Here is a 72,089-nt window from a genome sequence, read left to right on the forward strand (position 1 = left end):
TCGATAACAGTCAAAAGAATTTCTAGGTGAGGCCTAGATTTTCCATGAAGACCTGGATATCCTCGTGATTCGAGGTATCTTGTTTTGATAGACCATCCATCATTTGGATTTATCTTAATATCTTCCTCATCAACATACATGATTTTCTCAGTTACTGGATTTTCAAAATAATCCAGTTGTTCTTGAGGTGGGTTGTTAACCGCAATTTCCTTGTAGGAAGTATTTTTATTAGATGAGGAAGCAATATCTTCCTTTTTTGATGAAGATGCAGGTAATTGCTGCATTTTTCTTCCTTTGTAAACTGTAGTCCAATCCCCTATTAGAGGAATGTTTGATTCAGGCTGGGGTAACATATTGTTACTCCCTCTTCCACCACGGCCATAGCCGCGGCCTCTTCCCCTATATGGGGTCATCATTTTTTCCCTGCAAAAATTCACGAGTTAGGTAGTCAGCAAGTGAATTATTTTCACCTTTAATGTGTTGAATATCAAACTCAAACATAGATAATTGAGATTGCCAGCTAGCAAAAATTTGCTTAGCAACAAGATTTTTAACATCTTTTTCAATAATTGATTTAGCTGAGCTGCAATCAATTTTTAATAAGAATTTCTTATTAAGAAGATCATCTTGAAATTTTGAAATACATTTTATAATAGAAAGCATTTCTTTCTTAATAGTAGAATACTTAGATTGAGTAGGATTCCATTTTCCAGAAGTAAATCTAACTAATACTTCTTTTGATGTATCAGGTATAACCTGTTTAAGGATTCCTCCATAGCCTAAGTCTGAAGCGTCAGTTTCAACAATTTTGAAATACTTGGGGTTAGCAAGAGACAAACAAGGCAAACATTTGACCTTATTTTTGATTCTTTGGACTGCCTGAGAATGTTCATTAGTCCAAGGGCCAGGATTTTTTCTAAGCCTAGCATGTAATATGGCAGTATCTTTAGCAAGATTTTCATAATAATCTGCTATATAATTAAGACTACCAAGGAATCTTTGTAATTGTTTCTTATCTGTAATAATATTGGGAAATTTTGAAGCAAATTCAATACTTCTTTGTATAGGAACTATTGTTCCTTGGTCAATTTCATGACCCAAAAATCTAACTTTAGTTTGAAAAATTTTCATTTTAGGAGCAGATATAACTAATCCATTATGTTTGATTAATCCTTTAAATATTTTCAAATGTTTAATATGTTGATCTATAGTTTTAGAAAAAACTAAAACATCATCAATATAAACAATTATAAATTCTGTATAAGGATTAAAAATATCATTCATAATATTCTGAAATTCAGAAGGGGCATTTTTAAGGCCAAACGGAAGGACATTCCATTCATAATGTCCAAAGGGTACAGTAAAGGCAGTTTTATACTTATCAGATTCATTAATCTGAATTTGCCAATAACCAGATTTCATATCAAACTTAGAGAAGATTAAAGCATTGTTTAATCTATCTAAAAGGTCTTTTTTATTAGGGATAGGATATCTAATCCATCTTAACACCTTATTAAGGGGCTTGTAATTAATAACAAGTCTAGGGACCCCACGTTCCTTTTCAGCAGCATTGTTTACATAAAAAGCTGTGCAACTCCAAGGAGATTTGGATTTTCTTATTAACTTTTTCTCTAAAAGAGATTTTATCTCCTTTTTGCATAGCTCCAAATACTCATGGTTCATTTGAGCTGGCCTAGCTTTGGTGGGAATCTGACTTTCGTTAAAGTCATCAAGATAAGGTAAAGAAATAACATGTTTCTTTCTATCCCAAAAAGCATTTGGTAAATCATTACACACTTCATTTTTAAACTGTTGCTCAATCAATTTGATTTGTTCTTTAATCTCATTTTTATTAAGTTGTTCATTAATATTTAATAAACTAATTTCTTCTCTAAGAAAACTTAATTGTTTTTCTTTATTTAAAAGAATACTTTTAACTTCATTAAGCATTTTAATATGAGGGTCAGTAATAAATTCAAAAGTGATTGTCTTACCATTAATCATGGTAGTGATGCCTTTAGTGTCCACATTAATTAAAGGCATAATACTATTTAAAAACGGAGTTCCCAGAATAACTCTATGAGTCATATTTTTTACTAGGATAAAATGGGTAGGTAAGCAAATATCTTGATTACAAACATATGTATTAGGTAATTTATAATTAACCGTTAATTTGTCACCACTAGCCTGGGCAAGGGTTTGAGTGGTTTTTGTATAATACTTGGTAGGAACAATTCCTTCCTGAAGACAATTAAGGTCAGCGCCACTATCAATAAGGGCAACTTCATTTTCTAAGATAAATGTTCTATTAACAACTAAAGTTATTTTAACAAACCATTTTTGAGAAATTACTCTATCAATAAGAGTAAGAAACCTATCATTAGTAGTAGGACTGCTAGTAGAAGATATTTCTTCAACTTTAAGGTTACCTGTTTCAAGTAAGGAAACCCTTTGAGATAATCTTTGATTATCATTCTTTATCTGAGTAATTTCAGATTTCAAAAGATTAATTTCTCTATGTAAATCAGAGAGGGAAACAGGAGTTTCACGGACATTGGATTGGTGAAATCTGGATAAAACCTCACTTAATTGGTAAGGGGCTTCAATAATGATAGGAGATTCTTTTTTAGAATTTTCTTGAATCAAAACTTCAAGCATTTTTCTTTTAAGCTTATTGTCAGAGATAGATTCAATAGCTTTTATGGCTTCATCTTGTTCTGTAGTAAGAACGTTAAGACCATTCATGTCAACAATAGACTTCCAGTAATCAATTTGATTACATTGACAGTTATTATTGTCAGAATCATCAGAGGAATAATCTGATGATGATTCATAAATCATGTTAATATCTTCATTAGAAGAATTAGTCTCTGATTCAGACTTAATTAAGCAAACTTTCTCAAGTTGAAAACGTAATTGCTCATCCTCAATTTCATTGAGAGCCCTTTTTGTCCAACATTGGTTTGCATAATGACCAGCTTTACCACATTTGTGGCAAGATACATCAAGCATCTTAGCTTTTCTTTTGCCTTTATGATTAAGAGGCTTATCTTTTGGTCTACTTTTATTAAAGTGACTCCTTCTCTTATTCTTTTTATAAGAATTTTTGTAACTATCCTTATTTTGATGAGATTTATTTCTGAATGTTTTTCCTTTCCTTTTCTTACTTTCTGAAGATTTTCCAAGATCAAAGGCAAATTGATCACAAAATTCACCCATTTGGTGTTTTTCAGAAAGTTTTTGTTTCTTAAGCTGATTTCTAAGCTTAATATCATTACATAAGGTTAATCCTTCATTAACACAAGTGCTAATAATTTGACCATAAGTAAGATCATGGTAATTAATATTTATCCCATCATTTTTTACTTCTTAAAGAATTTCTCACCTTTTCTGAGAAGAAATGGGGTAATCCATCAATAAATTTGGCTTTCCAGTGAATGGAATTAGGAGTTTTTAATTGGTAAACCCTAGACAAAAAGGTATCTTTATACCATCTAAAATGTGTAAGAGAAGGACATCTTAGATTTTGAAGTAAAGTTTGAAGTTTCTCTCCAATAGGGACATTGTTTCCAACAAAATGTTGAAGGATAGAGAGACACAGTGTATAAACCGCATCTTCTTCACCTGTGGTGGCAATACTACTTGCTCCGGTTCCAGGATTTTCAGACTTAACTAATTTCTTATGGTTAAGAATATCTTTTTTCTGACTTTCAGTAATATAATTATCCCACCAGCCTCTTAATTGACCAACAAATCCAGTTGATATGAAAGAGGCAATTTCGCTGTCAGAATTTCCGTGCTGTTTACAAACAGTTGAATACATAATTATTCTATGTATTGTATCAACTATTTGCTTGTCATTTAAACCATCAATATTCCATTCATAAATGGCTTTTCCAGAATATGAATTCTGGTAGGGTTCAGGTTCCTCAAAAAGTACGTCTTGAGGAGAGGGACGTTTATAATAGTATTTTTCTAAGGGTTTAGAGCTATAAACAGGGTTTATCTCATTAGTATATTGATTATTAATGTCTAAATCTGCAAACATATTTGCTAAATCATTGATGTCTTCTTTATTGGAAGAGTCTTGGTTAGTCATAACCGTTAAATGTAAATCTTTAAGCTTTTTCTCAAGAATGCGAACAAACTCATTACCATTTGTTTCCATTTTAAATCCTTCTATTGGAATAGGAGGTTGAATTATAGGGACATCTAATATTGTAGATGTAGAAGCTTGTTCTGGAGTATTAGGTTTATTAATAAGGTCAATAATAATTTTTTGACGTGCTATTTGTTTATTTAAAAGGTCTTTAATGGATAAAAGCTCCTTTTCTAGAGAAATAAATTGTTCTCCAAGACAAACAAGGTAGGCATTAGTATAATTGTTGGATCTAATTATGGAATTTAACTCTTTTAGAGTAATCTGATTTTGTTCAACCCTTTGTAATTGAAGGGTAAGATAAGGTGTAGCTTCAGTATGAGAACCCAAACTTATTGTTTGTTCTGGGGGAAAAGGAGATTCCATTTTTTCTCCTTGGATACTTTCCCAAGGTTTTTGAAGAACTAAAAGTTCGTCTTTTTTCATAAAAACCAATTCTTCTTTTTGTTTGGTTATATAGTAACTAATAAACCATTTGACAAAGGGAATGAAATCTTGGTTTATAGACATTTGAGTATAGTACTCTTCTTTAAAACTTGCTAACATAGGAGCCGAAAAAGTTTTAAAAAACCATTCTCTAAATTGGGTGTATCTAGTATGCTGAAACTCGTCATTGACAACATTTCTTAGATTACTACCTGGAGAATAATCTAACATTATAACGGGAAGTCCATATCTGAGGGAGTAGGTGATTCTACTCTAGGAGGATTTGGTTTTTGATATATACCATGAGGAATTTTGTTTTCACTGAGTCTTATATTTTCAACAACTTCTATTTCTTCTCTTAATTGAGAAGTTGAAGGTCTAGCTAATTGACTAGGAGCAGAATAAAATTCATTTATAGAATTCACAGAATGTCTTCCAGACATGGATCTAGGTATTCTAATCATTCTTTTAGAGTTAAAATTTATCTCTAGATCTCCATCACTTGATTGGATTATTTGATCAACATCCTTATTAAGGATAGGTTCCGGTTCAATGGCCTGAGGGAGGTTCCAGGTTTCTGGAAAATTAATTTCATCCCATTTAAGCAACCTATTAGTTGCAACATTAGAGGTAAGCAAATTTGTTTGAACTAAAGTAGTAGTTCCAGGAAACGATATTTGTTTAGCTTTAGGGTTTAATGTGGTAAGGACTTTGTAATAAACCCTATAACATATAGCCATAATTTCACTACCAGGTTTGAAATTGTAACCATTAGTATGAATAGTTAATTGGAGAGCGTCTAATAAATTTTTATCAGACATGGATAAGCTTATGTTGGGAGAGACATCAAAATAGACTGGTCCATGACACAGACTTGTTTCAATTAAAGCAGCTAAAGATTGTTTAAAATCTTTACATCTACCGTCCCTAATATATCCTAGGATGCTAGTATTTAATCCTAACAAGGTCAAAGGTTTAACAGCAACTTGTATTAAACCAACATGGATATAATTATAATTTATATATATATATATATATATATATATATATATATATATATATATATATAAACAATTATATGACTACAAAATTATATGCCTTAAATGAATAATTATAATCAATAATAAAGTGATTAATCATTTTTAATATAAGACTTTTAATTACATTATTTGTAACTGATCAAATAGTAATTAAAAGAGTTTTAGTTAAGTGATTTATTACCAATTAAAAAAAAATCATCATAGTAATATTTTAATGTACATTAAATAGAGAGTTAGAGATTGGATAAAAAAGAGAGAGATTTAAAATGATATTACAATATTAAGTTTTTAAATATATATTTTAACACGAATTTTAAAAAAAGAGATTCACAATTTTATTAGAACTTTAAATTATTAAATATATATATTTTTACAATATATAGGTTATGATTGTCTTATACATACGATTATATTATTAGCAAATTATATTGTAAGTTAATAAAGTGTCTATTATAATGTAATTTAGAATTGAATATTAAATTATCAAATACATATTTTTAAAAGGAAATTATTATAAAATTATAATTGTCACACTAAATATTAAAATTCATTGATTGTGAAATTTCGATATATTTTTTTTCTCGAAATTAGAATATATTGAAAAAAATATTATTTAATATAATTATAATTCAATAAAAAATATTTTTCAGTTATAGCTATGTAATTCTATTTAATAATAGTTTATATTAAAACTAAAATGTTTTTTTCTTTCTAAAATAACAGTATTTAATGAACTAAAATTGTAAATTATACAAAAAGAATTAATATAGTTTTTTTTTCCAATTCCATAAAGTTCAATACAATTGAATTATATATTATAGTTGTTTATAAAATTATTATAAGTTATTTCACATATTATCAGTATTTGATGAACTAAAATTGTAAATTATACAAAAATAATTAAAATTATTTTTTTTGTCAATTGTTTATATACAATTTTATAAAATATAAAAAATTTAGAAAAGTTTAAGAGTTAATAATATATAATAAGAGTTATAAAAGTTGTAAAATGTTAATCGGGATATTAATTCTAAATAATTAATAATGTATTTGTTTGACAATTTTTAATGTAAAATTTATTTGAGATTTATATTTAAAATAAATATAAAATTTTATAAAATATAAAAAATTTAGAATTTAGTTTAGAAGGTTTGTGAGATTGCCACATAAGCATGTGGCTAGGGTTTTGTCTAGGGTTGTCATCATGACAACCTTAGATTTATATTAAGTAAATGAACGATTTGTCTCTTCTCGGTGTCATGTTTGAAAGGGATAGGGATTATAAGCAGCTGTTGTTGATAGTGGCGGGATGGTGCGGAATCTTCATGTTTCTTTGGAGTTGTAGGTTGAAAAACGTTCTTCATAGCTGGAGGGACTAGAGTGTGTGCGCAATGAGAGAAAATAAAAATAACTCAAGAGTGAAAGTGATATAACTACTTTAACTATTTTCCTTTTGTATAATTTATTCAACGAGTTACAACTGCATGGAACTGTATGCCAACCGGACCCAACTTGTATAACTGAACTATTATTCAGTGGAACCGGATGTAATTTCATTCATGTACATTACACCTATTTCTCGCAAGAAAGGATATAGGAGAATTAAATCAAAAAACTAGGAACAGGTATCTATTTTTTGTATATTTAATAATAATAATAATGTATACAATAATAGTAAAGATGAGATTGATAAAGGTAATGTGGAAGGGGAGGAGCATACCTCTCACTTTTAAAAAAAACTTGTTAAAGAAGGCAAAACTCTGATGTATTCCATGGATTATTATGGTATGGAAAAAGTCCAAATAAATATGCAGAACAACGATAAGAATAATATTAGAAACTTGAAAGGGAACAATAATTCTAAAACGATTGCTAATATGAGGCTTATCAAATGTTTGTCGATAAAAAGCTCGAAACTAGGATTGAGAAGCACTGTAGCAAAGATTCAAAAGGTCAACAGAGAAAAGTGAATGTGTCTCTGTCAAGGACGAACACGAAGCTAAAGGTTCAGTGAAACACAAGAAGGGGGTTGAATTGGGGTTTCAAGATTAAAATCTTTTTCGCACACCCAAACACAAACAACACAGGAGCAACATGGATAAATAACAAACGATTTTATCCTAGCTCATCGTTAACTAGGCTACCTCCAGTCCACCATACCCTAGTGATTTTGTCTAATCAACAAGCACTTAATCTACTAATCAAATAACCTTTTGATTACAACCTCAATGACACACCAGCCAAAGACTTCTCGAGGATCCTGACTAAACCTTTAGTCCCTCAAAGAAATTAACCAACCTGGTTAAATTACAAGATTTTGTGTGTATAAAGTGCTTCTTGAAAACTTGATACACATGGTTACAACACAACAGGATTTACAAAAATGAAAGTTATGAAGCTTTCAACGAAATAACAAATTTCTTCTTTGTGTTGATTTTCGACTTAGTGTTTCTCTCTAAATACGACTTGTTCCTTTTAAATGAGTATGAATATCTTCTTTCAGTTATCTGTCAACATGAAAACTCCATAAAACACATGATTTTCCTTATTCTTTATGCACTACTACAAGAGATTCCAACATATTCAGCACACAAAACACAACCATAAAGATTTTAATGGTTCATTTCCATCAGATTCCACACACAAATAGGATGCGATAAAGCGTGTTACTTAACTAACTCACCTCTTTGTCAAAGACCACCAATTCAAAATGCTCATTGCTGTTTGATAGCACACTCCATTTTGATGGATTTTAACGAAACTTTCCAAAGTTCTTTTCGTCGTTTATGTTGGTAACTCTCTCTAGAGGTCTATCCATGGTGATTCGAATGAAAACTGACGAAATAGAGATATTGAAGATGCAAAAGGAGGTTTTCAAGGCAAAAGGAGGTTTTCTGTGAAATGAAATTTCGGTTTGGAGGGAGAAGGGAAGTAGGGAGTGATATCTGAAAGCAAGTGCTTTAGTTTGGAGCATAAAGTTTGAAGTTTGAAGTGATATGAGCAAAGGAAACACTGTTGTAACAGAGGAGAAAACTGTAACATTGGTACTGATGCAAAAGTTATGGTTCGATTACATTGCAGGCAAATTGGATATTGTACATTTGTAGGCCAATGGTAACACAAAGAGACCAAACTATTAGTTTGAATGTAGCTAAATTCTGAATTTAGTTATAAAAAAAATAATTTTTAGACACATTTTGCCCCAAAATAATTAGGGGTAATTTTTTTTAGCAAAGTGCAAATGAGTATTTTCCAAGTACATTTGCTTTAAAATAGATTATTCCATAAAAATTAATCTCATAATATTAAAATTAAGCGCTGTAAATTTTAATTAGAGGAGTATTATAATATAAAATGCAATAATCCTCTTAATTTCCTTAGTAGTCGGTGCCTTACCCACCCGATCTACGTCTTTGGAATACACCGATGATCTGATTTTCGCGTTAGTTGAATCTTCTGCTTCTTCTTTTTCTTCTATCGGAGCACTGATATATTAACAACATTCACAGATCCCTGAGATTCTGCCACGCCAATGGCTCAGCAACTCGCCAAGAAGGACGATGACCGCGACGATGAAGGTTCACTTCTTATCTCACCATTTCTTAATTCCACCTGTTTTCTATCATCTTCTCGCTTAGCATTTATGTTTTGAATGATTATTTATCCGATTCGGTTCCAGATCCGTTTTCCATTTCAAATTCCCAATGTAGTAGTAGAATTCGCCTAGTAGTTGCATCATCATCATCGGATTGAATTTAGTGTTTTTGAATTTGATTCGATTTGTTTTTGATCTTGCTTCATAATTCGCAATGTAGATCGTTGAATGAATGAGTTTTCAGTGATGAGTTGATAGTTTAGATCTTGCTTCATAATTAGCTCTGTCGCAGATTGTAATTGTTGCTAATATGGAGCACAGACACCACCGGAAACATGACACCGATGCGGACATGTCTAATAATTTGAAAATTAAATAAATTAAACGTAATTACAAGTGTCGGTATCTGTTTTGGACATTGACACTGACACACCTTTTTTTCCGAGGTGTCGGTGCTAGAGAATTTCTAATTGTGTTTTTTATGGATGACTAGCGGAATACTCGCCTTTCATGGGAATTGAAAAGGGTGCGGTTCTTCAGGAGGCAAGGGTTTTTAATGATCCACAACTAGATGCTAGGAGATGTTCACAGGTTTTTATCACGGACTTGAGGATTTCTTTGTTTTCCCTTTTTTAAATGCAAATTATTCCGGCAGTTGAATTGTGATGTTGTGTGTGTTTTGCCATCTCTTTTTTCTAGGTTATTACAAAGCTGTTATACCTGCTGAATCAGGGAGAGACATTTACCAAGGTTTTGAGAGACTTACAAATCTTCATACATTTTTTTTGGTTTGACATTGTGGATTTATGTTAGAGTCACAATTGATCCTTTTTATTATTGTTAGACCGAAGCTACAGAAGTTTTCTTTGCTGTGACTAAGCTTTTCCAGTCTAGAGATATGGGATTAAGGAGAATGGTCTACCTGATGATAAAGGAGATCTCTCCCTCTGCAGATGAGGTTACATTTTACTATGCAAAATTTCTTCGTTTTTAGATTCATATGTGTAGGGTTTAATCTGTATATTATAAACTTAGATTATATGACTGTTCTATTTCTTTGATATTGTAAAGGTTATTATTGTCACTAGCTCTCTTATGAAGGACATGAATAGCAAGATTGATATGTATAAGGCAAATGCCATTCGAGTGCTTTGTCGTATTACAGACGGAACCCTTCTTACCCAAATTGAGCGGTATATAAAACAAGCAATTGTAGATAAGAATCCGGTTGTTGCAAGTGCTGCCTTAGTTAGTGGCATTCATCTACTCCAGGTAATACCTGTTTCTATTTGTCATTCTGTATATTTTGTACATCCCATGTATGGTATATGCTTATTTGTACCCCCTCTTTACAGACAAATCCTGAAATTGTAAAAAGGTGGAGTAATGAGGTCCAGGAAGCTGTTCAATCAAGAGCAGCTCTTGTACAGTTTCATGCACTGGGTTTGCTACATCAGGTATGATGCAAGTTTGGTCTGGTTATTTTGTGATTCTAGATCATTCAGTGAATTATGGTTCGCTTCCTGGCTTAAATCTTTGCATTTCAACTGCACTTTCTTGAATGGTCACTGTACTTGTCTTATCGTAGCTAAATATCATGAATGATGAATGTTCAGCCCAAGCTAGTCATGATTCTTTTTTGTTTTTTTGAACGGAAAATAGGGATAAGGCAGCTAAAGGCCTGTCATAAGCTAGTCATGATTCTATTATTCCAACTTGTCATTTAAGTGCATTTCTTTAAGAGGTGCTTATTTTCTATTTGAGCTTAATTGGATGTCGAATTTGAGTAATACAAGAGAAATCAAAACTTCTTTGCTGAAGTTGTTATTTATTTGTCTGGTACTATGGTATTTGCTCTCTTTTATGGTAGTTACTATCTCTCTATCTACTCAGCCACAAATATGTCACAATCAAGGAACTAGAGGAGGCTGAGTTAGGTCTATAAATAGGAAGAACGTAATTCAAGAGAGACACTCATTTTCTTAGATTTGCAAACATAGAGACTTTTGTGTAATCCTGTACACTCTTTTCTCCTGTATTCAAATGTTATCACTCAAACAATATTCTCACATTCTTAGTGCACTAACAATAGCATTAGAGATAGAGGGATGGAGAGAATTAATGCAGCCCCCATTGTAGAAAATATGCTTGAATCTTGACTTTGGTAATTTGAGCTCGTGTGGAGGAGACCTATAGATTCCATAGAAAGGAGAGTAGATGAAATGGAGGACATCCTAAACGTTAGATGTAGAGGAAGGCTAGAAAAAATATAGAAGAAGCTATTTAAGAATGTTCATATCTCTATCGTTGTTGAAGTTAGTAAAGTTTTTATCTCTTACCTTGTGGAAATCCAGTTTAAGCTGAACCATCTCTTACCTACATTGATTGCCATCTCTGTAGGCTATGGCATCATCAAAGTCTTTACATGTCTTATATATCTTGTAGAATTCCATTTTGAGCTGAACAATGATGGAAAAATAATGTTTAACTAGTTTATATTTTTGGTGTTAACCCTCCGGTTTCTATGGGAAGAGTCCCTGGTAATCTGGAGTTTGGCTGAGAGGTAAGTAAAGTCTGACCAAAAATTTTTCCACCCAGGATTCAAACCTGGGTTCTCCTGAACAATCTGTCTTTTTCTTAAGCAGTGAAGCTAAGTAATCACTTGTGCCCAATCACTTGGTCTTATTAACTAACTTTTATTCCTTAAAGTCCTTCTAAAAATGTTATACTGCACAATTTTTAGATTGTACCTTCTGAAAGACCTACTTTTTTTTTTATCACACAGAACATAAGTATAAATTCTTAAGAGGGTTTGAGATATTTGGTGAATTCAAAATTGCAGATACGACAGAATGACCGACTAGCTGTTAGCAAGCTTGTTACCAGCTTGACAAGGGGAACTGTTCGCTCACCTTTAGCTCAGTGCCTGTTAATTCGCTACACAAGTCAGGTATGTCTTCATACAAATCTTGTTGTTGGGACGATATTTATTTACTTAATGTTTATCTTCTATTGCATTTGTAGGTTATCCGTGAATCAGGAAATAACACACAGTCAGGGGACCGCCCCTTCTATGATTATCTTGAGAGTTGCCTTCGTCACAAATCAGAAATGGTGATTTTTGAAGCTGCCAGGGCTATTACAGAGCTCAATGGTGTAACAAGCCGAGAATTAACTCCAGCTATTACTGTTCTTCAGTTATTCTTAAGTTCTTCTAAGCCAGTTTTAAGATTTGCTGCTGTCCGCACCTTGAACAAGGTAAGCCTTCAGCAGTCACTCAAATTTTAGCAGAAGTGATTTTTAACAGGCCTCTTAAGCATCCTCCCTATGGAATAAGTATTTTGTTTTTCCCTTCTATGATTTGGATGAGTTGATATAAAATCTAGATTTTCCGGGTTCTGAAATTTTCTTATGATATTTGCATTGGCTAAACTTGACCCTTATTATTTTAGTTCTGAGTGCGGCTATGAAACTTTGCAGGTGGCAATGATACACCCAACATCAGTCACTAACTGCAACATTGACATGGAAAGTTTAATCTCCGACCAGAATAGAAGCATTGCCACACTTGCTATTACTACACTTTTGAAGACAGGAAATGAATCAAGTGTTGACCGTCTTATGAAACAGATTACAAATTTCATGTCTGATATTGCCGATGAATTCAAAATTGTTGTTGTTGAAGCAATAAGATCATTGTGCCAGAAGTTCCCGTTAAAATATAGATCTCTGTATGTGAGCTGTACTATAGTCTTCATCTCCCCAAATTTTATACCTTGCATAATCTTTTTTCCTTAATGAATGGTATAAATTATTTGTTTGTGCTCTGCTATTATTTTCAGGATGAACTTCTTGAGTAACATTCTTAGGGAAGAGGGTGGTTTTGAGTACAAGAAGGCAATTGTAGATTCAATTGTGATTCTCATTAGAGAAATCCCTGATGCAAAGGAAACTGGATTGCTTCATCTCTGTGAGTTCATTGAAGATTGCGAGTTCACTTATCTCTCTACACAGGTATTTCTATTGGGGTCCTTCGTGATTCACAGTTTGTTTATTTTTCTTCTGGAAGTGTGAACATTTTGCTGTTAACCATTTTGTTCCCCTTGAACCATAGATACTGCACTTCCTAGGAATTGAAGGGCCAAAAACATCAGACCCCAGCAAATATATTCGTTTCATTTATAATAGAGTACATCTTGAGAATGCAACAGTTAGGGCCGGTGCTGTGAGCACTTTGGCAAAGTTTGGTGCTGCAGTTGATGCATTAAAGGTTCACTTTCTTTTGTTTATTATCACATTAGTGATTTTCTCTTTCTATTTATAATATTTTTGGGGAATATTTGGTGCTAACTTAATTTAAAATCACATCCTTTCTCTTTCAGCCGCGCATATTTGTTCTGCTGAGGCGATGTCTTTTTGACAGTGACGATGAGGTGAATTTCCGTGTCCTTTTTTATGAGGCATTTTATGAGATGCACTAGCTGTGTATTTTTTTGCACGTCATATTCAGGATTTGTTGCTTATATGTAATTAAATTTCCATTTTGAATTGCTTACTTTAAATCTTTCTATAATATAGTATATACATGTTTGTCTAAAAACTAATAAATATTTAAAATTTGAAAATTATGAATGACATCTCTCTTCTCACCCTCCCCCCCGAAAGAAAAAGATTTTCTATTTCTGGATGTGTGTGAAGTTATCAACTGCTTTATTTTATGCCTGGTATTATGATTTATTTGCAGGTCCGTGATAGAGCAACCCTTTATCTAAACACACTTGGAGGTGATGGCTCTGTTGTTGAGACTGATAATGCTGTAAAGGACTTCCTGTTTGGGCCATTTGATATCCCACTTGTCAATCTGGAGACTAGTTTGAAAAATTATGTAAGTTTTGGTGTTTTTCTTGCATTCGATTAGTACAATATCTCATGTGTGTGATATGTTTACAGGAGCCTTCAGAAGAGGCTTTTGACATTAACTCTGTGCCCAAGGAAGTCAAATCTCAGCCACTTGCAGAGAAGAAAGCTGCTGGGAAAAAGCCAACTGGTTTGGGGGCTCCTCCAAGTGCTCCCTCATCAACTGCTGATGCGTACCAGAGAATGCTTTCATCTGTTCCAGAGTTTGCTAACTTTGGCAGCCTGTTTAAGGTTTATACACTTGATTGTTCTTTCACAAATTTATTTTTGTGTTTTGTTCCTTCAATGGGTAATACGATATATATGTGCTAATGTTAAATTTTTTACCAGTCCTCAGCACCTGTGGAGCTCACTGAAGCAGAGACAGAATATGCAGTTAATGTTATTAAACACATTTTTGACAGGCATGTTGTGTTCCAGTACAACTGCACAAACACGATACCAGAGCAATTATTAGAACATGTAATGAGTTTCATAGAGACTTAAAATTTCATAAAACAATCCAAACTCAGGTCTTGTTTGTAATTATATATCCGTGTACACAGGTTATCGTATTTGTGGATTCTTCAGAGGCAGATGAATTTTCAGAGGTGTTCTCTAAGCCTCTCAAGTCTCTTCCTTATGATTCACCTGGACAGATTTTTGTGGCATTTGAGAAGCCCGAGGGTGTGCCAACACTTGGAAAGTTTTCTAATGTTCTGAAATTTATTGTTAAAGAGGTACTTAATCCTCTTTACTTTTATGAAGCTTTTGGGTTTTTTATTATTTGATCCAGCCCCAACATGTATCATTATTAAGTGTACGTTTCTAGTGCGAGGATTGTTTTTATTTCCTACATTTAGGGACTTTGTGGAAAACAATCTATAAAATATTTGGTAGAAAATCTCCATATAAACTGGATCTTCTTCAGGTTGACCCAACAACTGGTGAAGCTGAAGATGATGGTGTTGAAGATGAATATCAGTTGGAGGATCTGGAGATTGTTTCAGCTGATTACACGTTGAAAGTAGGGGTATCTAATTTCAGGAATGCATGGGAAAGCATGGGCCCTGATTTTGAACGTGTGGATGAGTACGGTCTTGGTCCTAGGGAGAGCTTGGCAGAAGCTGTAAATACCGTCACCAACCTTCTTGGCTTGCAACCCTGTGAGGTAAGCCAATGATGTTACCTGCTTCTTTTTTTACTTCGTTGAGAAAAAATTATTTAGCATTATGTCTGTGTTTGTCTAAAAGTGGTTGCATTAAGATATGAATCCATGGCCTCTTGTTAATTACCCAATGCCCTCACCATTAACAACCTTATTTCATTAAACTGAATACAAACAAGTCAAGGCTATCATGCAATTTTTTACTGTAACATAGTTACTGTTTTTGGACAATTATGCTTGTTAGATGCTTCCCAACATACTACATACTGCTTCATAAACAATCCGGCTGGTTCAACTGTGAACTAGGGTTGGTCAGGGTGCTTAAAACTGGTAGTCTGTACAAACCGAAATGAAATCATTCAAACCGCTTTGAACTGGACAGAACTGGAACTAGTTTTGGTAAACCGTCTGGTGCAGATAGAAATCTTAAAAGTATCTTAAAACACAGTAAGTTAAACAAAGTAGAAAGCAAAAGGATTCGCTCATCACGGATGTGACGCACCAATAGACACATAGCATTATATTTTACAAATAATAGGCAAAAATAAAAAAAACGAAAGCAACAATAGCATTTTACTAAGCAATAAATATTAGATTTAATCTTTTCAAAAATTAATATTAAAACATTCCATGAATTATCTATGAAGTTTAGTATTGTAATTATTATTTAGTTTATTTATTTGTGTATGATCTGGTCCAACGGGTTAAATCAATTGAACCATGACCTAGAGGTTTCACTGGTTCATTCTCTGGTTCGGTTTTTAAATCACTGTTTTGTATCATGTTAGTATTTACAGATTTGCTTTCCATGAAGGATTTAGTAGAGTGCATAAACCAAAAGGGGATTTTCTCATACACAATTTTAGGTTTAATATTAAGAAAATATGCCAATGTAGTTGGTGGATATCAAGACTTTAACAGTTTAACTGAGTGTTTAGTTCAAAAGAAGGGAAGGAAGAGGGAATAACCCTCTCTTTGTTTGGGTTGTAAGGGGAGGGGAATAAAACTAATTTAGTTTATACTTTTAAAATGGTATATATTTTTAAGTGCCTGTTCTACCAGTGTAACACCAAGAGCCTCGACAGCAGTGCTTATTTTTCATTCCCATTTATATAAGAAGCAAGAAACAAATTGAAAGGTATAATAACTTGCAAAAAAGAGATTACAGTAAGCTAATTTAAAAGTATACAGATAAGTAAGGAACATTAAAATTATGTAGTAGTCGGCCTGCATACCTGTTATTGTCTCCTTATTCTATTTGTATTGAACAAGTTTAAAAGTTGGTGAGGGTTAACTTGTTGTATCTGTTACATATTAGTTGTTAACATGTCTTAATCATGTTGCTTGCTTGACAAATACATTAGTCAGAAAAGTTTACATGATAGCCAAAAGAATGGATACATGAACTACAATAACATGAACTCAAGAAAGGAATGAGAGGCTAGAAATATTATTAGTGCCTGCATGTTGGGTATAACTATTTTTTCAATAAAAGGTAACATAATATTATTAGTGCCTGCATGTTGTGGCTCACTCAGGTAGTTTCAGCTGGTGGAATAGCACCTGAAATCTACACCTTACATGTATAATCCTCATGCATGCCCTAAATATGAAAACAGAAAAATAGAAAAATGTCTATACAAATTCTATCAAAAATAATTTGTTGACTTGGGACCATCATCATGATTGCACAGTAGTGAAAAAATAGTTCAACACATTGACAATTAGCTTACCTTGCCATTAATTTGAAGCAAGTCCCCTTCAACCTTGAATTAACATCTGATACTGTTCCCAGCCTTTACAATCCGCAGCCTGTTTGTAAAAGAGTGTAGTATTTGGGATTAGTTGCATGTTTTCAGAACAATCCAAGCGACAAAAATGAAATTCTCAGAATAGAAAACTAAGGCAAAGTAAAGATGCCAGCCAACAAAATATATGGGCTTAAAAATATCCAGCAATAAAAAAATATCAGCTACTACAAGAAAAGTGAAGGAAAAGCATGCTTTATTGGAAGTCACTGTTACTAATTTGTTTTCTATTCTGTGAATTGTGATGTCACAATGGGTGGGCTACATATACATACATACATGTGGATCTGATGCAGAATGTAATATTTTAGGGATGGCCCTAGTGATTAATGAATATTTTTAAACGGGCTTACATCTAGCGCCTGGCATTTCCAATCTCTAGCCAGCCACAAGGAAGCCCTTGCATTGCGTGCATACACCTATTTGAAAGGCTTATATGTGCTATACACATGAACACTTGCACAAAGAGCCTATATGAACAGTTTGTTTGTGCTATACACATGGACACTTGCAAAGAGAACCTATATTGACAGATTTGTAGGTGCTGTTGTAATAACAGACTTTTTACTCCAGGACACACAGATAAATTAAGTTCAGGCGAGTTTGATATTTCTAACCAAGATGCAAACATAATTGGTGAATATGCACCAATTATTATGCTTTTATTCAACAACTAAGGTTAACATTATGGCGTTGCATTGCCAAACCCCAGCCACAAGGTTGTCCATGCGTGCATGTAAAATACTGTTGTAGATGCAGAGAACCCATTAGAAGAGGTACCTTGGTGCTTCTCTTATGTTACTTTTTGGTGCTTCTGTTATTCCTTGGTACTACGATCAAGCCTAGTGTAACATGATATAGACACTAAACTTGCAAACTTTCCTTGAGTAAGACATTTCTCTCCATGAGAGCCTAACAAATTCTCAAATGAGAAAAATCTGGTAGGAGTATCTTTCATTGATGTCTGCTTTCAGTTATACTGTTATCTTCTGGAAGGTTGATATCTTAAAATTTTTATTTATGGGCTGTGCAGGGTACCGAGGTTGTTCCACCCAATTCAAGATCCCACACATGTTTGTTGTCGGGTGTATTCATAGGTAATATAAAGGTGCTTGTGCGGTTGTCTTTTGGACTTGATGGTCCAAAGGATGTTGCAATGAAATTGTCCGTCAGATCTGAGGATGAAACTGTCAGTGACGCCATTCATGAGATTGTAGCTAGCGGATAATCCATCAAGTAGATAAATTTTGACTCAAGATGGCCCCTCTTTTTGTAATGAGATTGGAGTTAAGCAGGCACATAGATATAGACGTGTGTAAAGAATTACAAAACTTTATTATATTTGGGACTGCATTTGTTTGTCCCTCACTGCATTCTTGGTAGACTAGCATCGATATTGGAAATATAATATTGGAGTACACTTACTTCCTCATGATTATGCTTCATTTTTCCTGGTAGTTAATGTAATATGAATTTCGAGGATTTTTTTTTTATCAATGTTTGTGTTGTTGAATTGGATATTTGTTGAAACTGCAATTGTTTATTTAGTATAAAAGACAAGTTTCTTATTTGAGCATCTTGAAATTTAGGCTTTTCTGTATGTCACGAGGACACTAATACATACGAGTACCAAAATGAGATTTCTCACTATCAGCTTATGTATATGTATTTTAGAATATTGTAGAAATAGTCATTTGTTGACTTGTTAAGTTTTGTTACAGTTTGCTGCGGACTTGTGAAGTTTATTACATTTATTAAAATCATCTACTGCAATGGCTAAAATTATATATTCTCAGCAAATAATAATTTTGATTAAATCATTTAAGAAGTTCAAGCTCATGCATAATGTTTCAAAATTTCAACATGGTATCGATAAGCCTTAAGTTTCTCACAACTCTCTTCAATGGCAGAATCCTCATTGCCTGACGATCTTGATGTTACTTCTTTTGGCAATCTACATAAATCTACTAACTCTAAAGATTCATCATAATTCAGACTCACTTTGTCTTGGGATCAAATTAAATGAGAATGCATTTTTGTTATGGAGCCGAAAGGTAAAGAAGTGAATTGAATCTTCTCCAACTTTTTCTTTCATGCCCTATCTCAGACAATTCTGAACTGTTGGATTAGTCTAAACCGTTAAAAGATAACAAAGAGAAAAAATAGCATTTAAAGAGGAGAGAAAATTTTCATTCTTTTATTTTCTTCATGTTTTATGTTATTCCTTTGCATTATCAATGTTATGTTTTATTATCATATCAATCATATTGAAATAAAAAATAACAACACTCAAATTAAAGAAAAATTGCTCTACACAAGCACATTTCTCATTACCGGTGACCACACACGGTGGCGACAAGATGACCTTTGAATGTGTAGCACCGTGTTAGTAATAATGGTTGGCGAGTTTTCACCGTGACAGCGACATGATCTTTGTCGGGTTAATTTTTTTTAAAGAAAACATGTGAAGGTGACAGCGACATGATCTTTGTCGGATTAATTTTTTTTTAAAGAAAACATGTGAAGGTTATATGGAGTATATTTTTCGACATGATCTTATTATTTAATTATGATGGTTGTTCATGACGACGACTACGTGATATTAAAATGGAACACTGCATTTTTGTTTTTTACAATATTGAATATATATTTTATTTTTTATGAAACTTTTAACCTTTGTTTACAGTGGAAGTAAAGGTTATTTAAAAAAAAAAATTAGGCAATTTATAAATCTTTTTCATTTAGCCATAATTAGTGTGAGTTGATTGAGTTCAGCATCTTATAGGCAATATTCATAGATTTTTTTAAGTTTATTTTTATAAGCTCTCAAAGATAATTTATAAAAATAATTTATAAGCTCTTAAATTTATAAAAACAAGTTATAAGCTTTTAAATTTATTTTATCTTTTGTTAGAAAAATAATTTATGCAAGTTTTTCATAAGTAATTTTGATTGTGTTATAAGCTCCAAATAAATTGTTTATCCAAACATGCCTTTAGTTAGGGTTACATATTTCGATTCATTTTAATTTTTATTCAACAATATATTTCAACAATATATTCATGTGGTTGGCATATTTTGTATGAAATGATGTTAAATATATACATTTTTAAAGATTTCAACACTTGTTTAATTTTCAAAAAAATTCTCCATTTTTATTTTAAAACATGTTCTATTTTTCACTGTTTCTGATACTGCTTCTGAGTTGTGTGGTTCCAGAAGTACATCTTTGTAATCGCAGGATAGGTGGTTCTAGAAATGCATTTCCGATATTCTCCTGGTATAAGATAGAATTTCTAAGGTCCATACTGGCCTAAAACTTCTATAAATATGGGGCTCTCATCTCATATTTCTTATCAAAATAAATTATGTTTAAAAATCATAATTGGGCTATACATTCTTAATTAGTAATAAATAATGTTTTATATATTTCTTAAATTATTAAATATAATGGGGCTTTCTCCTTTAGAGTAGAGTTGGTTTTGATGGGGCAAAGTTGAGAAATTAGGACACTTTACCAAAGGTTTTTAATGTAGAATTTATTTTGGCCAAAAGTTACACAAGAGTTGCTTCAATAGGAGAAAGATTTGATTTTACAATGGAGATCCAAACACCTCCTTACCTGATCCAAATCTCATTCAACCACTGTAAACAATACATTTAGTTCTTCCAATGTTTCGGTTTTAAGTTATAGACCTAAATCACACACACGAACCAATGAGCATGGAGATAAACAAAGCTGCACTAGTTCCACTGCTAAATGTTATAAACATGGAGATAAACTTTGCCTTCCAATTTTGGATCAAAGTCAATATCATAAGCATCACTGTTGGATTGTGATGAACCACAATACCCCCCTACAGGGGGGAAGCTCTAACAAAGGAGTCAAATCACCTTCCTATGCCCTCCAAATGCCCATATCTGCATGATGCAAGTAATTATGTCAAATATGTATTGTATTGAATACCACATCCATGAAATCCACATACATCGGAATTCCTCGATACATTATTTGATGTAAATATACATTGGTTAGCAATGCTAGTAGGATTTACCACTGACTGGAGATAAGTCCCAGCATAATGACCAGAAGATTCATTTATGAAAAGTCCTAGACAATCCTTAATAAAGTATGTTTTGGAGTTCTACTTAACATGTTAAACCATTATAAGCTGGCATGGCATCATAAATATATTGCTTCCAATTTTTGCTTGATTCCTGATTCTTTTTCAAAGTTTCCTTAGAGGAAGGAAAGCTTATAAACTAACAAAACACATAAATAAAAACATAGTTCTTTTTAAGTTCAATCCTACAATCATCCTATGCCACATGTAACCTACAAGTTTAAATTATCAGACTAAAATGCTTGCTCACCTTTAAATTTGTGTCCCAACTTCCTGTACATAAAGCGCTTCCATCAGCAGACATACCCAAACAGGTGATCCTGCCCTCGTGAGAGTTTTGAAGGGATCCTAGATTCAAGACCACCTGCAATCAAATGAAGAAGCAAGTATAGTTAGTCTTATTGGTAAAAGTATCACTATGCACAACCACAGAAATACAAGTACAAATAAGTGTAAAAAGAAAGCATTGTCAAAATATAATGTTATGACTAGATGTTACAAGACAGAATTCCATATTATTTTTGTTCAGGTTGCTTTTTTTGAAAAATATGGCAAGTTTACAAAGTCTGAGATTTTATATTAATAAGAAAAATCCCCAACAAGAAGATAAACCTTTAATTTTCCCTTCAAAACATAAACATTAACTCCTTTTACTGGCCTGCAAAACAAAGTTTTAGGCAATGACTTGAGACAGAAACACCATCCAACTCAAGAAGCCAATAATGTGACATCTGCTACAGTCCTTAGAAGTACAAAACAAAATAAACAGCTTTATAACAACTCCACAACAAAAGGCATTATATTGTGATAACGAAAAAGAATATCAGAAAGTTATGAGCCAATTTATAAACAAGATAATGCCAAGTGAACTTATCATGATTAATAGACTCAGGCCCTATTCCAACACAAACTTACCACAGGTTGAAATGTTGAAAGTAAAATAGAACGAGAATTCACCCCCAAATCGAATATAGAAGTAAAGCAAACAACTAAATAATAAGAACTAATGATGTTGTTATGTACCACAGAGTATCTTATTTACTATATAAGCCAGTTCTTCTCTGCCAAGCCAGAAAGATGATATCCTATCTAACATAATAGAAGTTATGTTGAAAAGAATAATTTTTAAACTTTTAAAGAACGGAATACATCACTTCCATGACAATATTTCTATATTTTCCCATCCAACCGTGAGTTATTATCATATTATATTAACGATCAACCATACAACATTTGATAAAAATTAAAATTTGTAGCTATGTAATCTTACAGTGAACATTTACTTATACTTTTGAAAATTATTACACATCCAACTGAAGATAAAGTATCAAGTAGTTTTGAAATTTTATGATAATTTGTAAAATTGATCTACTCAATAAGAAATTTTTTGACAGTTGGATTCACAGTGAAAATAAACAACCATAAAGAAGCATATGTTTCATTAAAAAGCTAAAGTTTCAACTAGGGTAGGAAGCAATAAGTAGAAAGAAAATATCCTACTGTTCTTTTGGATTAAACTAAAGCACCAATTACCTTTCGCAATAAAGTTTCCCAAAGCATTATAAGTAGAAATAAAACAGGCTGCTGTCATTTTAGGTTAAACTGAAGAACCAATCACTTTTGCCAAAAGTGTCCCACAGTAATCCCCAGTTTACAGTGATGTGTGAGGCTATACGAACAGAAAGAAAACACCCTAATTTTGTTTTACATAATACACGAAAGCAACAATTACCTTAGCCAATAAAGTATCCCAAACATAGCAATCGCCATTAGTATAGCCAGCAATAAGAAGTCTTCCAGATATGGAAAATGCAATGGACGTCACATGTGCCATTTCGTTGTCCTGGTGTTGCTGTTTATATACTTGAAGTTGGTGTCCAGTCCTAATGTCAAACAATCTGCAAGTTCCATCCTCAGAGCCAGTTCCAAATCTATTTCCATCAGGAAAGAATTTGACAGAATTAACATCTCCCTCATGCCCATGAAATGTCCGCACTGCTCGACTTGCCACACGAGTGTCCCACAATCTAGCAGTCGCGTCGCAAGAACCAGAGACAAACAATTTGGAGTTGGATCCATTAATGGAAATGCTGAGAGCGGACAAAGAAAAAAAAATATTTCTTAGCAATGATTCCATACTAAAAAAGACTATGCTACTGATTTTCATCTCATATATAGATTTTGTTATTATTAAAACAGCATATACAGCATGTCATCCAACAAATTACATTCTATACTTGCTACAATATTTTATGGCAATGGAGAGTAGGATAGGGGTATTCTATAATTTATGAAGATGGTATAGTTTTAACATTTAGCGAGCACGCTTCTTACCAGTGAGATTACGTTATTTTATCAGTGTGTGAAGATTATTAGAAACAGTTTTATTGACATTTATACAGTCTCAATTTGCTACTCAGTTGCAAATAGTTGTCTAAGAATTAAGAAACAAATTCTGATTCAAATTTATCCAGTAATCTCCTAATGTACCTAAGTACATCTGCAGTATGTCCAGACTGAAACTCGCCTCCAAAAACAGATGTTCTAAGGCCAGTAGTAATATCCCATAAAACACATGTCTGATCTCCAGAACCAGTGATTAAGTGAGTGTCTTCACCTGGAACATACTGACAAGATGAAACATAACCTTTGTGTCCACTAAGCATCCGTGAAACATTTAGATTCCCATCTCTATCAGTGGGAGAATTAAGATTGAAAATAGAGCAAACACTGTCAAGGCCCCCACAAGCAACAGATTGACCAGTCGGTGAGAAAGCACATGTCATGACCCATGCACAAGGAAGCTTTATAGCATGCGTTTTCTGGCTTGTTAGAGCGTTCCACACAATTAATCTTCCATCTTGGGATGCACTAACAATCCGATTCTTTTCTGAAGTCCAATCCAATGAGTACACCTGTAAATTTTAAATGAATGCATAGTTAATGAGTTATCAATGTTGCTATGTCGTAAATAAAAGCAAACCCGCATATCTCACAATTAACCAAAACTCAAGCTATCCTTGCTATCTATCAAAATAAGTGATCAAAGAAGTAAATGACCCTTGCTCAGGCTAGATGACTCCAAAAGCTGACAATTATAATTTTTTAACATTTATACTATTTTACCATTTCTAGCGCTTTATATCTTTTTAAAACCGTTACAAAGAAGGCGTACGTGTCTTGTATGCAGTGTTCTCAAATAGCGGCGCCAATGCCATGGCCGCTATGGAGGATATACATTATGGTTTTTGGGCTCAAAGCAATGGTAAATATCGGCCGATATTGTGAGTTTTTCCACCACAATCCATTATAATAGCGCCGCTGTTATGGCGGGATTTTGGCTCTCCGTCATGGACCACCATCTGCCATCGACAACATTGCTTGTATGCACTAAATAAGTGCAAACATGGTGCCAAAGTCATAGATAACCGCCATGGAGTAATTACCACTTCTAGCAATTGGTTTTCTCGTTATGTGTGTGGTGTTATCCTTAAATCTGACAACCATTTTTTACATTTCCTGTCAAATTGTTAATGGAGAGGCGTCGAGGATCTGGCCGCAGATGATGGAGACATTAAACAGATTGTAACCATATGGAATCCCTTGAATTTAAATGTGGTTGCAGTTGAGGACTTTCTTCGGCGGCAGACAAAGTTGGTTGTTTAGATCCATTAGCAAACAAAGTTGCATTGAAAGAGATTGAGCGCTTTTAGATAAAGCGGGGATTTAGGGGTTTAGATGTTGAAAATGAACACCACCCCAAACCTGAACGTTAATATGAAGTTGAAAACGATAATCTATCTCTAAATTGACAATAAACACTAGTGAGGGTTGTATTCAAGATTTTTAAAAACGGACAGTTACCATGAAAATGACAGCCATAAAATGGTATTGGAAGGTGGTGATAAAATGGTATTGGAAGGTGGTGATAGCGATACCTTTATTCATTGTTTTTGGGATAAAAAATAAATTGTTATCAATTCACACCGCAACGACAGCAATCAATGTCACGACACCTGTACCGACCGAAATCGCAAAGACTTTAAGCGACCGTTATTTTAAACCTTGGTGGTCCGCGACGACCGCAATCAGTGTCGTGACACCTGTACCGACCGAAATCAAAGCCTCTACGGTGGGTTATTTTAAACCTTGGTTGTACTTGTACTAATCTTAATCACATGAATGTCTCTTAAATTTTCAGTTACAGTGAACTAGTCAACTGAATACTAATGTTTGATACTAACTAACAAAATTTCAATAACCAAACGAAGTATTAAAAACATCAAAAATATTTATAGAAATTTAAAAAAAAATTGAATTGAATAAAATTGAATTGAACTGAATTTACCTTTCCGGTATGACCTTGGAGCGTTCTACAGCAAAGAATATCAGTAGGACCAAAAGTAACCGGAGCTCTACCTTGAGACCTAGCATATCCAGCAACTAGGGTTTATTCAGTTAGACAGATCTAATCAAAATCGAATTAAACAATCAAATAGAATAAAAAAAAAAAAAACAAAAACTCACTATCCGTATCAAGCAACGAAAGCCGTCGCTGCTTCAACTTTTCTCTGAGATTGTTAACCGTTTCCGTTGCAGCTATGTGACGTTCTTTCAACTCCGCAACGGACATTTTTGTGAAGTGATTGAATGAATGAAGAAAAAGGAGGATGAAGATGAATTTGACCTAATGAAATGATGAATCAACTATTACATCTTCCATTGATTTTTAGATAGATAGAAACAAAAACGGTTAGAGAAAGGTGAATGAAATAGCGTTGTTGATGTGTGAATGAATGAATGAAAGTGTGAAAAGAAGAAGAAAGAAAGAAAGGTTGGGTTGAAATGAAGTTGAAATGGAGTGTTGTTATTATTTACTGACGCCGTCGGGTCCACTTTCTACATCTGTCACTGCAAAAGCATTATTGTATTATTGAGATTGGACCGGTTTATTTATTTACGGGTTTTATTAAATCGGTTCAAGAGAAGGAGTCATTTAAAAAAGATGGGAATGAAAAAGTTCCGATGCCGGGAATCGAACCCGGGTCTCCTGGGTGAAAGCCAGATATCCTAACCGCTGGACGACATCGGATGCTTGTGATGGTTTCGTACAATTTAAATTTATATTCTCCGTACATAATTTTCTACAATCCAGATCTTGCTATAATAATAATAAATTTATTTTGTTTAAAAATATGCTAAATAGGCCTTTAATTAATCTAGCCTCTTAAGTTAGAAATATAAACAATTTGGTTTATTTGTTTTCTTCAAATTTTCTATCACAATTATAAGGTTTAATTGCAACTTTAGTTCCCCTATTTTGTTTTTTTCTTGATTTTGATATCTCTATTTTAAAAACTACTATTTTAGTCCTTTTTAAACTTTTCTATTCAGTTTTCGTCCTCCTATTTTGCTTTTTTCTGCAAAATTAATTCTTATTTTTGTTTCTTTTTCAACAGAAAATTCAGAAGGGGGACAAAAATTGTGATTTTAAAAATAAGGGGATCAAAATCGAAAAAAAAATAAAATAGGAGGACCAAAGTTGTAACTAAGTCTAATTATAAAAGTGTAAGATTTGTTTTGATGGAGTACAAATTTAAGTCGATATATTTTATTAAGTTTTTTTAGAGTTTTGTTTTTCCACTGTTCCTTTTCATATTGGGGTGATTTTATCTAGTCGAAGTGTAATTCAAAATTTCAAACTGAATAATTTTTCTTGAATTATCCCAATTATTTCGATATTTACTTTTTTCGTTTCTACCCTTGTAGTTTTTTGTGAATACATACAATTTTTGGTCTTATCTTACCTTTCTTTTTCTTTGATTTCATTTTTTTAGTCATTTTTTATATTCAATTCACAATTACAAGAGATGGAACGGCTCTTTTTTTGAATCCCTACCTAAATTTAGAGTAGTAGCAGGACAAATTTAGATAGATAGTCATAGATAACTAATGAATATCTACTATGACATATACATGTGTTTGTTCCATACCGTAAACCATATGTTAGTGTGAAGATTATCAAGGATAATTTTATTAATGAATTTAAAGTGTGCCCTTTGGCTTAAAAAAAAGGACTCGGCTAAAATATAGGACATGTTATCCACTATCTCAACTAATGACTATAATAATTTAATAGAATTTGATTTTAACTAAACTCATATTAATAGGTCAATTATTTCTAAGAGAGAAGTTGGTAAAAAATACCAAATTTCCCTTGTTTGATTTGGAAAGAAGGAGAGAGATTATTTTGTTGTGGGTCTATGTGCCTTTTTCTTTTCTGTCGAAGAAAGTGTTTTGTTTTTATATGCTCTATTTATTTTTAATATGCTAGCTACTATGAAATGAGATCGATTTGATTAATCCATTCCATAAAGCTTGATGTTTTAAAAACAAAAAGTAATATGTTGCAAACTAGAAATTTTAATATGACGTTTTTTTATATACTTTGCCTAACAAATTTTTTAAAAATAACAAATTAATTAATTATTAATTTTTTATGATATTAATTTTTTACAATATTTTTTGTTTTATTTTTTAAAATATGTACATTCTATTGAAAATAAGTAATAAAAATTTATAAATTATTTACTTGAATTTAAACTAAAATAATTAAATTAGTTTGACTAAAATGTTATTTGTTATAAGGGTATTATAGTATTTTAAAAATACACAACACCTCTCTTTTTTCTATCACTTTCTCTCTTACATTATCTCTCGTATGTTTCTCTCTTCCCACTTTCTCTCTATAATCCATCACACCCTAATAAAAAAGAAATAGAATATAAATGTTATTTTTACACAACCTTGTTATTATTAAAGATATTTTTGTATATTTAAAAATTACTAATATTTCTCTCTTTTATATCTTTTTTACTCCCTCGTACCAAATAATATTTCAATTTTTTTATTTCTCACATTTTTTCTCTTTCACTGCTCTTTTATTTATTTCTCTCTTCTCACTTTCTTTTCACAACCAATCACACCCTAAAAATGAAAGGCAAACTTATAACTATTGATTGAAAACACAATATGTCTATCATGGACCAGAAAATACTTGGATATTGCTCAAAACCTCAATGATAATATTAATTATGTTAAAAAAATATTATTGGGTTATATTATAGCTTCTTAATTTTCCTTAACTTTTTATCTATTTCTAAAATTATTAAACATGTTAGGTCTTCCTCCTTATTCTCAAATTTTAATCGCCACTAAATTTTGATTAGGTCTCAATCCCAACAAAACATAATCTTAAAAAATAAATCGATATCAATGCAATAAATGATACGCTACTCTATAAATTGAAAGAGTTCATACAATCACTTATCCACAATAATGCTGAAGAAAATAAAACTTCAATTATGGATTTTGACTTGTATACAACTTCAAGCCAAACTCTTCTACGCAATCTTTATTCGATCGACGCTTCAAGAATCTACCAATATCACTATTTCTGCTCCAAGCCTTCGTCTGTAGCAATCAACCATTTTATTCCCCCAATTCTTTGAGCAGTGAATTGTCTGAAAATTTGAGAAGAACTCCTCATTATCCGTAACCTTCCACACAGTTACTACTAAGATAATCTAGAAAAAAGAACCCCCATTCTTTTCAGTGAAACTTGTTAGCACCAGTGACTACTCCTCAATCTTGAAACAAACTAAAAAAAACTTTAACCAATCTCCAAGAACAATTAGTTTCAAGAAAGCATCTCCCCCAATCATTCAAAGATCTTTCAAGATCAAGATCTCAAATATAAATCGGGGTTGAAGAAGAAAAGCATTCAAGTGCTAGAACTTGGAACTTTACAAAGTGAGAGTTAATTTCACATAAAATCGCAAATGATTATGAAATTCCACATATGTAAACATGTTGATAAAAAGTTTTATATGTGCTCGAGTTTAAGTATAAAAATGAGTGGTAAAAGTTGGTAAGATTTGAATCAAGAGTAATGCATGTATTGAGTCAATTGAGCAAGTGAGTAGAATGAAAGCAATTCTGAGTTTTGGCCCATTTTTCACTTGATCTGTATCAAGCACAATGTATGATTTGATTTAAAGACCCTATGATTCTAATTATGTATAAACTGTGACTTGAATAAACTACTAAAGGCCCTTAAAAAAATGTTGAAAACTACTTGATTCGAATCATGTAAAAAACCTTATTCGAGTCAAATTGTTTTGAAAAGTTTTGGTTCACCTTTGTTGGATTTGATTCGAATCAAAATGAATGTGTATTTGATTGATTCGAGAAGCACTTAAAAACTCAATTTTCATGATTTTAAAGGTAGTTTGAGATTTTTCTTCACACCTAACTTAAACCAAACACGTATAGCTTTTATTCCACAAACTCATGCAATCGACTAAAAACATATTGATCAGATTTAAATGTAACCATTGTTTTATGCATGCTAAAATGATAACAAAACAATTTCAAATTTGATTCAAAAGATGTGCAATCATGATGGACACTCAATAAAAAATAATAAACGAAAGCGATAAAACAAGCAACAAAATAACCGTAGTGGGTATGCTCCTCCTGTATATGATAGTAACATGCAATAGTCTCCCCCTAGGAATGTGCAGCCACATACATTCTCCCTCTTTTTGATGATTGGCAAGATTTCACTTGTAATTGAGTCGACTATGAGCTAAAAGCAAAAATGCTTGTGCTCCCCCTAAAATATTGCACAAAAACCACAATATAAAATGCATAAAGCAATTCTAGACTCATTACAACTTTCTCCCTCTTTGACAACATCAAAAGGAGATACCAATTGTTATGGATCAAGAAACCAAACAACCAAATACAAAAAATAATTCCAGATGAACATATGCGCTAAATTGCTAAGAAGAATATACAAAAGCAAATATTAGATACAAAACAAGAAGATAACACGCTACATACAACCAAATGCAAATAGACATGAAACACAAATGTTCAACAACATAAAATAAGTGATCAAAACTATCATGAAATATAATACATTAACAACTTAAATAATGCATGAACAAGTATATGAAGGCTCAAATACAAATAATTAATAATACGTATTTAAAAGACTTAAATGTCAACTAGACTAACCAAAACATTATGGTGACTGTGAGAAACATGCTACAAGACAACAACTAGTTGCATGCAGAAGAAAACATTATGGTGATTGTGAGAGAAGGAACCTAGTGTTGGAACAATATACCATTGGGTATACTTACATCTGTTCAAGTGTGCAGGAATATAGATTAAAATTTTGTTACAAAGTCAATTCTGATACTGTATGGAACATCTAAAGAGAAGCATACAAGATACAGATTATGGAGATTAAACTCTAAATAACCAAATTCTGAAGGAGGTCAAATTCTGAAGAAAGTTAACCTCTGAAGGATTAGATCCTGAATATCCCAGACTCTCATCAAGTCAACATTTGAAGATTGAGTCAACCTCCGAAGACTCAGAGCCTAAAGGATAAGAAGTTGAGACCCAGACTTTGAAGACTCAGATTATGAAGTCAGTCAAAGCTCAAGGACCAAGGATTTTTGGACAAGTCACTATCACTACTAGAAATATGGCCTACGGCCACGCTAAATTTTTCCACAACTCAAAAACTGTGGCCACATATAGGTTTTAGCCAGAGTTTTAAAACCGTGGCCATATGTTTTGAAATATTGAATTCGGAGTGTGAAACTGTGGCCTTTTCTTCATTTGCTACGGTTAATAAGCTGTAGATATTTTAAGCTGCAAATAAAAACCGCGGCATTATAATTTTTACTTCAAACTGTGGCCTAAGCCCAAAAAATATAGTCCGCCAGAACTTCCCTTTTTTTTAGATTCTCCCTTGTTAATTATTTTATTTTCTATTTTTTTAATTTTTTAATTAAAAAAAGAAAAAGAATTGAAAACGATACAAGTGCCATTGGTACTTCTTAACCTAATTTTGTCCTCAAAAAACCCATCTCTCTCTGCAACACACCAACCCATCTCCGTCAAATGCGCCGCCACGAACCAAGGCGAGCCACAAACCCAAACCCAACCTCAATCCTGAAATCGTGTCTTCAACTTTGCTGCCGGACCCGACGCCCTCCCTGAAAACGTCCTCCATAAGGCCCATTTGGAGCTCTACAACTGGCGTGGATCTGGTATGAGCGTGATGGAAATGAGTCATAGAGGTAAAGAATTTCTTTCCATTATTCAAAAAGCAGAATCAGATCTGCGTACCCTTTTGGATATCTCCTTGAAATATTTCGTTCTTTTCCTCTAAGATGACGCCACCACTCAGTTCGCCGACGAAACACTAAAACACCAATGCCTCAGTACTGCAACTCACTCCCTCAAACAAAAATATCAAACCTTCATGTTTCTGAGCTCTATACTTCATCTTCAATTTCATGGGTTAGTCTTCTTCAATAAATTGCTCAGTTATGCTTAAAGATTTGAAAACTCTCAAATTTCTGTTGAAACCTAATTTTCTTTTCTTTCTAATTCGATTTTAGCCTTTGATTGTGTTTTTTTGTCTTCCTATATATTTTTGTATGTCTTACTATATATTTGTTTTTCATTTTTTGGTTTTGGTATTATTACTTCTAAGATAAAGAAAGTTGTTCACCGTGAAATCTCTCTTTTTTTCAAAACACCACTTTTGTATTAACAGACACATTGAAATAGTTGATAGTTTAGTTCACAAGAAGCCCTTGCTATATCAACTTTACCACCTAATGCAGTAAGTCTGGATATCATTCATCCATAGGTAGGAAAAATAATTTAGTATATACTAATAATCTAATTTTGTCATCCAAGTGTTTGCATTTATTTCTTGAATGTAACTATTTTTTTGTTCCAATTTTGATCTTTCAAATCCAGAATGGTTAATAAGATTGGATAATCAAAGAGATTGAAGAGTTTTAATCTCATTACACTTCACGTTTTTGTTTCAGGGACAGAGACTCAACAATTCTAGTTTGTAGTTTGTTATCTAATTGCGATGTCATAGTTCTTATTTCGCTGAAGGTAAGTTACACAAATTATTTCTTGACATTCTAATTTAAACCTCACAATTTATAGTTTAATTCATAAAAAATGGAGTGTTTTTAGTTTTCACATTAGGTGATTTGAAATTTCAGAATATGTTAATTTTAGTACATGTTAGGGCTTTTCTATAGGGTAATTACCTATTGCTTTATTCTTAGTTCATTCATTCTTGAATGATGCTTATATATTCATATGGAAATTTCTAAGTTGAATTGACTTCTTGCAGTTACAATTCTCAAAATCAAATTTTTGTGCAGTGGCTAGGATAGCTGGAATGTCCTCTCTTGAAGCTTTTTCTAATGCTGAGTTTCTTTGGGTAAAAGTGGTAATTTAATGTGTTTTATTTAATATTTAATCTCTGTCAAAAGCAAATTTATTTGTAGAGTATTTCTTGCTTTAGATCTTGCTAGCTAGCTAGCTTGGTATGTCCTTTGATAGTGTTACTCAGTTAGCTTGTAGTAGCTTAAACTAGTGGGGATGTTGCTGGTTGTGATTCCACCGCTATTGTTTTATTTATTTTATGTGTGTGTAGGATTTGTCCTTCTCATATGCTTGTTGCATATTCTAGAATTTTTAAACTTTCTCAATGATGAATATGCCTCCATTTGTGAATAGTGTGATTAGCTAGCCCGCATGGTTGTTTCTTGTAAAAATATTGTGATGACTTTTATGCAGATCAAAACTTAATTGCTGGTTTGTTTGGATGAAGTAACAAGTTGGACAATTGAAATGGGTGCTTAAAAGAATTAGGGAGAAATTTTTTCTAGACGAGTCATTTTTATCTTTATTATTTGTGTAAGAATGTTGCAACTTTTCTAAACTTGTGATATTTGTTGCTCATTCTATCATGAGCATTTCTGGGATTGGATAGATTTTATGAATATTTCTATACCTTTTATGAATATCTTCCACCCTACATATTTTCTGTAACCTTGAATACTCGATAATTCAGGTACTTCAAGTCCTTCAACATTCACGTCAGTTCTTTTTACCGATAATCGATCATTAATGTTTCATTCTTGTATTAATTTAGATTAAGTTGTTTCAAAATATATATTTCATTCTTGTTTTTTGTTTTATAGCTTTCATTATGTGCCTTATTTAATATTAAAATTGTTTATATTCTAGGATTTTATATTAGAAATAAGGATGGCACCCCGATTAGTTCAGAACTGAGGCGTCAAAGAGTGATTCAATAAGTTAACAGATGAAAGTGTTCTGAAGTATATTGAACAGGTATTACTAATTACTATTAATTTAATTTGTTTCTTTAAAAATGATTATTTAATTTTCAATATGTTAGTATACTATTTGAATAATTGAAATTGATTCAACTTCACTATTTGTATCAGTCATTTGGTTGCATTCACAATGGATGTTGTTTGGTCTGCGGAAGTTGTGCTGCAATTTGGGTGTGTGACTCTTATCTTTTTCTCTTCATTCATTGCCTGACCTTTTGTATGTGATTTGTATATTTTTCGGTCGGTCTGCTCTAAGATATTGAGAGTTTACAGTGCTATCATGGTTTTAGATATATGGAATGTCAGCCACCCAAATTGCTTTAGTTTAGAGCATGGATTTGGTTTGCAAGAGAATCAAATAGCAAGGACTAAAGAAATATTAACATCACCTTAATTTTAGTTTTAGGTTGATGCTACAATTTTGCATTCTTTTTCAACATGCTAGCTGTCACCCTGAGAAACATATGCATGACTTGAATGTTAGAATTATTAATATAATACTTATGGTATTTAAGTGTGACATTGTTGTTTGTGGTTCTTTTGAATTTGGTACTTGTGTAAGTATTTACTTCACCACTTCTATCTTACTATAAACCTCATCATTGCTGCACTTTATCTTTTTATGCAGCATACTTGTGAGCAGCTTGGATTGGTGTATGTTCAACTAGAAATAAAGCTGACTGACATGATGTTCATTTGAATCCGCAATTTTGTTTGAGGTTGATGCTACCATTTTGCATTCTTTTTCAACATGCTAGCTGTCACCCTGAGAATTTCCACATGATATTATTGATGCCATTTATAAAGACATTAGTTATTATTCTTCAGTTTTTAATCAGCACCTGTATTTTGTTGGTCTAACTCAATTGATATAACCAATGTAATTGCTTGGATTTATGAAGTTCGGTCTTAAATTTAGATTTTTTTTATCAGTTATTGCTGCATCCTGAGCTTATATATGTAAGCAACATACATGTAAAATAGAATTTATCATTGATGAATAGTTTAGGAAAAATGTTATTTACTTATTCTTTAAATTTAATTATATATCAACGAAAATGTTAATTTGCTTGTAATTAATTAAATTCTAATAATCAATATTATTGTTAATTATATATATATATATATATATATATATATATATATATATATATAATATGACATATTTATGTAATGATACACAAATAAACTGTGGCAAGATAAATGGTTTAGAATGCATAACATATAATCACGGTTTTAAATTTGTGGTCATAACCAAACCGTGGCTATATCTTGAACCAAAACTGTATCGTAAACGTTAAATTGAAACCGTGGCTCTACCATATGGCCACAGTTTTGCAGTCATGGCAAATACAAACCGCGGCCTTAATCAAGCTACCTAAACCGTGGCCTAAAAAAGCCACGGTTGTTAAAAAGGCGTGGTCTATACCAAAAAACCGTGGACTTTACTTTAGGCCACGGCCGCATACTCCACAGTTGGATTTCCGTGGCCAAACCGTGGCCTCAGCGTTACGCCACGGTTATTTTGCATATAGCCTCGGTTTCTTGGGCGTGGCAGGAGACCTTTTTTTTGTAGTGTATCAGACTCTGAAGACATTTTATCTTCTTCAGATCACGTGAAAACTTAGTAGAAATCTGCAAAAGACACAAGGAATCCAACTGATAATTCCTTTTATAAAAAAGGAGTTTCAAATGGCCTCCCAACGATATTAACCATATCAGGAAGCTTTCCAACATCTTTGATAATGCTTCTCTCAAATACTCTCTTGTGCAAGAAGTCGTTGAAGGATAGAAAAACACTTAGAAAGGGGGGGTTTGAATAAGTGTAGCTTTAAAAACTTGACAGATAAAAATAAATTGCACAGTTATTTTTATCCTGGTTCGTTGTTAACTAAACTACTCCAGTCCACCCCCGCAGAGATGATTTACCTCAACTGAGGATTTAATCCACTAATCGCACGGATTACAATGGTTTTCCACTTAGTCAGCAACTAAGTCTTCCAGAGTCTTCTGATCACACACTGATCACTCCAGGAACAACTGCTTAGATACCCTCTAAGACTTTTCTAGAGTATACTGATCCACACGATCACTCTAGTTACAACCTGCTTAGATAACTTCTAAGACTTCCTAGAGTATTCTGATCCACACGATCACTCTAGTTACAACCTGCTTAGATAACCTCTAAGACTTCCTAGAGTATTCTGATCCACACGATCACTCTAGTTCCTTACAACTTAATGTAATCAATTCTAAGAGTATTACAATTGCTTCTTAAAAGCTATAATCACAAACTGTGATATTTCTCTTAATCGTTTAAGCTTAATCTCACTAATATATTACAACAGCAATGTAGTGAGCTTTGATGAAGATGAAGATTCTGAGTTTTGATTTGAACAGCGTTTCAGCAAGTTGATATTCACAGAATAGATGTAGAATTCGTTAACCTTGCTTCTCATCAGAACTTCATATTTATAGGCGTTGGAGAAGATGACCGTTGAGTGCATTTAATGCTTTGCGTGTTCCGTACAGCATCGCATTTAATGTTATACGCTTTTGTCAACTACCTCGAGCCTTGTTCACGCTGTGTCTACTGACGTAGCCTTTAGTAGCTTTTAACGTTCCTTTTGTCAGTCAGCGTAGCTTGCCACTTGTACTTTCTTCTGATCTGATGTTTGTGAATACAACGTTTGAATATCATCAGAGTCAAACAGCTTGGTGCATAGCATCTTCTGATCTTGTGACCTTGAAGTGCTTCTGAGCGTGATACCATCAGAACTTCAGTGCTTCTGTTCTCTTGTTCTTCTGATGCTTCCATAGACCCATGTTTTGATTCTGCTTCGACCATCTTCTGATGTCTTGCCAGACCATGTTCTGATGTTGCATGCTGAACCCTTTGAGACAAAGCTTCTGAGCGCTGAATTATGCATACTCTTTATATATTTCCTGAAAAGGAAATTGCATTGGATTAGAGTACCATATTATCTTAAGCAAAATTCATATTATTGTTATCATCAAAACTAAGATAATTGATCAGAACAAATCTTGTTCTAACAATCTCCCCCTTTTTGATGATGACAAAAACATATATAAATGATATGAATTTGCGATCAGAAAGAACAGACGGCAAAAGACAAATTACACAGCTATAGCATAAGCATATGAATATGTCTCCCCCTGAGATTAACAATCTCCCCCTGAGATAAATAATCTCCCCCTGAAATAAATACTCGAAGAACTTTAATAAAAGACTTCCCTGATTATTTCGGTAGAGACGATCATATAAGCTTCTGTCTTTAGAGAATTCATAGCTTCTGACTTCTGCTTCCATTGGACAGCTTCAGAACTAGAATTTCCTTAGATCCCTAGAACACTCACAGCTTCTGATTCCTGCTTCCATCTAGGACAGCTTCAGAACTTGAATTTCTTTGATCTTCTGAACATTCACAGCTTCTGATTTCTGCTTCCATTCAGGACAACTTCAGAACTTGAGTTTTCTGGATCTTTAGAACATTCACAGCTTCTGATTTTTGCTTCCCTCGGATAGCTTCAGAGCTTGAATTTTTACCAACATCACTTCATGCTAGATTTGTATCAGAACATTGTTGAATGTACCAGAGCATCATCAGAGCATCTCTACATCCTGAAATGTTACAGAACAAAAACTAAACGACAAAAGTCAGCATGAACGAGTCAGAACATAAAATGTATATTTGAACACATGATATGTATCAGAGCCATATAGGCTAAAATAATGTATCAGAGCAAATAGAATTTTGTCAGAACAAATAGACAAATATGGATCAAATTCTATTATCAGTGCTTCTGATTTCTGAAGCTTGATAGCACTCAGCTTGCTTCAGTTTCCATGAGCTTATTCTTTTTACAGAATAACCCTTCTTATGGTTTTGCTTCTTGTGTTTGCTTTGAAGATTCTCTTCACTGCTTTATACCTGCAAAACACTTAAACCATATAGAACTTGCAGTTCTTGTTAGTAAATGTGTGGGAGATTTACCCAGCAACTGATAGATTAATCAAATCATTTATCATCATTTATCTTCTCCCCCTTTTTGTCATAACATCAAAAAGAATATTTCAAAAGATTCAGAACGACAAATAAAATCACTGGAATGTAAAAACAAAGAAACTTTTCATTGATAATCAAAAGATATTACATGAGAAGATGTTTAACAAGCAGATGCAAAAAGGAAAGAAAACTACTAAGACCAAAACCTAGGACCCTAGCTAAGACAAAATCTGTGCCAGCATGCCATGAAGGAGTGAAACGCATCACTGACTGCTTCTTGGGCTTCCAGGCGAGGGGTTAGGGAGACTTGGTTCTGATGCAGATCTTCCACAATCTTTATCAGAGACAGCATTCTCAGCAGGTGAAGATGAGGAGATTTCTTTGGAATGGGTTGAGGGAGAGGAAAGGTTAGATGAGGAGGAAGTTGAGTCTTGAAGGTAGAAAGATGAGGAAGAAGATGGAGATGATGGAGGGCTTTCACCAGGGGGATGAAACACACGTCTAGAATAGTTTCCAGATAACATTGCTTCGAATGGATTCACCTTGAGAGGATCATAGGTGATTTTTATCTTTTTGGGTTTGGAAGGAGATGTTTCAACAGCTTTTCTCTTGTTGTTTTGATCATTTTCATGATTTCCTGGGCTTGATGAAGAGTTCATGATGGATTTGCAGATAATGAACAGCTAGGGTTTGATATGAATGCAAAAGGATAGGGAAGGAAAACAAGGACAAAGTGTAGTAGAGAAAATATAAGAGGGAAAGAGAAGCGTTTGAAGAGTATTTAAAAGAAAATAAAATGAAACGAATGATGAATAGCATTTAATGTTACGTGACATGAGGAGAGATAATAAAGACAAATGAGGTGACTAGCACAGTTACCTATGGTCGGCGTCCCTTCAACTGCACGCACGCTTATCCATGAATAGTAACGACAGGTTTACCATCCCGAGATAAAACGTTACAGCTGTTTTGCTTTAAAAGAGGTTCTGAATCAACTTAGACAATGAAACGTTAGTAATAACCGAATCATAATTTCTAAAAGATTTCAATCAGAACTTCTGATTTAAAAAAAAATCACATTCATTTCAGAAGATACTCATACGTAAGAACTTCTCATCTTCTCATTCTGGGCATAAATCCATACTGATGTTCTTCAGAATGAACTTAAACCTATCTTCAGCCAGGGGTTTTGTAAAGATATCAGCCCATTGATGGTCTGTATCCACAAAGTTTAAAGATATAACACCCTTCTGAACATAGTCCCTTATGAAATGATGTTTAATCTCAATATGTTTAGCCTTTGAATGAAGAATAGGATTCTTAGATAAACATATAGCAGAAGTATTATCACAGAATATAGGAATGTTACTCTCATATATCTGATAATCTTCTAACTGACTCTTCATCCAGAGCATCTGTGTACTACAACCAGCAGCAGCGACATATTCTGTTTCTGTTGTTGATAGAGCAATAGTTGCTTGCTTCTTGCTATACCAAGAGATCAAATGACTTCCAAGAAATTGGCAACTTCCTGAAGTACTTTTTCTTTCAATTCTGTCTCCAGCATAGTCAGCATCGCAGAATCCTACTAAGTTGTATTCTTTATATTTTCTGTAAACTAAGCCAACATTAGTAGTACCTTTCAGATACCTTAGAATTCTCTTAACAGCAGTTAAATGAGATTCTCTAGGATCTGATTGGAATCTAGCACACAAACAAACACTGAACAGAATATCAGGTCTAGAAGCAGTCAAATATAGAAGAGATCCAATCATACCTCTGTATAACTTCTGATCTACCTTCTTACTTACCTCATCCTTACCTAGGATGCATGTTGGATGCATAGGAGTTTTAGCTTCTTTGCAGTCTAGAAGATTAAACTTCTTCAGAAGTTCCTTCACATACTTGGTTTGGTGAACATACGTTCCTTCTGATGTTTGATTTATTTGTATTCCAAGAAAATACTTGAGTTCTCCCATCATGCTCATTTCAAACTCAGCCTGCATAGACTTAGCAAACTCCTTTCCAAGTGTAGCATTAGATGTTCCAAAAATAATATCATCTACATATATTTGACAAATTAAAATATCCCTTTTAAAGGTTTTACAAAAGAGAGTAGTGTCCACTTTTCCTCTAGTGAAACCATTATCCAGAAGGAAAGAACTTAAGCGTTCATACCAAGCTCTGGGAGCCTGTTTCAATCCATACAATGATTTCTTTAATTTAAAAACATGATTAGGAGACAGAGAGTATTCAAAACCAGGAGGTTGATGGACATAAACTTCTTCATCTATATAACCATTTAAGAAGGCATTCTTAACATCCATCTGATAGAGAGTGATGTTATGTTGAGTGGCAAATGAAATTAATAGACGAATAGATTCTAACCTGGCCACTGGTGCAAAGGTTTCTGTATAGTCAATCCCTTCTTGCTGACTATAACCCTGAGCCACCAGTCTAGCTTTGTTCCTTACCACTTCACCTTTCTCAACTGAGCTTGTTTCTGAAGACCCATTTTGTACCGATTATATTGAATCCATCTGGTCTAGGAACAAGATCCCAAACATCATTCCTTGTAAACTGATTCAGTTCTTCTTGCATAGCAATTATCCAGTCTGGATCTTCTAGAGCATGATCAACAGAAGTTGGCTCGATCAAAGATACAAGACCTAATTGACAGTCTGCATTGTTCTTAAGGAATGCTCTTGTTCTGATTGGATCATCCTTCTTTCCAAGAATGACATCTTCTGAATGACCAGAGATGAGTCTGGATGATCTTCTGACAGATGGTTCTTCAGAAATGCTTAGATTCTCCAGAGAAGCTGATACTTGATCTTCAGATTCTTTGCTTCTGAGAAGCTCTGCTTCTGATGCGTTGCTTCTTGGCTCAGCAACTTCTGATATATCAATATCCCAATCTGCAAAATTATCAAACTGCTTTGGTTTTTCAGAACCAAGCTTATCATCAAACCTGATATTGATTGATTCTTCTACAATCAATGTTTCAGTATTGTATACTCTGTAGCCTTTTGAGCGTTCAGAATATCCAAGAAGGAAACATTTTTGTGCTTTGGAATCAAACTTACCAAGATGATCTTTAGTGTTCAGAATAAAGCATACACATCCAAAAGGATGGAAATATGAAATGTTGGGTTTTCTATTCTTCCACAATTCATAAGGAGTCTTATTTAGAATAGGTCTGATAGAGATTCTATTCTGAATATAGCATGCAGTGTTTATTGCTTCTGCCCAGAAATGCTTAGCCATATTGGTTTCATTGATCATGGTTCTGGCCATTTCTTGCAGAGTCCTATTCTTTCGTTCTACAACCCCATTTTGCTGTGGAGTTCTAGGACAAGAGAAATCATGGGCAATACCATTTTCTTTGAAGAATTCTTCAAAGGATCTGTTCTCAAATTCACCACCATGATCACTTCTAACCTTTATGATTTTACACTCTTTTTCAGATTGAATCTGAATGCAGAAATCAAAGAACACTGAATGAGTCTCATCCTTGTGTTTCAAGAATTTTACCCAAGTCCAGCGGCTATAATCATCTACGATGACTAATCCATATTTCTTCCCTCTGACAGATGTTGTTTTGACTGGGCCAAACAGATCAATGTGCAAGAGTTCTAATGGCCTTGAGGTAGAAACAACATTCTTGGACTTGAATGCAGGTTTGGAGAACTTGCCCTTCTGACATGCTTCACAAAGAGCATCCGATTTGAATTTCAGATTAGGGAGTCCTCTGACCAGATTCAGTTTGTTAATCTGAGAAATCTTTCTCAAACTAGCATGACCTAAACTTCTGTGCCAGACCCACTGCTCTTCAGAAACAGACATAAGACAAGTCACCACCTTCTGACTCATAAGATCTTGCAGATTTGTCTTATAAATGTTGTTCTTCCTCTTGCCTGTAAATAGGATTGAGCCATCCTTCTGATTTACAGCCTTGCAAGACTCTTGATTAAAGATTATATCATAACCATTGTCACTCAATTGACTGATAGATAAGAGGTTATGTGTTAATCCTTCTACAGGAAGTACATTAGAAATGGAAGGAGAGTTACCAGACTTTATAGTTCCAGAGCCAATTATCTTGCCCTTCTGATCTCCTCCAAACTTGACTTCTCCTCCAGACTTAAGCACCAGGTCTTGGAACATAGACCTTCTTCCTGTCATGTGTCGTGAGCATCCAGAGTCCAGGTACCATGACATGTTGTGCTTTGTCCTTTTTGCAGTCAAGGATATCTCTTCAGAATCTGATTCTGATGTAGATTCTGATCCGTCATCTTCTGTCGCCATCAGCGCACAGTTGGCCTGCTCATCTTCAGAGTTTGAATCATCTTCTGACTCATCCCAGGTTGCCATAAGACCTTTCTTCTTATGAAACTTCTTCTTGGGATTTTCCTTCTGAAGATTTGGACATTCATTCTTGAAGTGTCCAGGCTCATTGCATTCATAGCACATGACCTTCTTCTTGTCAAATCTTCTGTCATCAGAAGATTCTCCATGTTCAAATTTCTTTGAACTTCTGAAGCCTCTGAACTTCCTTTGCTTGGTCTTCCAGATTCTGATTCTTCAGGATCTTCTTCTCTAGCCTGAAAAGCGTTAGTGCATTTCTTGATATTGGATTTTAATGCAATAGACTTACCTTTCTTTTGAGGCTCATTTGCGTCCAGCTCTATTTCATGGCTTCTCAAGGCACTGATAAGCTCTTCCAGAGAAACTTCATTCAGATTCTTTGCAATCTTGAATGCAGTCACCATAGGACCCCATCTTCTGGGTAAGCTTCTGATGATCTTCTTTACGTGATCAGCCTTGGTGTATCCCTTGTCAAGAACTCTCAATCCAGCAGTAAGAGTTTGAAATCTTGAAAACATCTTTTCAATGTCTTCATCATCCTCCATCTTGAAGGCTTCATACTTCTGGATTAAAGCTAGAGCTTTAGTCTCCTTGACTTGAGCATTTCCTTCATGAGTCATTTTCAAGGACTCATATATGTCATAGGCCGTTTCCCTGTTAGATATCTTCTCATACTCAGCATGAGAGATAGCATTCAGCAAAACAGTTCTGCATTTATGATGATTCCTGAAAAGCTTTTTCTGATCATCATTCATTTCTTGCCTTGTCAGCTTTACGCCTCTGGCATTTACTGGATGTTTGTAACCATCCATCAGAAGATCCCATAGATCACCATCTAGACCAAGAAAGTAACTTTCCAGTTTATCTTTCCAGTATTCAAAGTTTTCACCATCAAATACCGGCGGTCTAGTATAACCATTGTTACCGTTGTATTGCTCAGCAGAGCCAGATGTAGATGCAGGTGTAGACTTTTCACTTTCATCAACCATCTTTTACTAAAGCAAACAATAAGCAATAACATAAACACACAGATAAACAAAATAGGCTAAACCCACTTAAGAAAGTCCCCAGCAGAGTCGCCACTTTTCTGTAGCGGCGGAAAATTTGAGTTTAAGTCATTGGTTAACTTAAATCGTTAAAAAGCAAGAGTCGCCACCGAACTTTTTTAATTCCAAAAGAGGAAAGGGAAAAAACTCGAAAAAAAACCACAAAGAGAAATTTGGGTACGGGGGTTGGTTATGTAAGGGGAAGGTGTTAGCACCCCTCACATCTGTGGTACTCCACAGGAACCTTTTGAAAATCTGTGTTTATGTTAAAACCATTTTTTGTTTGCTAAAAGAAAAAATGAGAAAAGAAATATATACAAAAGAAAAAGGTTATTTACAAAAGTTTGCTCGGCAAGACGTTGTGTCTTGTGCCTACATACCTCCTCAGTGCAATGGAGAAGTCAGAGCATTTGTAGTTCTGCTCAAAAGTTTTAAAAAAGAGATTTTATTGAAAACGGTTTTAAAAGAGAAAGAGTGCAAGTGCACAAAAGCGTTTTAAAGATCACATGACAAAAGTCGAGGTTTTATTATGAAAAGGAGTTTTGAAAACAGGTCGATGGCGGTGCGCAAGGCACTCGACTTACAAAGAGTTAGTTGGGAGCTTGGTATATGGACCAAGTAATGCGGGGGTGAAGATTTTATTTAAAAAGAAGAGATGGAAGAAGTAAATGGAAACACATAAGCTCATACAGGTAAAATCCATACAAACAAGCATACAAGTTCAAGCATAAAGGGATGAACGTGAAAGAGGTAAAATAAGAGTGTACGTGCAAGTGTGCATGTGTAAGTACGGTTGATGGCGATGCGTGAAGTGCGATCGACTTATGGTAGAAAACGGCTAAGATCCTAATTTTATTTTGAAAAACGGTTAAAAGCATGCAAGCAAAAATATGATAAAGCGATAAAGGAAAACAGTAAAATTATTACAAGGCCTCGGGGATGGGGATTACACACTTAAACGAATGGGGATGAAAATTAACTACTAATTATTACAACCCAATTGAAAATTAAAGCAAAGATAAAAGAATAATATGTACAAAATTAAAATGAAATATTTAATGTCCACAATAAAGTCCAACGCCTCAATGATAGTAGTACCTCACAAAAATCAAGCAAATGTTAGCAACGGGTATATATATAGTGATGCATGAATAAATGACAAAAATATACTAACAAACATTAATCAAAATTAACTAAAGAAAAACATAGAAATAAGCATATTAAAAGGAATTTAAAATAAACAACATATTTTTGTGTTTTTTAATATGAGAAATTAAACTAACATATTTTTGGTATTTTTATGAAAATGCAATCTAATATTCTAATGCTTTTATATTTTATCAAAAAAAACAGAAACAAACGAGCAATTGCACTAAAATTAAAAAAAACAGACAGTAAAAGGGGGTGCCTTGGAGAAATGGGCGCTGGGCTTTAGAGATTTAAACAGTAGGCCCAAAGTCACAAGGATAGTGAAGATCACAATAGGGTGCAGCATGAAATGGGTGATGTGAAGAGCAAACCGAGTTGGGTTTTCTAACATTAAGCCCAAAATCAAATTAACACACACAAAGAAACCCTAAGGATTAAAACTATCGGCCTCCCTCTTTCTTTCCCAGCCTCACGTCTCTCACTCTGTTTCTAATTCTCTCTCAAAAATTCTCACAACAATAGCATAGCAACAGTAATAACAACAAATAACCTCTCATTCAAACTCTCATTCCTCCAAAACTCTCTTCTCAGATCGATTCAAGTTAAAAGCAACGACAAAAGTTATCAACACAATTAGTTCAGTCATGGCAAAGATTAACATAGGCGACAACAACAATGGAACTCTCACAGATTCTAATTCTCAAATCAAACATCATCTCCCACCATAACTCTCTCACTCGGTTCTTTCTCTCTTTCTCGATTCATCACACAAATCAATACAAAGATTAAACAACAACAACATCTCTCAAAATCATGTTATATCAACCTAATTCAAGAATCAAACAAAACATGGAAAGGGGAAATTTAACGGTGATACAAATCAACGGAGACAACACGAAATGGGAATAATACCTTCGGAGATGTTCCTCCGGTGATGATCCTAAATGAGAAGTATGTTCGATTTACAAGCTACAACAGATTCTTCAAGAAATCAGTTCATCGCGAGTTACGGAAGTGTGCGTCGGAGTTGTGATTTGCAGATTTGTGTTGATGTTGTTGCGAGCGGATTAGATCGGAGAGTGCCAACGCGTCGGATCTGCTGCTGTTGTTGTCTTGGATCCACTACGAGGTTGAGCGTGAAGCTGAGATGATGTTGCCGTTTCCGTTCTGAGCTGCCGCGTTGGTCTTTGAATCAAATCGTGTTAAAACAGTTGAAGGTGCAGAAGCTGTTAATGATTACTGCTCTGAAGATGATGGGAATCGGTGATGGAGGTGGGTTTTATGGTGAAGGATGAGGACTGAGTTTTGTGTTCATATGAAGATGGTGTTTATTTAAGTTTTTCTGGTTTGATGAATGTTGCAGGTTTGGTTGTATGAGGATTATGAATGGAGAATCGGTTTTGATGAATTTTGGAGGAAGCGTGGTTTCATTTGAGCAGAGTTTCTTTGCTTTTTCTTCCTCCATTTTCAGTGTGGTGAATGGCTTGTTATATAGAGAGTGTGAGGTGAGGGTAGGATAGGAAATTGAGGGGAATTGGTGAGGAATGTCTGAAGAATTTTAGATCCACTTTTTCCGGAGTGAATCAAAACGCGTGAGGAGAAAATGGAGAGGTAGCAGAAAGTTTGTTTTGCATTTTTGTGGGAATTTCACGTGAAAGGTGGTGAGGAAATTGAAGATATTTTTCTCCTTTTTGTCTGTAGTGCAAGCTTTGGCAATCTGTTGAATTCACGAAGATACTGCTTTTGCTGAAAATAAATAACGTGACTTGCACACTCTTGGTCCCACTACTTTTGGCTTCATGACTATCTTCAAAATGGCTGAAAGAATATGGCTAAAAAAAAATAACATGGGCTAGCATCTTGAATCAACATGGCCCCTCTAATTGAATTGTAAAATGGACCTCCTTTTGATTGCACCTATTAAAAGAACAAAACAAAATAAAAGTAATAATAATAAAAACACAAATAAAATTGTTTTAACATCTTAATAGAAGTTCAAAATAAATTGAACCAAAATTAAAATATTAAAATCATGCAATGGTTAGCCTATATAAAAACTATAAATTGTAAGATGATGTATGAAATGAATGTATTATATATTTTTTCGATTTTTTGAATGAGAATGATGCAAATGAGTACTACATATAATTTTTTTTGGATTTTTGAGATAAAATAAGAATACTAAATGTAAATGATGTAGATAAAAAGTCGGGGCAAAATTTAGGGTACAACAGATGCCCCTATTTAATTATCTTTAGCCAAGTAACTTGAATGACTTAGTCATCAAGATATCAGGCAGAAGGTAATTAAATACTTAAAAAACCTGAATTTTGCCCCCTTGATGCAATGCTATGTTATGCCATGAATGCAGGGACTTTTTTTTTTGTTTTTTTGTATGATATGATATGAGACAGACTCGAATCTCTGTGGGGAATAAAGCGCCACGAGAGACAAACTATTGATGGAGAAACATGGTACACGACACAAGAACTCCGCAGGGGAATAAACAAAAGGAAAGAGTAATAGACTCGACTAAAAGAAACAGCTGGGGAAAAGATAAGCGTACCCAGGAATAAAACTGGACTTCGCAAGGGAAAGAGACAGTCAACAGAAGCTTTCAAGAGTAAAACATGAAAGGAAATCTGGACAGAAGATCAACAGAGAAATTCAGAATGAAAGATCTCTGAAACCCACATCAAAAATCATTCAAGAGTAAAACGAGAATGAATTTGGAAAGGAAGATACACAACAAAGGCAATCAAGATAAAACATGATCGGACTTCGAGGAGAGAATATATGAGGCATTCAAGATAAATCATGAATGGATAACGTTAAGGGCAATCAAGATAAAACATGATTGGATAACATCCAGGACAATCAAGATAAAACATGATTGAATGGCATCAAAGGTAATCAAGAGTAAAACATGATTGAACTTTGAGAAGAATGTATCAGAGACGTTCAAAATAAAGCATGAACGAAGCAACATCAAATGATAATCAAGATAAAACATGATTGAAGGTAACTAAGATAAAGCATGGTCGAAAGCGGTCAGGATAAAGCATGATCGGAGGCAATCAAGATAAAACATGATTGAAGGGAACCAAGATAAACCATGGTGTAAGCGATCAGGATAAAGCATGATCGGAGGCAATCAAGATAAAACATGATTGAAGGGAACCAAGATAAACCATGGTGTAAGCGATCAGGGTAAAGCATGATCGGAGACAATCAAGATAAAGCATGATTGAAGAGAACCAAGATAAAGCATGGTGGAAATCTTTCAGGAATGGCACTGAAAGAAGGAAGAATCACAACACTCAGGAATGGCACTAAAGGTTGAGGTAAGAAATCACAATATCCAGGAACAGCACTGAATAAAGTGAGAAATATCTTTCAGGAATGGCACTGAAAGAAATAAGAATCACAACACTCAGGAATGGCACTGAATGAGGTAAGGAATCACAATATCCAGGAACGACACTGAATAAAGTGAGAAACATCTTTCAGGAATGGCACTGAAAGAAAGAAGGAAAAGACATCTAGGAATAGCACTAGACGGAGAAGACAAACAAGTATTTGATTTGGATAGGTGCCAAGTAGGTTGGACTTTGATCTTAAGGTGAAAATGTTAATAGCAATAGAACCTCGGAAAATGCAAATGAGCATGAAATTTGTTTCTATGCATGATGTCAATTTTTTATGCATGATGAATGATCAATGCAATGCAATTGTGTGTGACAACTGATGGAGACTCTTTTGTGAGGCAAGATTGGGACTCTGATTCCTCAACACGGGAACTCTACCAACTCTGCTTGGGAAGAAGATGCTTAAACAAACTTCTATTACACTGGTAATTATATCAAACTGATGATCCTTTTGGGAAGGACTGATAAACTGCTTGGGGATTGCTGAAGAAGATTGCCCCTGATTCACTAATTATTGCAAGTTAACTGATCATGGCTTCAGTTGAACCGTACTGGGGATGAACTGATCATGGCTTCAATTCTTGAAATACGTGTTGGGATGGCTTGCCCCAGTATAAGTCTTAAAACGATATTCTGATCATCTGAACAACAGGATCTTGAAGTAACGTGCCCCTGATAGGATCACTGATCAAGTTTCTCGACTGTTTGAACTTCCTGAGTGTTTACTTGCAAATAAAATGTTCATTCAAGAATGGTAATTTTAATGCAATGCTCCAAACATATTTTTGAAATCAAAATCATTATTGGAATGATGTTATTGATGTAAAGCAAATGGAATCACTGGTCAAAACACAAAGGTTAAGATAATCAAAGTGATGGATAAAGCAAACAAATGATATCAAAACAGATGATTGGAAAATCTCATGGGAGTCAGGTTACGCAACCTTGTTGTAGTATGCTTTCAAACAAACCTTGCTTCAATTAGGTCTTTTAAAGGTTGTAACGTGGTCAGGTTCACGGTTTCAAAAACAAAGGATATAAGGCTCAAAATTTGATTGTACCCACCCATCTTCGTAATGATCTCCAGTCCTAACACTCAATTAATTCAACTTATGCATTCAAGTTCCAAGAGACTTCTGGAATTGCACCTTTGATAATGATGATAGTTCACAAGCAAAGAGAACTCTAGAGATGGCAGTCACTTCTTCTTATTGATAATCACAACATTGTGTTATTCAGGAATTTATTGACTTCTTTTTTTTCAACTTTTTCTTTTGATATCCCTAACTTTTGCCTGAACTGTTTATTTTTGAACTTACAGTCAGCGGGATGACCTTGTTTTTGCCTAAGTCACTTTTGGTCTTGACTTAGCAGGCTTTTCTTTGATTCTATTTTTTGATACCCTTTTTTTTTTTTTTTTTTTTTTTTTTTTTTGAAAGATAGCAACCGCCTTGCTTAATGATTGATGAACCATCATTGGCTTTTGATTGACATCTCCAACATTTCTTTGATGTGTGCGGAGGAACGCTTGCGATTGAAACCTTTGTTGAAAGGTGTACTGAATGATTCTCTTAAAATAGAATGCACAGCCAAATTAACTGAGAACTACCCTGCCCCAGGTTTAAAATGCGGGTTTTTTCGTACAGAAAGAAACTCCTACTTCGAAGGCTCAAAGGGGTTGACAAGGGATTAACTTCCTTATTTCTCCAGTGTTTGGGAATTGAAATAATGCCTGTACATCATCAACAAAGTTTTATTTGAAAGCATACAAATCAACAACTTGGGTATTTTGTTGTCATCATCCTCCCTCCAATCTTTGCACAAAACACAAGTTTGATAGAGAAAGCAAATGGAAGAAAATTTTGTAAAAAAAGGCATAAACATAGTAGTAGATGTGAATGAATTCAAAATATGCAATGCTCATTTCATTAAAGTTAACATTCAGGAACAAACAAAGATTGAAAGCAAAATATACAATGAAGGAAATGCAAACAGTAAAGAAACAAAGGCCTAGTGATTAATCAGCAACAAGGATGAGCTATCCTGTCTGAAACACTTGGCTTTAGGAGACCATCTGGCTTTGACTTGTCTTCAGCCACTTTGATCTGGCAAAGGATTAGTGACAACGTTAGGACCCATATCCCTGAAAGATAGCATCCTTGATCTAACCAACTCTTGCACCAAGGTCTTCAAAGCATAACAATGTTCTAAATCATGGCCAGCACCACCCTGATGAAACTCACAATGAAGATCAGGCCGAAATCCTATTGAGGGAGGGTTTCGAGGAGGAGGCATGGCTCTTGTTGTAATTAACCCTTTCCGGACCAAAGTAGGATACAGTTCAGTGTATGACATAGGAATAGGATCAAAGTGAGTCCTATCACGATTCCGATCTTGTTTCTGCTTTTTGTTACCTTGAGAAGGAACAGACAATGGACGTTGATGCAGAGTCCTACGAAGCACTGATTGAGGAAAGCAAACAGGTGTTTCCTTCTCTACTCCAAAATATGAATCACATGACATAACAGATGGTTGCCCTTGATTTGAAGTAGCAACGGAAAAGGCTAAATGAGTATCGGAGGAAAGTTGCATTCTCTCTTCAACAAGACTTGCAGGGTTTCCATAATCTGATCCATCTGTATTTTCAACTGGCTAACCTCTGCTCTTAGCAACTCTTGGTCTTGTTGAAGTTCTTCCATACTCTTCAGATACATGTTTCTAGTTCAATGTGTCGAGGAATCAGCTTGACGGTAGACAGACGGCTCTGAAGATGGAGACAGACAAGAATAAGTTTTCTGGACAACCTCGATAAATGCATGAAATATGCAAATGATGCAATGCAAATGCAATGTTGTTTTTGTTATTGTTTGATTTTCGAGGAATTCAAGTTATTAATTTGTAAACATCAAAGCATGAAGGAAGTAAATCCTAAATTTGATGAAAGCATTGATCAAGTTATCATCAAGATCAATCATCCATTTTGGTGGATTAGGGTTTTCACCCCATCAACACCCAAGATCCATTGAGTTTGATGAAACTTATGATGTTTACAAAGAAAGACCTATGAGTTCCTTGGAAATCAAACGAATGCATGGTTTATGTATCCATCATAATCAAGGTCACACAAACAAGGTTCAAAGTCACGAGCATGGAGTTATGGTTAAGAACCACCCACAAAGGTATGTACTAGGGAATTTTGTACCTGCCAAACGGGTTCTATAAAGGTTCCCAGAGTTTTCAATCTTCTATCGGATACTACCAGCACACACAATTGCTCATGGGCACCAATAATATTCCTAAAAAGACCTCGTCTGAGCGTAGCATCGCATGACAACAAGAACAAATTGGTACTTGAACTTGTTTCTGCGCTACATCCTAAAAAAGGCTTAGATGGGTTAAAAAGGTTCTAGGTCATTCAGCTTCTACGGACACTCACTATTGAAAATAATAGCGTTCTTACGATAGCTCGTAACAACATCTACTACCTTCCATGAGGCCTCCACTGATTGGGGTTCCACCATATGATGCTCATGTTAAGGATCGCTCCTGACATGTAACTATTGGTCTTACCGCCTCCTATCTCAAGTTACTCACAAAAGTCCGGGTTAGAACTTTATCTCATATCACAAGGCATCACCCAAGTAACCACATAAACAGATAAGAATATATACAAAATAAGATATATACAAAAAGAAAAAGCAAACAATAAGCAATAACATAAACACACAGATAAACAAAATAGGCTAAACCCACTTAAGAAAGTCCCCAGCAGAGTCGCCACTTTTCTGTAGCGGCGGAAAATTTGAGTTTAAGTCATTGGTTAACTTAAATCGTTAAAAAGCAAGAGTCGCCACCGAACTTTTTTAATTCCAAAAGAGGAAAGGGAAAAAACTCGAAAAAAAACCACAAAGAGAAATTTGGGTACGGGGGTTGGTTATGTAAGGGGAAGGTGTTAGCACCCCTCACATCTGTGGTACTCCACAGGAACCTTTTGAAAATCTGTGTTTATGTTAAAACCATTTTTTGTTTGCTAAAAGAAAAAATGAGAAAAGAAATATATACAAAAGAAAAAGGTTATTTACAAAAGTTTGCTCGGCAAGACGTTGTGTCTTGTGCCTACATACCTCCTCAGTGCAATGGAGAAGTCAGAGCATTTGTAGTTCTGCTCAAAAGTTTTAAAAAAGAGATTTTATTGAAAACGGTTTTAAAAGAGAAAGAGTGCAAGTGCACAAAAGCGTTTTAAAGATCACATGACAAAAGTCGAGGTTTTATTATGAAAAGGAGTTTTGAAAACAGGTCGATGGCGGTGCGCAAGGCACTCGACTTACAAAGAGTTAGTTGGGAGCTTGGTATATGGACCAAGTAATGCGGGGGTGAAGATTTTATTTAAAAAGAAGAGATGGAAGAAGTAAATGGAAACACATAAGCTCATACAGGTAAAATCCATACAAACAAGCATACAAGTTCAAGCATAAAGGGATGAACGTGAAAGAGGTAAAATAAGAGTGTACGTGCAAGTGTGCATGTGTAAGTACGGTTGATGGCGATGCGTGAAGTGCGATCGACTTATGGTAGAAAACGGCTAAGATCCTAATTTTATTTTGAAAAACGGTTAAAAGCATGCAAGCAAAAATATGATAAAGCGATAAAGGAAAACAGTAAAATTATTACAAGGCCTCGGGGATGGGGATTACACACTTAAACGAATGGGGATGAAAATTAACTACTAATTATTACAACCCAATTGAAAATTAAAGCAAAGATAAAAGAATAATATGTACAAAATTAAAATGAAATATTTAATGTCCACAATAAAGTCCAACGCCTCAATGATAGTAGTACCTCACAAAAATCAAGCAAATGTTAGCAACGGGTATATATATAGTGATGCATGAATAAATGACAAAAATATACTAACAAACATTAATCAAAATTAACTAAAGAAAAACATAGAAATAAGCATATTAAAAGGAATTTAAAATAAACAACATATTTTTGTGTTTTTTAATATGAGAAATTAAACTAACATATTTTTGGTATTTTTATGAAAATGCAATCTAATATTCTAATGCTTTTATATTTTATCAAAAAAAAACAGAAACAAACGAGCAATTGCACTAAAATTAAAAAAAACAGACAGTAAAAGGGGGTGCCTTGGAGAAATGGGCGCTGGGCTTTAGAGATTTAAACAGTAGGCCCAAAGTCACAAGGATAGTGAAGATCACAATAGGGTGCAGCATGAAATGGGTGATGTGAAGAGCAAACCGAGTTGGGTTTTCTAACATTAAGCCCAAAATCAAATTAACACACACAAAGAAACCCTAAGGATTAAAACTATCGGCCTCCCTCTTTCTTTCCCAGCCTCACGTCTCTCACTCTGTTTCTAATTCTCTCTCAAAAATTCTCACAACAATAGCATAGCAACAGTAATAACAACAAATAACCTCTCATTCAAACTCTCATTCCTCCAAAACTCTCTTCTCAGATCGATTCAAGTTAAAAGCAACGACAAAAGTTATCAACACAATTAGTTCAGTCATGGCAAAGATTAACATAGGCGACAACAACAATGGAACTCTCACAGATTCTAATTCTCAAATCAAACATCATCTCCCACCATAACTCTCTCACTCGGTTCTTTCTCTCTTTCTCGATTCATCACACAAATCAATACAAAGATTAAACAACAACAACATCTCTCAAAATCATGTTATATCAACCTAATTCAAGAATCAAACAAAACATGGAAAGGGGAAATTTAACGGTGATACAAATCAACGGAGACAACACGAAATGGGAATAATACCTTCGGAGATGTTCCTCCGGTGATGATCCTAAATGAGAAGTATGTTCGATTTACAAGCTACAACAGATTCTTCAAGAAATCAGTTCATCGCGAGTTACGGAAGTGTGCGTCGGAGTTGTGATTTGCAGATTTGTGTTGATGTTGTTGCGAGCGGATTAGATCGGAGAGTGCCAACGCGTCGGATCTGCTGCTGTTGTTGTCTTGGATCCACTACGAGGTTGAGCGTGAAGCTGAGATGATGTTGCCGTTTCCGTTCTGAGCTGCCGCGTTGGTCTTTGAATCAAATCGTGTTAAAACAGTTGAAGGTGCAGAAGCTGTTAATGATTACTGCTCTGAAGATGATGGGAATCGGTGATGGAGGTGGGTTTTATGGTGAAGGATGAGGACTGAGTTTTGTGTTCATATGAAGATGGTGTTTATTTAAGTTTTTCTGGTTTGATGAATGTTGCAGGTTTGGTTGTATGAGGATTATGAATGGAGAATCGGTTTTGATGAATTTTGGAGGAAGCGTGGTTTCATTTGAGCAGAGTTTCTTTGCTTTTTCTTCCTCCATTTTCAGTGTGGTGAATGGCTTGTTATATAGAGAGTGTGAGGTGAGGGTAGGATAGGAAATTGAGGGGAATTGGTGAGGAATGTCTGAAGAATTTTAGATCCACTTTTTCCGGAGTGAATCAAAACGCGTGAGGAGAAAATGGAGAGGTAGCAGAAAGTTTGTTTTGCATTTTTGTGGGAATTTCACGTGAAAGGTGGTGAGGAAATTGAAGATATTTTTCTCCTTTTTGTCTGTAGTGCAAGCTTTGGCAATCTGTTGAATTCACGAAGATACTGCTTTTGCTGAAAATAAATAACGTGACTTGCACACTCTTGGTCCCACTACTTTTGGCTTCATGACTATCTTCAAAATGGCTGAAAGAATATGGCTCAAAAAAAATAACATGGGCTAGCATCTTGAATCAACATGGGCCCTCTAATTGAATTGTAAAATGGACCTCCTTTTGATTGCACCTATTAAAAGAACAAAACAAAATAAAAGTAATAATAATAAAAACACAAATAAAATTGTTTTAACATCTTAATAGAAGTTCAAAATAAATTGAACCAAAATTAAAATATTAAAATCATGCAATGGTTAGCCTATATAAAAACTATAAATTGTAAGATGATGTATGAAATGAATGTATTATATATTTTTTCGATTTTTTGAATGAGAATGATGCAAATGAGTACTACATATAATTTTTTTGGATTTTTGAGATAAAATAAGAATACTAAATGTAAATGATGTAGATAAAAAGTCGGGGCAAAATTTAGGGTACAACACTGATACCAATTGAAGGATAGAAAAACACTTAGAAAGGGGGGGTTTGAATAAGTGTAGCTTTAAAAACTTGACAGATAAAAATAAATTGCACTGTTATTTTTATCCTGGTTCGTTGTTAACTAAACTACTCCAGTCCACCCCCGCAGAGATGATTTACCTCAACTGAGGATTTAATCCACTAATCGCACGGATTACAATGGTTTTCCACTTAGTCAGCAACTAAGTCTTCCAGAGTCTTCTGATCACACACTGATCACTCCAAGAACAACTGCTTAGATACCCTCTAAGACTTTTCTAGAGTATACTGATCCACACGATCACTCTAGTTACAACCTGCTTAGATAACTTCTAAGACTTCCTAGAGTATTCTGATCCACACGATCACTCTAGTTACAACCTGCTTAGATAACCTCTAAGACTTCCTAGAGTATTCTGATCCACACGATCACTCTAGTTCCTTACAACTTAATGTAATCAATTCTAAGAGTATTACAATTGCTTCTTAAAAGCTATAATCACAAACTGTGATATTTCTCTTAATCGTTTAAGCTTAATCTCACTAATATATTACAACAGCAATGTAGTGAGCTTTGATGAAGATGAAGATTCTGAGTTTTGATTTGAACAGCGTTTCAGCAAGTTGATATTCACAGAATAGATGTAGAATTCGTTAACCTTGCTTCTCATCAGAACTTCATATTTATAGGCGTTGGAGAAGATGACCGTTGAGTGCATTTAATGCTTTGCGTGTTCCGTACAGCATCGCATTTAATGTTATACGCTTTTGTCAACTACCTCGAGCCTTGTTCACGCTGTGTCTACTGACGTAGCCTTTAGTAGCTTTTAACGTTCCTTTTGTCAGTCAGCGTAGCTTGCCACTTGTACTTTCTTCTGATCTGATGTTTGTGAATACAACGTTTGAATATCATCAGAGTCAAACAGCTTGGTGCATAACATCTTCTGATCTTCTGACCTTGAAGTGCTTCTGAGCGTGATACCATCAGAACTTCAGTGCTTCTGTTCTCTTGTTCTTCTGATGCTTCCATAGACCCATGTTCTGATTCTGCTTCGACCATCTTCTGATGTCTTGCCAGACCATGTTCTGATGTTGCATGCTGAACCCTTTGAGACAAAGCTTCTGAGCGCTGAATTATGCATACTCTTTATATATTTCCTGAAAAGGAAATTGCATTGGATTAGAGTACCATATTATCTTAAGCAAAATTCATATTATTGTTATCATCAAAACTAAGATAATTGATCAGAACAAATCTTGTTCTAACAGTCGTCTCCAACAACTCTCTTATGTTCCTCTATATTAGGAACTAAAAACTTGGAGAAACTACAACATTGTTCCTTGACAACTAAAGAGTTGTTACTCTGTCAAAACAATTGCACAAGCTTACCTTAGGATTTCTTAACACTTGTATATTCTATAAATTCCTAATTTTTAGATTTTGTCTATGTTATATTCTGTTTACACCTCTTATTGTATATCAAATGTAATACTTAAACAATCTTTCTTTTTCAGTTAGATCGTAGAAGTCACTTGCTTGTGTCCCTGAGCGTTTGAAGTCTCTTGCTTGTGTGCTTGAGAATTTGAAGTCTCTTGCTTGTGTGTTGGATCATCTGAAGTCTCTTACTTGTGTGTTTGAGCAAAGAAAAACTCTTGCTTGAGTGATTGAGCAAATTATAATCAGTTATCTTGTAGTACAAGGAGACTGGGCAACCCCTGATTTGTGGGAGGAACCAGGATAGTTACGTGTCTCTCTCTTGCTTTTCTCCTAACCTCTAAAGTGTTTTATCCACTGCTAAATATTAACTATGAATCAGATTCTCTACCTAGTGTTCAAAATCTAACAAAATATTTCAGAAGAGAGAGAAAAGGAGTGTAAAAGTTAACACAATTCAACCCCTTTCTTGTATTTTTCTCACCTTCATCCAGTGCAGCGGGGAATGGTATTTGGATTCTGGTTGTTCTACGCATATAACAGAGAGGAAGGATTGGTTTTTCAAAATCAATCAAGCCATGAAGAATAAATTGAAACTCACGAATGCCACCATTTTAGCGGTCGATGGGATCAATGATGTTTTGATCAAAAAAAGGGATGGTGGAAATTCCTTGATCAAAGATGTATTGTACATTCTTGGAATCAATTGTAGCTTTTTAAGCATTGCGTGATTGCTTGAGAAGGGTTATAAGATTTACATGGAAAATAAGACATTGCGCGTTATGGATGCAAACTGGGTTTTTATCCTTAAATCTCTTATACATGTCAATAGAACTTTCAAGGTTGAGCTGAAGGTCATGAAGCATAGGTGTCTTGCTATAGTTGCAAGTTGAGAAGAGTGAATATGACACTATCGTCTTGGGTATTTTAATTTTTGAGATTGTAATGCATTACAAAAGAACGAAATGGTAATTAGGTTTCCATTCTTCAACATACCGGCTGGAATTTGTGAAACGTGTGTGCAAGAGAAGCAACACAAAGGTAAATTAAAAATGATGCAAGTTATAAAACTAAGCATTGCCTTAAGGTGTATCTCGATGTGTGTGGGTTGATGCAAGTTAATTTGTTTGGTGGCAATAGATATTTTGTCATATTTATCAACGATTATAGTAGAAAGTTATGGACATGCCTAATCAAGATAAAGGATGATGTATTTGAAATGTTTAAGAAGTTCAAGTCCATGGTTGAAAGGGAAAACGATCACAAGCTCAAAATTCTCAAAACAGATGGTGGAGGAAAATATGTCTCAAATGACTTGAGAACTTTTATGATCAAGAAGGGACAGTACATAAGGTAGTATCATCTTATACACCGCAACAAAACAATGTTGCTGAAAGACAAAATTGATCGATTGTGAACATGGTGAGAAGAATGTTAAAGGGGAAGAACTTTTTGAAAGAGTTATGGGGAGAAGTGGTATTCATAGCTGCCCATTTGTTGAATAGGTGTCCTATAAAGAAGCTTGAAAAAATAACACCGAAAGAGGCTTGGTCCAGATTCAAATCGAATCTGAACCATTTGAGAGTTCTCGATTTCGTAGCGTATCAAGATGTTCCAGGACAACTTAGAAAGAAGTTGGATGATAAGGAAGAGATAATTATACTTGTAGGCTATCACCCTATTGGAGGTTACAAGTTGTTTGATACTGCAAATAGAAGGATTATGATCATCCGATAAGTATTGGTTGATGAATTGAAGCAAACACAACATACTGTAACTGGTTATGAGCAAGTAGTCTATAATTGGTTACCAACAGCCTGTAACCGGTTACACCATCAAAATTTCAGATTATGCAAAAACGGGAAGTGCATAAGTGCCGCATGTCGAAGCCCAGAATGATAAGAATGTACGAAGGCCAACTAGGCAAAGAGGTTTGCCTCAAAGACTCCAATATTGTGAGATGTTCTGTGACAATGAAGACAGATCACCATCAATCCAAACCTGTTAAGAAGGAAGAGACCTTGAGTGATTCAAAGTGGATTTATGCTAATAGATCTATAATCTATGAATAATGGATTGCCAATCACACATTATAGAGCAGCATACACAAAACCCAAATATTATTAAGAAATAGAATAAGGCAGAATCGAAATACCTTTACAACTAAAGCCATACTAAATTAAAAGGTTATAAATAAAAAAGGGCCGAGGATAAGCCCTTACTTGTTGATTAAAACTAAAACTAAAATTAAAATTAATACTTTATTTAGACAAAATTTATTAACTATGGTCAAACTGAAACATCTGATTTTCAGGTACTCCCACCAATATAATTGCAAGCATTGTAACCTACAAAGAAAAGAAGGAAAATCGAGTTAGACAACAAAATTTATGATGTTTTTTTTATTGGTAACCTACAAAGAAAAGCATCATTGAAACAAAGACTTAATCACGAAGGAAAAAAGTGTCAAGAGAAAAAATTTACTTGGATTTTGGGATGTGAGTGTTGCTGTTTGAGAGAAATCACAGTTCCATTGATTTCTACCAAATGTTTGGTAATAGAGATTCATTACATAAGCAGCATGGGATTGTAATGTGTTGGGATCAAAACATACCCCTCCTGGTTGTATTGGTCTACAATCTAACCCTTGGCTACATGCATAATCAATATTAGCCTGCAATTGAGCATCAGAAACTCCTGCTTTTGGAATACACCATGTAGTGCTAGGTGTTGGAGTAACTGGACTAGTTGGCGGTGGTTTCTGTGAACAATAATATACGACACTCAGCGACCGAATTAGAAACGAACATTATATGACTAATGACTTAAAGAATAGTGATTTGCTCACCTGTTGGCTAGATTTGGCCAAGCCGACATCATATGACATGGTAAGATCAGTTTTGAAGAGGCCAAAGGCGCGTTCGGATCCCGGGCCGGATTTGAGGTTTTCATCATAGAGTGCAAAAATGTAAGTGTCTACAGACTTTCCAGGTATCAAAGGTGTACCAACTAATGATCTAAGATGAGTAATAAGGTTTCCATTATAGGCCTTGGCATTTTCAACACTTGGTCCTACTTCATGACTGTCCCCACTAGAAGGCCATCCTGTTTCAGCAACCACAATCTCAATGTCATCGTACTTCATTGCACTTAGAGCAGAGTGCACAGCATCAACCTGCTCAAAAAAATCATCAAGAAAGTTAAATACCTTGTTTCTCCAATTTACCAAAAATCAGATGTACAAGTGGACAAAAACTAGGGTGTTAATTTGGAGAGTAATAGTACTAATACTTCTATTGGAAACTTGTCTACCTCTTTATTCAATGAGATGAAAAAAGGGTAAGGGTCTACCTACCATTATTACCATATTGTTTACTACTAGTATTACTATGGGTCTATTTTCTTTACTATGTCTAAACAATTATTGAAAGTTTGGAAGGATTGGTTATATTTGTGACCACTTTATGTGTGCCAGCCTGTCTACAATCAAAGTTCATGACATGTAATAATCATCTATGGACTCATTATTTTTCGGTGGAAAACCAAACAAATGAAACAGAAGACAGCATTCTCAATTATAGATAGATAAGAATAATTTCATTTCTTATTTGAAACTAGGGTTACACTAGACTACTAAACAAATAGTAGTATTTGTTTGCTTTATGTCCACATCTAACATTTCCACAAGTTCAATAAGAAGAGTTTAAGTCATCTAATCTCAAACAAAACATATTTTGGAATAATTTATGACTAATGAGGCCTCTTCATATTCCAAAGTATGTAGAAACGTAAAAATAAAGTGCATGTGCGCAATTTTTTTCATTAATTAATTCTATATAATAATTTTTGTTTAATTACACATTTATCATGATCGTTATCACAACAAAAAAAAAAAGACCAAAAAGGAATATTAGACTCTTCGTAATTCTGGCAACACGTGCGAATGTAATGTGGAAAAACAGAAAGCTTGTCTCTTCGATACTCTCACGTAAACTTTTCATTTAAGAACATTAATTAATCAATTAATTAAACAAAGAAAAAAAAAGATTCAATTTGGAAAAAGGAAAAAGAAGAGACATCGCGTACCTGAGCATCGAACATATTCGTATAAAGCTTTCCGTTACCCGAATCAACCCGACCCGAATTAGGTTGAAATAAACAAAACGCAAGCGTTTCGGGTCTCGGGTCACTCTGATAAGCGAAAAACGGATACGGGTTAACCGCAAACGGTGATTTATTATCCTTCAGAAACGCTAATAACTGATTCAGTGTGTTTTGTAAACCCGGGTTAAAAGATCCGGAAGAAGGTGGATCCGAGCGAGACAACACCGCCATGGAATGCACGGTGGACACCTTCACCTTTCCGCCAAGCGACACCGAGCTGAGTGCAGTTTGGACATTTCGAATTGCCGGCACGAGCTGTGTCACAAGTCCCTGATCACCGGAGGTTAAAACCTCGTTACCGACGGTGATCAGAATGATGTTACTGGCAGGGTAATAAGGCAAGACGTTCGTGTTCACCCACTGTTTTGCTGCGTTTTGATCAGAAGCGAGAATCGGAATATCGCTGTTAGCGGTTCCGATGACAATTCCGATGCCGGTGTTAGCAAGAGATTTTATGATGGCAGGATCGGCGCCGTAAATACGAACTTTCCCGATGGTGGTGGATTGGAGAAGTTTAGCTGAGACTTCCGGTGCTGGAAGATTGTTGGCGATCTGACCGTAGTTAACTCCGATGAAGGACTGCGAGTCTGCAAGAATATGAAAAAAAGTTAAAGAAAGTTAGTTTCCGCACTTTCCCAAGAAAATTTCCATTAAAGAAAGTAACACCGGGTTTTAAAAAACGGTCTCGTTGCGGTCGTGTAAAAGCTTTTCAAATTTCGATCAGTATAGGTGTGGCCACATAAAATAGTGTTAAATTTTTTTATTTGAAAAGAATGATAGTAGTGTTATAGTGTTACTAATGGTTAGAAAAGAAAAGAAGAAGAAAGTAACCTGCAATTGCGAATAGAGTAAGGAGAAGAAGGAACGAAGGAGACATGGCTTGGATTAGAGTTACTAGTAGTAATAATGTTGTAATTGTAATCGGAAGGAATGGATGATGGTGTTATAAAGGTAGCTTAAAAGGTGAAAACAAAAAGGTTTACTGTTTTTAAGGGGAAGAAATAAAATAACGGATGGGAAGACAAAATGAAGAATTGTAATAACGGTAGAAAGAGGGTGTAAGTCAAGAGTAACTTACTCAGTCCAAATGCTTAAAGTGCATTCATGTTTGACGTGTTATTGTTCTACTATACTATTCCCTATGTTTTTTTTTTTTTTTTGTAAGAAACGTAATTTACAGAGTAATTAATTAATAAGAAACTTTTGAATATATCAATAAAAATTAATGAGAGAATGAGTCATCTTTGTAAAAGGTTGGACATTTTCACTAGATTGTCTCCTAATTAGGTTGTCTCCTAATGAGATTTATACGAGCGTTCTTAAAATAAGTGTTTATATTTTTGTGATAATCTCCCAAAACTCTTACAATTTTAATATTTGGTTATTCACTTTATCCGTTACCATTTTTTAGTCTACTTAAAAATTCACTTCATCCAAATTGAACTAATGCATCTATTTGATGGCTGCTAGAAGGCCTAAAGTCTCTTTTGTATCAACCTCGATAATAAGTGACATCCACTCTGTTCGAGCTACCACAAATTTCCTTTCTTCATCTCGAACACAAATACCTATACTTACATTGTTAAAATTCGTTGAGAAAGATGTGTCTATGTTACATTTGAGACTACCCGCATAAGGCTTTCTCAAGTCATATGTGTTTCATTTTGGATAGAGCTTCTCGCTTGGAGATATTGAGCATTTCTCCATCCTGATAGCGGGGTAAGGGGCACGATCATAAATTGTTTTCACCGACTCTTCAATATGATTCCAAATATGATTATCCCTACCCTTCCAAATACTCCAAATAATGGTTGATACCATAGTTTGTTGGTTTTGACCTCTGGAAAAGAGAGAAAACAATAGATGTGAATAAGATATTATCTCTCGCCACCTATTGAATAATATACCATAATCTTACTAGTTCCCAACACACAATACTTTTTGGACAATAAAAGACAAGGTACTTATCATCTTCTAATCTTTCTCCACAAGCACCACAATAGGTCGGGCACTGAACACCTTTATCTATCAATCACTTTCTAGTTGGCTTACAGTCCTTACAAAGACGCCAAAGAATTTTTTTTACCCTTGGAGGGGTTTTAATTTTCCAAAGGAGATGCCAATTCTCACGGACCCTAAGATGGTTTTTTTCAATAGCCACTTCTACATAATAACAATAGGTACTACGAACTATATGCATGTCATTTTTTTCAAACTTCCACACTATTTTGTCCACCTAAACTACTTCAAAAAAGAAAGTTTTAAGAAATTTTTCCGCTTCTAATTCTCCAACAAGATTATGAATCAAATTAGAATTCCATCATTTACCATATGTATCCATCAAATCAGAGAGCTTTAAATTTTTCTACTATCTGCATGGATCACCAATGATTCTCCAACAATGAATTATCATACAACCAATTGTGTCCCCAAACCAGAATATATTCTCCCAATCTAATAATCAACTTATAACCTCCTTGCACAACAAACTTAGAACTCTAAATACTTCTCCATACATGATTGTGGTTATGACAAATAGTTGACTCGAAAAAATCACATATGAAAAAATATTTAGCTATGAATAAATGTGTGATCAAATTAATTGGACTAGTCATAAACTTCCAAGCTTGTTTACTAAGCATAACATAGTTGAAGGTGCTTAAATTTTTTGAAACTCATGCCTCCATCATTCTTATGTATAAATAAAACAATCCTAAGACAACCAATGAATATCCTTAGCTTGAGTCCTATTGCACCCCTACCTATAAGAAAATACACATGACATAAGAAGGAATAAATTGAAGAACATATTTAATAAGAGTCTCCCTTCATGCTTGAGAAAGGCACTCATTACTCCAAAAATTTATCTTTGTTCCAAACTTGTTCTTGTGTAAAAACTTAAGGTAGGTAGAGCTTGCCCTTAGAAGTAAGGGAAGTTATGGAACACAATGATGTTGTGATTGACTTAGGGGATTTGAAAGCAGTGTACTGTACACTTTGTTCCAAGAGAGGTGTCTTTCTTAACCCTTTGGTGGGAGTCCCTTTTTATAGCCTTAGTATAGTCCTTAGAACCTCATTAAAGAGGCGTCTTTGGGACTTCTCTCCGTTACAAACGTTCCTACGTCTTTATGATCAAGCCAATCAATGACATATTTAAGCAGCAGTTACAACCGGGTTGTGCTTAATGACTAGGAATTACATCCGAGCTGTGTTGTGACCACTCAGGTGCCCTAGGTACGCGACCTTCTTATATACACGGCTTCCTCTTGCCATCTGACTAGTGTATCGAACGCTGCCCAAAGGGTAGTCCTCGGTTGACTTTTGTAGATATCTTTCCGTCCATGGTTCAGTCCAGACCGCGTCCTAGCATGCATCCCGAGTATGGAGCAAAACTCTTTGCTTAATAATCTAAAATGTGAATTTTCTACTTCTTTCAATCACGGAAAAAAGACCTGGATATTTGCCTATTCCTAAAACTTGCTGAACCCCTAGAATATCAGCTACCCCCTTGACATTATTTGAGACATTTCTGCTACATAATATTTCTGACTTTTGAAGATTAATGGCTTATCTCGAGGCTTCTTCATAAGTTTCAAGAACATTTTTCAACACATTCGCTTCATTCACACCTGCTCGAAAGAAAAAGAAACGATCATCAACAAATAAAAAATGAGATGTAATAAAAGCATTCTTACAAATTTTGATGCCATGTATCCCCCTAGCTTAAGATTTTATAATGAGTGTTGAGAGACATTCAAAATATGGAATGAAAAGATACAGAAATAATTAATTTCCTTGCTTTAAACCATGACCCAAAACAATAGGTCCTACCATAACACCATTCACAGTCACATAATAACCCACAGTTTCCACATAAAGCATAATCCATCCTATTCACATATGACTGAAACCCATTGTTATGGGAACATCCCTAAGATGATCCCAATCAATTCGGTCATAAGCTTTGCTAATATCAAGTTTAAGAGCCACCTCTCTAACTTTGCCTCTTGTTTTAGCCATCATATGATGAACCACTTCAATAGCTGTCATATCATTGTCAAGAATATATCTATCTGGAACATATGCAAGTTGGTTTTCCGAGATGCACTTGTCCATACCTTTTTTAAGTCGATTAACAAGTACTTTAGCTATTACTTTGAACAAAACATTACAAACCGCAACCGTTCTCCAATCCTTCATGGAAATATGAACTTCACCTTTTCGAATTAAAGAAATGTTAGTCATGTTGAGACTTTTTGGACAAACACCAGATTCCATCCATGAACAACAATAACAAAAAATTTCGGGACCATAAGTCATAGAAATGCTGATAGAATTCTGGATTGAAACCATCTAGATTAGGACATTTGTTAGCCTGCATAGAAAAAATGGCATCCTTAAGCATTCAACATATCATTATCTCCTTCAAAGATGGTAGAACTCAATGCATGAAGAACATGCTCTCGTTAACTCAATTTTTTTTTTAAATAACTCCATAAAATAATCTTTTGCAATCATGCACATACCACCATTTGAAGTACATACTTTCCCATTTGAATATGTCAAAGATGTTATAATGTTAAATTTATTTTTGAAGTTGTTGCGGCATAATAAAATCGAATATTCCTATCCCCATCTGTGTACCAGTGTTCCTTTTCCTGTTGCTTCCAAAATATATCATCTTTAACAAGAAGTGAATTCATGTGCTTTTAGAGTGCTGTAAAATAATTGATATCCCTTCATTAACATGCAGAAGGGGCATAGCAATGGGTTTCAGAGTGCTATAAAATAATTGATATCCCCTCATAGACAATATGGGACTTTAATCGCTCACATTTGCACCTAATATTCTTCCCCACAAATGTGAGTCACCCACATCCTATAATAAGATCCTACACCAGATCCACCTTCCGCTCCCCCACAAAGTTGAACCAAGCTCTGATACTATTTGTTGGCGCAACAATGAGGGGGGGTCAAACGGGGAGCATATTTATCTTTGAGGGACATTCCTTTGAGAAACACACCTATGTGGAAGAAACATCACTTGTCCACCTACAACCTTAAGGTTAAGGGTGAGTATGTGACATGTCTCTCACAAAGGTGTTTCCCAAGTTAAAAGTGTTCCATCGTTGATCCCTCGAGTAGCCTCCAACAGTGGTATCATGAGCCGTTGGTTTCGAGTGAAGGGATCAGACTGACTTGTATTAAAAGTACTCCCCACGAGTGGTGGATAGAAGGTGTCCCGTTAAAGAGTATTAATTGCAGTGAAAATGTATGTGGAAGAGCTTCTACTTGAGGGCTACCAAGCCAAGAAGAAGATTCCACTATCAGTAGTACTATTTTATGCAAACAACCCCCGGTTTACAGATAAACAACCTCCGGTTTACCTAGTCACTGCCCAATGAAACCTTTATCTTAGAAACCCATCCAAGACAAAAGAACCTCCGCTCACTCCTTAGTGATACCTAACTGTTACAACCCAGTAACAACTATTTAAACAACAACCAAAAGACACACTTACAAGACAATACCTAGTCAAGCCTCTTGACTAAGAACACTAACTTGGAGTTGCTTAAAATCTTCCTCCAAGAACAATACACCTTTTGCATACGGGCTTCAAGGGGAACAATATGTCTCTTGCTTCATAGCTTCGAGACAGACATGGTGACCTTCCCCCAACCCGAGAGGCTCACCCTTCCAAACCCTAGGATTCTACATCTTCAATCCTTATCGACCTAGGTTACAACTCGTTATATTAATAGCTTAAACATAACCTATACCCAACTGGACTTGGGTTTCTAATCGCATCATATTTGCTGTTACAAATAAGTAGTAACTTCTGCTACAAACAAGACCTTCAATCTTTAGCTTCCTAAAATGTCTCCATATTTAGAAACTCTATATTTTTCGAATATTCTGATTGATTCTTTGGACCTTTTAAATAAATCATGCCTTATATGATTTACACAATATTCAGGAATATTCTGCACTCTTCTGTAATAGTTAAATCATAACAGATTCAACTAAAACTCTTCACTCCAGCTTAGGCATGATGTCGTGACATCCCATGTGACATGTTATTCCAGATGTTGAAATACTTCAACATAACATGTTTTAGCATTTCAGTGGGACTTCTTATTGTACATGTTCTTCTATATTATAATTTACATTATATTATTCCTGCTTTTATTTATTTTATAAAAATTACTGCCAATCCTAAAACACAAGAGCTAACAACAACACCACCCCATTCACAAAATTCAATATTCTTTAGAAATTTGAAGGCTATTTTAGTCCATTCTCATACACTATATACACTACAATACAATCTATTAACCTATTTCATACACTTTTCATATACTCAAAATTATTATATTTCCTCCATTTCAAATTTCAATATCATTCACTTTTCTTTTGCATTTTCTTCTCTCTCTCTAACAAATGTATTTTTTGTTTGCAGGAAAACTGAAAACTCTTCTCTATATCAAATCTAACTAGCAAAATTAAAGGTAAGTAAACAAATACTTATGTTACTTATCATTTTTATTTCTCATTCTTATCTTCCATGTTCTTCTTTATATTATTTAATTATTTGTTGCATTTTCTTCTTCTAATTTTTGTACCCTTCTCTCATTCTCATTTTCAATTCTATCTTCTCTAACAAATACATTATGCGAGATTTGAAGAGCTGGAGAACCAATACCTGAACATAGACATCAAAAGAAGACATCTTTTTCAAGCTTGCTCTTTTAAAAAATATACTTCTATATAATTTGTTTTAATCAATATAAATTATTTCCCAAAGCGAAATTTTTAATTTTTTTATCTCTTTCTCCCTTTTTTTTTCATTCAATTTTGAGTTTTTGATATTAAAAAATTCAATTTATATTATTTATAATAATTTACTAATTATAAGTTTATTTTTTAAAACGAAATTACTATAATTTTAATTTTAAAGAAAAATTCTTTCTATTTGATCACTGTATGCATAATAATGATAAAATATACAAAATAAAAATTAATTTAAAAATAATTATACAACCTATTGAGATAATTATAATATAATATAAATACTATTTAAATTAAAAAGATGTAATTTCTTAGTAGAGAAAGAAAACTTATATTTTGAAAAAACTCTAAATGTATTTTTTTTTTTTAAATAACACTTAAGTTAAAAATTATTTTTACGGAAGATAATATTCTAGAATTCTCTTACAAAAATTTCACTAAAATCGCCATCAATAAAATTGTAATAATAATAATAATAATAATAATAATAATAATAATAATAATAATAATAATAATAATAATAATAATAATAATAATAATAATAATAATAATAGCAATAATAATAAGTTTTTTATTTTTTATTTTTTATTGAATAAAATATGATATTAGACCACTGTTTTTTATGTGTGTAATAAATATTTTTATAAATTCATATATGAGTTTTTACTATACCTAATAATGTTTTAACATTTTAACTTAAGTGTTATTTAAAAAAAAAATGCATTTAGAGTTTTTCCAAAATATAAGTTTTCTCTACTAACAAATTACATCTTTTTAATTTAAGTATTATTTATATTATATTATAACTATCTCAATTGTATAAATATTTTTAAATTGATGTGTGACCCGGAATTAACTTTAAAAAGTTTCATTTTGGTCCATATTATACCTAAAATACAACTTAATATTTATGAAATATTAAAATTATATATATATATATATATATTTTAATCATCACTCTATTATATTTATTTATTATTTATAAGGATAATGTGTGACTCGTACAAACGCAAAGGTAGATGACTACTTACTTATTTCTTTTATTCTTTTCTAATAAAATATACTTTTTACTTACCGAGACTACTTAATTTGTATAAATTAATATATTTTTAACCTTCACTGTCCTTTCATTTATTAATCTCTTTGTTAATTAAATTAAAAGTTTTAAACTAGTAAAATATTAAATTTATTAATACATATGAACATATATATTAATTCACTGTAGAAATCATTTTTTACTCCATTGTTAATACTCTTACAAGTAAATGTGAACGTATCTATAAAATATCTACTGTAGGTTATTAATTTTGATGTTATCTTTTAAATTTTTCTTTTCCTTCTATTTTATATAATTGAAGTTAGAGAATCAGATGTACCGTTTATTTGAAGTACAGATCAATTATTCGCACGGATTTTTTAATATATATATATATATATAACTCAACTTATATTTTAATTATTATTCATCCAATCAAGAAATTTAATTATTTATATAAAATATATATAAAGAAAATGATAATGAATCGTGTAAACAATTCTTTTTCCAATTTCACCTTTCTTTTATTTATATCAATATTAAACCTTTTATTTATTAGTTTATTTTCTATATAGAACAGAAAATAAAATTGAATGTCCGAAAAAAATCATGCACATTATATATCTATATGCTAGTAGTATAAGATTATAAACAAGATTGCAATTCACAAGAACATTACTTAATTTTTGAATATATGAAGGCAACAAACTTGTTTATTTAAAGATGAGTCCATCCAAATACTTTGGCTTTATTACAACGAGAGAAATTGACTTGCATATAATAATAATAAAGGATCAAATTCCAGCAAACTTTTCCAATGGAGACTCTTGTGTTCCAGTTGAATGTTGATAATGGACATACTCATCATAGTTAAATGGACGGTAGCGGCGAGGGTAGTTTTCATCATCCACAAGCTCAGATGGCCCATCAATGATGATACCTTCCCTTGGCACTGCAAAAAATACAAATGCATATCTCACTTCATCCTTTGCAACCACTCTGTGTGTGGCTGCCTCAAGTCTCCCATTAGTCCATGCCTGTATTAAGCATTCAAATTAAACTCATTCTAAATTTTAATGAATTTTTATAAATTTTATAAAATTATAAATGAATTTCTCTATTCTAAGTTTATATTCATTACCTGCAATATATCACCAACAACTACCACAAATCCATTGGTGGGAATATTTACGTCAACCCAATTGCCTGTTTTGGGTAGCAACTGCAGACCTTGGACTCCATTGTCACTTATGAAGGAAATGGTTCCTTTATCGGTGTGAGTTACCAAGCCAATATCAGAACCTTTGGTCTCTTCAGAAGTTGAGTACTTAGTCATTCGTGCATCATTGTAGCGATTCAACTCTTCAACATCTAAGTTGTAATGTTGTGGAAGTTCAAAGGCTTCCACAACCAATTTCAAGATAAGTGAACTTAGTTCACGAGCTTTTGAAGTATAGGAACTTAGCGCCGCACTGCATATATATCACCGATTTTTCACATTATACAACCAATTAATAAATTAACTTGAAACTAAACATGCTAATGTAAATTAAGAATATAATTTATAATATGTAAGTGAAATTATATAATCAAAAGTCCTACATGCCTAGCAAATTTATACATGTGTTGTGGGTGTATGATATATGTTAACAAAATAAAATATTAATTACTTAAGAGTTGGATTTCCTTCAGGCCACATGAGATGAATGAAGTCTTGTAGAGCCGTTTCTGGATTACGATCATTATCAATTCCAAAGCTTTCAGAATAGGGAATAACACGAGTTTTTGCAGTGTATCCCCTATAAGCCCTTGGGCTATAGAACTTCTTCTTAGTTTCTTCAGGTAAATCAAACAATGATTTCACGTTTGCAAAAAATTCATCATGTAAATCATTTGAGATATCATCACACCTTATGAGAAAGCAACCATGACTCTCAAATGCTTCTTTCACTTTCTTGCTCATTTCTTTCCATCCTTCACCCCCTTCTGCTAACTTCACTCTAATGCTCTCACTGAAGTCCAAAATTGGGACCTCATTCTCACTACCCATTTTTCTTTTCTTTTTTTGGTTTGCACTATATATTTTTATTTAGATTGTATCAACAGAGGCACACCTATATATATACCGAAAAGATGAGTCACTTATGTAATTTGATATCAATGTAAGTCAAATTTTATTATATTTTTAATTTGTTTTATTTAAAAATTCTAATTAATTTGTTTTTATCTAGAAGCTCTAATTAAATTTTTTATCTAGAAATTCTAATTAATTTATTTTATCTAAAAACTCTAATTAAATTTTTTATCTAGAAACTCTAATATATAGATTAATATGAAATTTGATATCAATTTAAGTCAACTTTTATTTTATTTTTAATAAATACAAAATAGATAAGAAAAAAAGGAAATTATTTTGTTTTTTATCATTAACATGCACACAAAAAGATTTCATACTCAAAAGAAGCGTTGTAAGATGGAAGAATTTGCACTAAAATTTTGAAACTGTGTTGTGAAATGACAATAAAATTGTGAGAACCTACTACTTTTTTTTTTAATTGAACCATGCATGGAAGAAAGATAAGTTTCTGGTTAATTGTATTAGTATTGGATATGAAAATAAAAATACCTTTCTTTTGAAATTGGGAATAAAAATTTTATTAGTATTAAAAATAGAAATAAAAATCAGATGATAATAAAAAAAATAGATTTAAATTCACTTTTAGCTTACTTATTTTAATTTTCTAAAACTTTGAGTCATCTTTTTAAAAAAATTCAGCCTTTCAATTTATCTATTTAACTTTTGTTTGGATTATTTGGGTTAAATATAAAAAATCCCCTGAAATGTTAGCGAGTTTTATTTTTAGTCTCTGATAAAAAAAAATTTGCAATCCCTTCCTTGCAATGTTCAAATTCCTTCAAATATCCCCCTGACTGTCACATGCAACAAAGATTCTCTCTTGCTGCCTACGTGGCAGTCCACATGAATTTTTCTTTTTTTATTTAATTATTTTATAATTTCACGTGGAATAAATTTTTTTCTTAAATTTTTTTCAAAGAAAATTAATTTTTTTAAATAATTTTGTTACTGCTTTTATTATGAGAGGTAAATAAAAATTCGCTAATATTACAAGGGGGTGCAGTTACCGTGCATAGATAAAAATCTATGCACCATGTATAGATCATTATGTACCCTTGGATCAAATTCTATACATCAACTGTTATTACTCAATACTCAATATTCACCACTTAATACTCAATACTCAATACTGGATTAAAAACATGATCCAATGACTTATGTAGCTTATGCATGGTGCATAAGTGAATCCTTAAGCATATTAGCCAAAGCTCTTAGGTATTCATAATAAAAACAGTAATAAAATTATTAAAAAATAAATTTTTAAAAATAAAATTAATTTTTTTTTTAAGTATTTAAAAAAATATATATTTTCCAAGTGAAATTTTAAAAAAATTAAAATTAAAATGAAAAATCCATGTGGACTGCTACGTAGACAACAAGAGAGAATCTTTTCTGTAACGTGGCCAGTCAAGGGTCCCTAGGGAAATCTAGAAATTACAATTTTATTTGCTTGACGTCTAATTTTGTGACGTGCCCCCTAACATGGCATTGTTTATATTAGTATGTTGACCCGTACATTAAAATCTTATTATATAAAATTATAATAATATGAATAATAATTAATTACATGTTTAAATAAATTTATTATAGGTTAAACTCAGTATTTATAAGGTTCGATCTATCTTATTTTCACCTTTAATTAAGAGTTAGTCAGAGAGTTTATAAGTCACTCAATATTTAATATATATTAAATACAATAAATGAATATAAAAAAAGAATAATGCTAAATGTTACGACAGTATTTTTCGTGGAAACCACACGACCGTGTATTCAACCATGCAGTTGTTTTATATTTTTTTCATTTATTATAATTAATATTTGATTTAAAATAATAAATATTTAGTCAATAGAAAGAATGTAAAGCTACATACATATTCGTTGCTTTCG

The 72,089-nt window shown here is 33.7% G+C and overlaps 4 protein-coding genes, 1 long non-coding RNA gene and 1 other non-coding gene across 6 annotated transcripts; 2 read left to right on the forward strand and 4 right to left on the reverse strand.

Moving 5' to 3' along the window:
• The first annotated feature begins 9,002 nt into the window (after positions 1-9,002).
• On the forward strand, positions 9,003-18,589 carry LOC131660389 (coatomer subunit gamma-like). Its single transcript, XM_058929633.1, has 18 exons — positions 9,003-9,203; positions 9,714-9,811; positions 9,920-9,970; positions 10,065-10,178; positions 10,292-10,492; positions 10,576-10,677; positions 12,063-12,170; positions 12,245-12,478; positions 12,701-12,951; positions 13,063-13,234; positions 13,335-13,490; positions 13,603-13,653; positions 13,965-14,105; positions 14,171-14,368; positions 14,468-14,599; positions 14,683-14,856; positions 15,048-15,287; positions 18,126-18,589. Exons 1-18 carry the CDS (start codon positions 9,158-9,160, stop codon positions 18,318-18,320), a joined length of 2,664 nt encoding a protein of 887 aa, XP_058785616.1. The 5' UTR covers positions 9,003-9,157; the 3' UTR covers positions 18,321-18,589.
• A 2,089-nt stretch (positions 18,590-20,678) lies between these two features.
• Positions 20,679-26,070, reverse strand: LOC131660390 (guanine nucleotide-binding protein subunit beta-1). Its single transcript, XM_058929634.1, has 6 exons — positions 25,744-26,070; positions 25,565-25,659; positions 23,707-24,131; positions 22,949-23,306; positions 21,467-21,580; positions 20,679-21,013 (listed from the first exon to the last, which is right to left on the reverse strand). Exons 1-6 carry the CDS (start codon positions 25,847-25,849, stop codon positions 20,978-20,980), a joined length of 1,134 nt encoding a protein of 377 aa, XP_058785617.1. The 5' UTR covers positions 25,850-26,070; the 3' UTR covers positions 20,679-20,977.
• Positions 26,071-26,236: 166 nt separating this feature from the next.
• TRNAE-UUC (transfer RNA glutamic acid (anticodon UUC)) lies at positions 26,237-26,308 on the reverse strand. The gene has a single exon. It is a non-coding gene; the product is annotated as a tRNA-Glu (tRNA).
• A 7,060-nt stretch (positions 26,309-33,368) lies between these two features.
• On the forward strand, positions 33,369-34,408 carry LOC131654967 (uncharacterized). The gene is made up of 3 exons (XR_009299611.1): positions 33,369-33,474; positions 33,591-33,650; positions 34,108-34,408. It is a non-coding gene; the product is annotated as an uncharacterized LOC131654967 (long non-coding RNA).
• A 23,731-nt stretch (positions 34,409-58,139) lies between these two features.
• LOC131660391 (glucan endo-1,3-beta-D-glucosidase-like) lies at positions 58,140-61,303 on the reverse strand. Its single transcript, XM_058929635.1, has 5 exons — positions 61,072-61,303; positions 60,163-60,827; positions 58,925-59,251; positions 58,561-58,837; positions 58,140-58,424 (listed from the first exon to the last, which is right to left on the reverse strand). Exons 1-5 carry the CDS (start codon positions 61,115-61,117, stop codon positions 58,387-58,389), a joined length of 1,353 nt encoding a protein of 450 aa, XP_058785618.1. The 5' UTR covers positions 61,118-61,303; the 3' UTR covers positions 58,140-58,386.
• A 7,448-nt stretch (positions 61,304-68,751) lies between these two features.
• Positions 68,752-70,135, reverse strand: LOC131654969 (probable 2-oxoglutarate-dependent dioxygenase AOP1). The gene is made up of 3 exons (XM_058924888.1): positions 69,736-70,135; positions 69,207-69,537; positions 68,752-69,102 (listed from the first exon to the last, which is right to left on the reverse strand). The coding sequence occupies exons 1-3, from the start codon at positions 70,113-70,115 to the stop codon at positions 68,860-68,862; spliced, it is 954 nt and encodes a 317-aa protein (XP_058780871.1). The 5' UTR covers positions 70,116-70,135; the 3' UTR covers positions 68,752-68,859.
• Positions 70,136-72,089: the final 1,954 nt, after the last annotated feature.

This window comes from Vicia villosa, linkage group LG3, assembly GCF_029867415.1.
Source record: "Vicia villosa cultivar HV-30 ecotype Madison, WI linkage group LG3, Vvil1.0, whole genome shotgun sequence".
NCBI lineage: Eukaryota > Viridiplantae > Streptophyta > Magnoliopsida > Fabales > Fabaceae > Vicia > Vicia villosa.

What these genes read in the sequence shown, in the direction of transcription:
- LOC131660389 (XM_058929633.1), top strand. Translation starts at nt 9,158, where the DNA reads ATGGCTCAGCAACTCGCCAAGAAGGACGATGACCGCGACGATGAAG. An exon ending in TCACTTATCTCTCTACACAG is followed by an intron (nt 13,235 to 13,334) that starts GTATTTCTATTG and finishes CTTGAACCATAG; the next exon opens with ATACTGCACTTCCTAGGAAT. An exon ending in TTTTTGACAGTGACGATGAG is followed by an intron (nt 13,654 to 13,964) that starts GTGAATTTCCGT and finishes ATTTATTTGCAG; the next exon opens with GTCCGTGATAGAGCAACCCT.
- LOC131660390 (XM_058929634.1), bottom strand. Translation starts at nt 25,849, where the DNA reads ATGTCCGTTGCGGAGTTGAAAGAACGTCACATAGCTGCAACGGAAACG. An exon ending in TTCGTTGCTTGATACGGATA is followed by an intron (nt 25,660 to 25,743) that starts GTGAGTTTTTGT and finishes AATAAACCCTAG; the next exon opens with TTGCTGGATATGCTAGGTCT. An exon ending in TCCAAGGTCATACCGGAAAG is followed by an intron (nt 24,132 to 25,564) that starts GTAAATTCAGTT and finishes TAAAATTTACAG; the next exon opens with GTGTACTCATTGGATTGGAC.
- LOC131660391 (XM_058929635.1), bottom strand. Translation starts at nt 61,117, where the DNA reads ATGTCTCCTTCGTTCCTTCTTCTCCTTACTCTATTCGCAATTGCAG. An exon ending in CGAATATGTTCGATGCTCAG is followed by an intron (nt 59,252 to 60,162) that starts GTACGCGATGTC and finishes TTTTTTGAGCAG; the next exon opens with GTTGATGCTGTGCACTCTGC. An exon ending in ACTCACATCCCAAAATCCAA is followed by an intron (nt 58,425 to 58,560) that starts GTAAATTTTTTC and finishes TTTTCTTTGTAG; the next exon opens with GTTACAATGCTTGCAATTAT.
- LOC131654969 (XM_058924888.1), bottom strand. Translation starts at nt 70,115, where the DNA reads ATGGGTAGTGAGAATGAGGTCCCAATTTTGGACTTCAGTGAGAGCATT. An exon ending in GAAGGAAATCCAACTCTTAA is followed by an intron (nt 69,538 to 69,735) that starts GTAATTAATATT and finishes ATATATATGCAG; the next exon opens with TGCGGCGCTAAGTTCCTATA. An exon ending in TTGTTGGTGATATATTGCAG is followed by an intron (nt 69,103 to 69,206) that starts GTAATGAATATA and finishes TGCTTAATACAG; the next exon opens with GCATGGACTAATGGGAGACT.